The sequence below is a fragment of the Microtus pennsylvanicus genome, chromosome Y (assembly GCF_037038515.1).
Source record: "Microtus pennsylvanicus isolate mMicPen1 chromosome Y, mMicPen1.hap1, whole genome shotgun sequence".
Lineage (NCBI taxonomy): Eukaryota > Metazoa > Chordata > Mammalia > Rodentia > Cricetidae > Microtus > Microtus pennsylvanicus.
Genome location: NC_134602.1, coordinates 32,056,424 through 32,128,512, shown reverse-complemented (window position 1 = coordinate 32,128,512; position 72,089 = coordinate 32,056,424).

Genomic DNA, 72,089 nt, shown 5'->3' with positions numbered 1-72,089 from the left:
GATGGAGATCAAGTCAGGGTCAAAATCAGAAACCTAGATGGAGCTTCCAAGCTCCAGTGGAAGAGCAGATGGATGGAGAAAAAGTGCAAGGATGTCAGGAATATAAGGGCTTGGTCCACACTATGAGACACTGTGCCTGAACTAAGGGGATTTCAACTAATCCAGTGACCTGGGAATGAAAGAACATGAGATCAAACTGGAAGCTCTGAATGTGGCTGACAATTGGGGCAGACGGAGAAGCGAAAGATAATGGCACTTGCAATTGTGTGCATATCATACACTGGCTTTTTGTGGTCATATTTTTTGTGGATGCATACCTTGCTAAATCTGGATGGATGAAGGGTGGGCTTGGACTTCCCACAGCTCAAAGTACCCTGCCCTCTATTTGGACTGGTGTTTGAGTGGAGAGGTTTATTTGCGGAGCAAGAAGAATGTGGGAGGAGGAAGAGAAGTGGAAAGTTTGATAATTATTATTATGAAGTAATGGAAAAATCAATAGAAAATAACCAATGAGGACATTGGAGCTAGGGAAAAAAAAACATTCATGTGAGTTGTTGACTCAGACCAAAAATTATTTTACAGAAAAAACAAACACATAAAGGGGTTGAGTTACTTGGAAAATATGACTCAAGTAATTGGGAAGAAGATTGGGGTTTTTATTTTGGGTCTTCATGGGGCTGTATGAGCAGCATTTTAGGACCTGTATGCGGGATATTTCTGGGGGTTAGTAGGGAAGAAACCTGGCTAGGAGGAGTTTTATGACATAAGTAGAGCCTTGATGATGTCACAAAGCTTTGGTTGGGGATGGCAACTCTGTTCCACATGAAGCACTAGTCTTCTGTGAAGGTGGGCTTACTATCTTCACGGTGGCTGAGGAGGTCAGTTCAGCTCTTGGGCTCCACAACTGTTCAACCAAATTTCCAGAAGTTGGAATCTAAAGAGCCAAGATATTTTCTTTTGGTAAATATGTTTAGGAAGCAACTAGGACCTCTGTAGTCAAAGAAAGGTTTCTTTCAAATCTGCTCTGGGTCCAAAATTTATGTCGTTAACAGCTCCTATATTTGATAGCTGGGAGACGGTTAATGTCGGGTATTCTCCCCACTCTATCTTTGCTAAAAATGTGCAATTCCTCAGTCCACTTAAATGGCAAAGATCCTCTTTGTCCATATGTGTTTTAAAAGATAATTATTTCTAATAGGTGCTGTTGCACAGATTAATGTTTCTTTCTTTTGGCAGTTTGACTCACAGTCCTCACTTCTCTAATGAAGATACAGAATATCTTTATGTAATCAACCTGGATCTGGATCAGGAGACACAATAGAGAGAGCCAGTGGACTGGAGTGCCATGACCTTGGGCAGGTGGTTATAGATCAGCCAACTAACAAGTAGCTTGAGTGGTAAGGAGAGGAGTGGCTGTTCTTTGAATTCTTTGCCATATGTTCAGATATTTCTTTCTCACTTTAGGTATAGTCATAGCTTCCTCTCTCATTGATATAGTAAGTCAGGAAGTAGGTTTCTCAGGAGAGGTCAATCGCATTTTGCAGCAGGAATATGTCTCTGATGCACATATACTGAGCTGTAGACAAGAGTTTGATAATTTTCCTATTAATTTCTTAAGAACATATTCCATTTAGGTATGCAAATCTATTCAGCCCTGCCTTTTTCACCTGCTCCAAAGTTATTCCTAAAAAGAGCCTTGACCTCACATCCTCACCTTCTTATCCTTGCAGGCACTTATGGTGGAGGAAACCACTTTGTGTCTGATTTAAACTGAAGAGTTCTTCCTATGCAGAGATTGGCAGCTATGAAGCCCAAGCACAGAAACAGAGCCAAGAGACATTGGAACAGGAGTGCTGTGGCCTATCTCAGAAAGTCTCCCGCCATGATGAAGATGCCTCTTAGTATGAGTGGCATGCCACATCTCCAGAAGAAGAATGGGCCATCGCTCCAGAAGCAAAAACTTAGTAAGCCTTTTGAGGCCCTGGAGAATATTGTTGCCCGCAGAATTTCTCATGGCTGGAAGGAAGCCAATGAACCAGTCACCCATTGGAAAGCCATCATTCTAGATCAACTGCCAACATATCCCTCTCTCTATTTGTTGAAATATGATGGGATTGATTGTGTCTATGGCTTGGAGCTTCATAGTGATGAAAGGATTTTAAACCTGAAGATCCTGCCAAACAATGTGCCATTTCCTCAGGTGACAGACACTCATCTCTCAAACACCATAGTTGGCAGAGCAGTGAAACATACATTCATGGGCACAAATGGCTCTAAGAATGACTGGAACGGGATGGTCCTAGAAGAGGTGCCAATCATGAAGACCTGGTTTTATATTACCTACAAGAAAGATCCGGTCTTGTACATTTAACACCTCCTGGATGACTACCTGGAAGGCAACCTCCACATCATGCCAGGCTCTAAGGAAGAGTGGAGTGGCGTGGTCACAGATGAGGTGCAGACCATAACGACCTGTTTCTACATTGTCAACGAGAATGATCCGGTCCTGTACCTTTACCACCATCATGATGATTCCATTGAAGGCAACCTCCACATCACGCCTGAATGTCCTCCAGTAGAGGTGACTTTAAAATTAGGCAGGGATTCCTTGGAGGGCAAAAGAGTGCAGTACAACAAAAAAGATGGAACCCAAGAGATAGGTAAAATTATTTGCCAAGTTCCCAACAAACCTTCTGTGTATTTCATCAAGTTTGATAATGACTTCCATATCTATGTCTATGATTTGGTGAAGATCTGTTAAATTGAAATTCTCAAATTTTGAGGGGCAGACTTATTTCTCTCCTTGGGAATGTGTTTTTTCAGAGATACCTCAGGTCTTCTATGAATGCTGGTATCTTTTCCAATGGATTATTCTTTCTCAAAGAATAAAAATTTGTTAACATGTTGTGTTATTTGGTCAATGATGGATTGTGTTTGGTGGATGGGGTATCACAGAAATATATGCCTCCAAAAAAGCAGGATTTATGGTCTTTTCCCCTTGGAGAGTAAAGGACTGGGGATGCGTGGTGTGGTAAAGGACAAGATGGCTGTCAAGGAAGCAGTGGAGAGGGGACAAAAAGTTGTATGATCTCTGGGCGGTATGAAGCTTGAGGGAAAACCATGTCAAATGGAAAGATGTGACCGCTATCAGCGTGAGGTATTGGGACTTAAGAGGATAAAGAGTAGATTAATCAGGAAGGGACACAAATGTATACTCAAAATCAGAGAAAATTAGGTTTCATTTGATGAATGGTTTAATTCGTACTGGCTGTAAGTCAAAGGATGTTTGATCTCCACTAGAGCATGTTGCTTAGTGAAAAGTGTCTCCGCTCAGTTGCTCTTCTCCAGTAAGTTGGACATCAAGCTACCTACTTAGTTTTGCCAGAATTCTGTCTGCCACCTACTTTGTCATGCCTGGATTCGGTATGCCTTGAACTCTCATAGGTCTTATCCATGCCATCCAACCCTTGTCAGTTCATTTAAATAATTGCCCTGCCATATCTGGAAAACAGTGTTCCCTTTCATTGATCATGTTCTGTAGTACTTGGGCTATAAAACTCATGAACACACTCACCCACACACAGGATAAACATGTACATATGATGCCCAGTAGTGTGTGACATGCACTCATATGATGAATGCACCGAACTCCATAATATCAGTAAAGTAGGGAATCCATGATGCTAGGTGGAGTCTGGCAAAGACCCCACACACCCATCAAACCGCCAAACACCAGTATGGTACTGATGTCTGACTCCCATCCTGTAAGGAACCTGCCATCCTGTACCTGGGCTATTTTTGGTTCCTTCATCTTCACAAACTTGGTTAAAATGTTAGAGTTGTCAAACTGGGAGTTAGGGTCCAGCATGTAGATCAGCTGTCCCAGGTCAGGTGATTTGGCTACAATTTGGGTGAGAAATTGTACCAGGGAATTCTGGTACACACTCTCCTCTTCTTCTCCCTGTCCTCATCATCACTTTTGTGGGTGGGCCTGGAGCACAAAGAAGGTAAAATGGAATAAGCCTCCTCCTTAGTGGAAATCCTTGTCAATCCTTAATTTGACCTGACTCTCTGAGGGAATGCAGCACATTTTTTCCTACTAGGTCTCCTCATTCATTGGTTCACTCATTTTTCCAAGGAATGATTGAATTCATCCATTCTTCCTTGTCTCTCTCTCTTCTTTCTTCCCTTCTTCCATTTCCCCCTTGATTGTAGAAATTTGAGCAGCAGGGCTGCATCCCCATGGGGCCGCCTTGTAAGGTTATGCTCCGAAACAACAACACAAAACTATTCATTTCAACACTGCCTGCCCCATTATTTTCAGTCTCTTAACCCATGTCTAATAATGTATCTTGCAGCACGAGGTGCGCTTAGAAGGAAAGATTTAGCATGTCTGACCTGGTGGCTGGCTGTATCGCCATCTGCCTCAGAGTGCAGAGCTACCATTTCTGCCCATGGGAGAGGTGCGTGGCATCTCTAAGCTCAATTCCTATTCCTCCCAGCATTCTCTTATGTTTATTCCACCCACCTATGTTCTAACCTTGCAGGCCAAACAGTTTCTTTATTTAATTAACCAATGACCTATACTCCATCATTACTCCTATTTCTGTTTAAACAAGAACGGAATCTTTAACTTTAACAAAGCAAAATTACATATAACAAAACAGTTATCAAGCAAGAATTACAGTTACAATATTTATATCTATTTTATCTTTTATCATAACAATGGAAAACTATAACTATCTATCTATTCTTCAACTCCATCAGAGACTCCAGAATAATACAGTATTACCTAAGCAAACAAAAAGTAAGCCATTTTCAAACTCTAGAAATGACAGAGACATCTTGCTTCCTGGACAGTCACCCAAAGTTCCTCTGTATCGTTGGTGTTTCCATCCTCAGCCTACAGGCCCATGGTTTCCAGCAGACATTTCCATGAAGCAGGAAATTTCAAAGGCAGTCACTATCTGCTTGTCTGGAAGAATGTTTTGCTGACCCTTTCCTGAATCAGGAACATGAAAAGATCATCTCACCTTTGGGCAAGTTCAGTAGACCTCTCTCTGAGTGTTTTCTGTGTACAGTTTATGCAACAATCCAGGCAAGAGCAGTTTCTTCCCCAAATGGCTATCAAACTCCATAAGGATCCTCTTTGATGTCCATCTTCTTCCTGAAGTAGATATGTGCTGCCAAGAGTAGAGTGTCTCACTGTCATGAAAAACCCTAAGGTACTAAAACATTAAATAGCCTATTTTGTAGTGTATGGAGTTATGAATAATGCCTATCTGACTGAAATATATATATCTATGTAGCTAGAAAATCTAACTAACATGACTACAAACTTGACTATTATTAATGATTATCCATTAATAACCTATATACATTATATTTTTAAATGAACTACACAATCACAATACCTTAATTAAGATCAAAAATGCATATACATATACCAAAATTGACCTAAAATCTCTATCAGTAAAGCAAAATCTATACTAATGCAAATATTCATATCTATATCACATCCCACTTTAAATGTAAAAGAACGTTTATAAGCCATATTTGGGAACGTGGGTGCAGTTTTTTCTCTCCAAAATGCTTCCTGCTGAATGGTGGCATCATTATTGATTTACCTCAGATGGCAGTTGAGCGAAGCAACTTTTTAAAGGTGTTCACAGCAACCTTTAAGTAGGGCGTGGTCCATCCTACCATATTAGGATAGAGGCATCCACAGACTATCACCCTCTGTGAAAACAAAATAGAAACTCCTTTCCAAAGCATCATGTCCTTAGATCCAAATTTCAAAGTCAAGGCATTTTCAAAATATCTATGTTGGATTATTTCAGCAGCTTTTATAAAGAAACATCTTTTAGCAGCTATTGCTACTGCCTCAAAATTCAAATGATTCAAAAAGAGCATAATAGCATACAATATCAAAATTCGCTGTGAATTTTCCATCTTTGTGCGCTTCAATTTAACCTCTATTTTGTTTATTTTTCCTTTTTATTTTTTGCCTTTTGAGACAGGTTCTCTGTATCTTTGACCTGGAATAACTCTGTATACCTGTCTGTCCTTGAAGTCTCAGAGATCTGCCTCTCTCTGCCTTTCAGGCATTGGGATTAAAGGTGTATGCTACTACACATTGAACTCACAAAGATCTGTTTGTCTCTGCCTTCAAGGCACTGGGATTAAAGTTCTGTGCTACCCCATCTTTAAGGTACAGAGGTCAATCTTCCTCTTCCTCCCATGTGTTGGGTTTACAGGTGTGTACTACCACACCAAACAACTCTCTTCCTTTTTTTAACTTTAAGAACTTCAAATTTTAGCCTGCACATATTTTTAACACACTGTAAATCATTTAAAAATTTTCTTTGTTTTTGAATCTCTCTTTACTCTATTTCTCTCTCTGTTTTTCTGACCACATGAGTCTTTCATTTACCAAGCAATCTCAGTAGGACTAAAGCCATGGCTTTGCTGGCCAGATGTAGCCCATTCCTTAGATTTCTGCCATTCCAACCTTGTGACTGAGGTACCGAACAGAGCCGCATTCAGTGCCACAAGTCTACAGTGCTTCAAGGTCCTTGCCATCAAAGAGGCTGCAACAGACAACACTCAAGCCCTCTTTCTGTAGCTGGCCCTCCTTCCTCAAACAGTCAGAGTTTGCCCAGGCAGGATGGCCCAGAAAGCCGGCATTTTAAAACAACACAGTTTGTTTTCCTGCTACTGCTGAAAACATACAAGCATTCAGTTGGCTTTTATCAACACCTAATAACTGTTTTGTGGCAGGACCTCTTAAGGGCTGCAGGGTTTTGCAGCTGAAGCTGAGTCTGCAAGCCTCTTTTAGATGAGAGCCCTTGTTTTCTTCTAGCAAGCAGAGCAGACCGAGAAATCGCTGCTACCAAGAAAACGTGCTTTACTCTTTCCCAAGCATTCTCAGGCTTTCAGTGGTTTCAGTTGTCCACAAGGCTGCAAGCCATTCTGTAGTTATTTGAGCAGCGAGCCTGTTTCCCCGGCACCACGGCTGCATGAAGGTTATGCCTGAAATAAATACACCAAAACTGTATTCTTTTAAACACTGGTGGCGCATTAGATTCAGCATTTTAACCCATTTCTAATAATCAGTGTAGTATAACGAGGTGCACTTACCAGGAAAAATTCAGCATGTCTGTCATGGTGGCTGGCTGCATCGACATCTGCCTCAGAGAGCAGAGCTATGGCATCTGCCGGGGAGAGGGGAGCATGGCTTCTCTGAGCTCACTCCCTCTTCCTCCCGGCATTCTATTTTGTTTACTCCACCTACCTATGTTCTTACCTATCAGCTGAAGCGGATTCTTTCTTTAATTAATCAATAAACTTCTTTTGTCACTTTGTCCTTTCAACAGCTTGCCCATATAAATCTCCCATGTGTCTTCTGTTGTATAATCTTTCATTTGTAAAGAACTTGCACTCTCAGGGGAGGATTTTTCTGACATCTCTGTGGATGGAGATCATATGAGGAAGATCAGATGAGCAACCATGACAACTCTAATGCTGTAGAGTTAGGTGGACCAGAGATTGATGTCTGACATTCCTGTGCTATGCATCAGATGCCCCTGAACTCTGGCCCTGTTGACAGACAGGCAGACATCAAGTTGGTCACACATACTTAACTCATTCGGGTTCACAGATACTGTAAATGGAGTTTTAATTCTTCTCCTAAACTAATAAAAAAAACAAGATTAGGAGAAGAGAAGAGCCTGAAGTAAGGCCTCAAAATGGGTCATTTTGCAAAGGAAAGGTTACCTGCCTCCATGTATGCTCTCTCCCTTTCTTAGTCAAATCCATCCTTCCAGTGTCTAGCTAACAGCTAACCATAGGATTGAACCCAACTACCTTTGTTTTCTGAAATAAGTGCTGTCCCCTTAAGGTCTCATAACAACACAGGAAGGTTTGTTAGACTGTCCCAACAACAATTTAAAGCAATTCTAGGACACCAAAGATGCAGCAAATTTGGTTAATTGGTAATATAGATCGTTCTGATGGGACAAAATAATTTAGAATTAAAAAAAAACAGATTGGTGTACTCACGATGAATTTATGTGATATGGCACACACAGGCTTCTGGTTCTGAATACTTCATGCTCGGTGGGTTTTGGAGATTGTCGTGACCCTGAACCTAGCTGGAGGCTTTGGGGCCTTGAAAGGTCAAGACTTAATATTTCAGGACATCCTTGTACTTGGTTCCCACTGTTTACTGATTTCCTTACAGAGAATGAGCAGCCATCTACTCCTGCTGCCATGCCTTCCCCACATGAACAGAGAGAAGACCCTATACACACAGGTCGCTTGTATCACATGTGAAGGCATAAGTCACAAACAAACTCCCACAGCAGTTTAGAATTGTGATTAATCGAATGATTAGTTCTTGAAAGGGGAAAAACTTAGAGATCACAATCCCTTACAAAAGCCCTCTGCAGGATCAGAAAAGGAGCCTAGTAGCCGGAAGGCAAGCTCAAGCAAGAGATCAAGCTGAAGGTAGAAGTTGCTTTTTAAAAGAGAGAGAGACCACAACTCAATGGGCTTGTATCTCAGTGGCTATTCAGGAAACATCACAGAGAAAGGATCTGCTTCATGCATGAGAGTCACCTATGATTTCGCTTTAAGAAAAAAAACCCATCAAAACTCCCAATAACCGCTCTCTCTTCCTATCCCATCCAGCTTACATCCAGATCCCCCTACCCCCTGTCTCCCTCCATCCCTCCCTTCCCTGGTGGCAGAGAGCCTCCCTGTGCTGCCTGCTTGGGCGCTGGGTCCTAACCCCAAGCGTAGGGTAAAGGGGAGCTCGGGGGCTTCTTTGTCCCCATAGCCCGCCTGCAGCAAGCAGGGTGGGCCCTTTGTCTGCGAGCGAACCAAGCAGCACGGAGTTTCGATCAGGGCACCTAGTGAGACATCATTGTGGTGAGTGAGTGCTGCGGCACCCAGGAACAGCCCGCCTACACTTCCTGATCAACCTACAGGGCTACACTGCCTGGTACCTCCTCTCTCTTCCCATCCCATCCAGCTTACATCCAGATCCCCCTACCCCCTGTCTCCCTCCATCCCTCCCTTCCCTGGTGGCAGAGAGCCTCCCTGCTCTGCCTGCTTGGGCGCTGGGTCCTAACCCCAAGCGTAGGGTAAAGGGGAGCTCGGGGGCTTCTTTGTCCCCATAGTCTGCCTGCAGCAAGCAGGGTGGGCCCTTTGTCTGCGAGCAAACCAAGTAGCACGGAGTTGTGATCAGGGCACCTAGTGAGACATCATTGTGGTGAGTGAGTGCTGCGGCACCCAGGAACAGCCCGCCTACACTTCCTGATCAACCTACAGGGCTACACTGCCTGGTACCTCCTCTCTCTTCCTATCCCATCCAGCTTACATCCAGATCCCCCTACCCCCTGTCTCCCTCCATCCCTCCCTTCCCTGGTGGCAGAGAGCCTCCCTGCTCTGCCTGCTTGGGCGCTGGGTCCTAACCCCAAGCGTAGAGTAAAGTGGAGCTCGGGGGCTTCTTTGTCCCCATAGCCCGCCTGCAGCAAGCAGGGTGGGCCCTTTGTCTGCGAGCGAACCAAGCAGCACGGAGTTTAGATCAGGGCACCTAGTGAGACATCATTGTGGTGAGTGAGTGCTGCGGCACCCAGGAACAGCCTGCCTACACTTCCTGATCAACCTACAGGGCTACACTGCCCGGTACCTCCTCTCTCTTCCTATCCCATCCAGCTTACATCCAGATCCCCCTACCCCCTGTCTCCCTCCATCCCTCCCTTCTTGGGGCAGAGTGCCTCCCTGTTCAGCCTGCCTGGGCGCTGGGACTGAACCCGAAGGTGAGTGCAAAGGGGAAGGTGGTAGCTCCTTTGTCTCCATAACCTGCCTGCAGCAAGCAGGGTGGGCCTTTGTTTGCAAGCTAACCAAGCAGCAAGGAGATCGGAACTGGACTCCAGGAGAAACATCACGGGGGAGTGACATCACTTGGAAGGTACATCAGTTGGCAAGAAGACCTGATCCTGTAAAAGAAGATCCATAGGAGAATATTGGAAGGAAGAGAAGGGGAGACGCCAATGCAAGAATTCACCCAACAATCTGAAAAACAACACGAAACCACCAGAAGCCAGCGACCTCACAACAGGAGGACATGAACACCTTAATCATGAAGAAGGAGAAAAAACTGACTTCATGACAGGGATTGACACCCTTAAACAGCATATAAAAAACGCCCTTATAGAAATGGATGAGAAGTATAACAGAAAGTTCGAGGAATTGAGTAAATCAGTGAATGATACCCTAGGAAAGCAAGGAAAAACAATCAAGCAGATAATGGAAACAGTTCATGATTTGAAAAATGAAATGGAGGCAAAGAAGAAAACACAAACAGAGGGCCGGCTGGACATGGAAAATCTAGGTAAACGAATAGAGACTACAGAAACAAGCATAACCAGCAGAATACAAGAGATAGAAGAAAGAATCTCAGAGTCTGAGGATAACATAGAGAAAATAAACGCACTGATCAAAGAAAACAGCAAGTCCAACAAACTCTCATCACAAAACATTCAGGAAATATGGGACACAATAAAAAGACCAAACCTAAGAATAATTGGAGTAGAAGAAGGAGAAGAAGTGCAGCTCAACGGTCCAGAAAATATACTTAACAAAATTATAGAAGAAAACTTTCCCAACCTGAAGAAGGATGTACCTATGAAGATTCAAGAGGCATACAGAACCCCAAATAGGCTGGATCAAAAAAAAAAAAAAACATCCCCTCGCCATATAATAATCAAAACACAAAATATACAGAATAAAGAAAGAATATTAAGAGCCGCAAAGGAAAAAGGCCAACTTACTTATAAAGGTAAACCTATCAGACTTACACCTGACTTCTCTATGGAAACCATGAAAGCCAGAAGGTCCTGGATAGATGTACTGCAAAAACTAAGAGACCATGGATGCAATCCCAGACTACTATATCCAGCCAAGCTTTCGTTCACCATAAATGGAGAAAACAAAATTTTCCAGGATAAAAACAAATTTAAGCAATACGTAGCCACAAATCCAGCCTTACAGAAAATAATAGAAGGAAAATCACTAACCAAGGAGTCCAACAAAGACCTCAATAACTCAGACATCTAGAGACCCTTCACCAGCGCAACTCAAAGAAGGGAAACACACAAACCCTACTACTTAAAAAGTGACCGGAGTTAACAACCACTGGTCATTAATATCACTTAATGTCAATGGACTCAACTCACCTATAAAAAGGCACAGGCTAAGAGACTGGATACGAAAACAGGATCCAACATTCTGCTGTCTACAAGAAACACACCTCAACCACAAAGACAGGCACCTACTCAGAGTAAAGGGCTGGGAAAAGGCTTATCAAGCAAATGGACCTAAGAAACAAGTAGGTGTGGCCATACTAATTTCTAACAAAGTTGACTTCAAACTTAAATCAATCAAAAGAGATGGAGAGGGACATTTTATACTCATAACAGGAAAAATTCATCAGGAAGAAATCTCAATCCTGAATATCTATGCCCCTAATATAAAAGCACCCATGTATGTAAAAGAAACATTGCTAAAATTCAAGGCAGCCATCAAACCGCACACACTAATAGTAGGAGACTTCAACACTCCTCTTTCACCAATGGACAGGTCAATCAGACAGAAACCTAACAGAGAAATTAGAGAATTAATGGAGGTAATGAAGCAAATGGACTTAACAGACATCTATAGAATATTCCACCCAAATAGGAAAGAATATACCTTTTTCTCTGCAGCTCATGGAACCTTCTCGAAAATTGACCACATACTTGGTAACAAAGCTAACTTACACAGCTACAAAAAAATATTACTAACCACCTGTGTCTTATCAGACCACCATGGATTAAAGTTAGAATTCAACAACAATGCTACCCCCAGAAAGCCTACAAACTCATGGAAACTGAACAGTCAACTACTGAACCATACTTGGATTAAGGAGGAAATAAAGAAAGAAATTAAAGTCTTCCTTGAATTCAATGAAAATAAAGAAACAACATACTCAAACTTATGGGACACTATGAAAGCAGTCCTGAGAGGAAAGTTCATAGCACTAAGTGCCCACTTAAAGAAAACAGAGAAAGCACATATTGAAGACTTAACAGCCCACCTGAAAGCTCTAGAAAAAAAAGAAGCAGACTCACCTAGGAGGAGTAGAAGATTGGAAATAATCAAACTGAGGGCTGAAATCAACAAAATAGAAACACAGAAAACAGTCCAAAGAATCAATGAAACAAAAAGCTGGTTCCTGGAGAAAATCAACAAGATTGATAAACCCCTATCCAAACTAATCAAACGGCAGAGAGAAAATTTGCAAATTAATAAGATCAGAAATGAAAAGGGGGACATAACCACAAACACAGAGGAAATTCAGAGAGTCATTAGATCTTACTACAAAAGCTTGTATGCCACTAAACTGGAAAATGTAAAAGAAATGGACACTTTCTTAGATAAATACGATTTACCAAAATTAAATCAGGACCAGGTGAACAAGCTAAACAGACCAGTCAGTCGCGAAGAACTAGAAGCTGTTATCAAAAACCTCCCTACCAAAAAAAGCCCAGGGCCAGATGGTTTCAATGCGGAATTCTACCAGAACTTCCAAGAAGACCTAATACCTATACTCCTCAATGTATTCCACAATATAGAAACAGAAGGGTCATTACCAAATTCCTTTTATGAAGCTACAGTTACTCTGATACCAAAATCACACAAAGACTCAACCAGGAAAGAGAATTACAGGCCGATCTCACTCATGAATATCGACGCAAAAATCCTCAACAAAATACTGGCAAACCGAATCCAAGGACACATCCGAAAAATTATCCATTATGAACAAGTAGGCTTCATTCCTGAGATGCAGGGCTGGTTCAACATACGAAAATCTATCAATGTAATCCATCATATAAATAAACTGAAAGAAAAAAACCATATGATCATTTCATTAGATGCTGAAAAAGCATTTGACAAAATTCAACATCCATTTATGTTAAAAGTCTTGGAGAGATTAGGGATACAAGGGTCATACCTAAATATAATAAAAGCTATATACAGCAAGCCGACAGCTAACATCAAATTAAATGGAGAGAAACTCAAAGCCATCCCGCTTAACTCAGGAACACGACAAGGCTGCCCACTTTCGCCATACCTCTTCAATATAGTGCTGGAAGTTCTAGCAATAGCAATAAGACAGCATAATGGGATCAAGGGGATTCGAATTGGAAATGAAGAAGTTAAACTTTCGTTATTCGCAGATGATATGATAGTGTACATAAGCGACCCCCAAAATTCCACCAAAGAACTTTTACAGCTGATAAACAGCTTTAGTAATGTGGCAGGATACAAGATCAACTCCAAAAAATCAGTCGCCCTCCTATACTCAAAGGATATGGAAGCAGAGAGGGAAATCAGAGAAGCTTCTCCATTCACGATAGCCACAAACAGCATAAAATATCTTGGGGTAAATCTAACCAAGGAAGTGAAAGATCTATTTGACAAGAACTTTAAGGCATTGCAGAAAGAAATTGAAGAGGATACCAAAAAATGGATGGACATCCCTTGCTCTTGGATTGGGAGGATCAACATAGTAAAAATGGCAATTCTACCAAAGGCAATTTATAGATTCAATGCAATCCCCATCAAGATCCCATCAAAATTCTTTACAGATCTGGAGAGGACAATAATCAACTTTATATGGAAAAACAAAAAACCCAGGATAGCCAAAACAATCCTATACAATAAAGGATCTTCTGGAGGCATTACCATCCCTGACTTCAAACTCTATTACAGAGCTACAGTAATGAAAACAGGGTGGTACTGGCATAAAAACAGAGAAGTCGACCAATGGAATCATATAGAAGACCCGGATTTTACCCCACAAACCTATGAACACCTCATTTTCGATAAAGGAGCAAAAAGTATACAATGGAAGAAAGAAAGCATCTTCAACAAATGGTGCTGGCACAACTGGATGTCAACCTGTAGAAGAATGAAAATAGACCCATATCTATCACCGTGCACAAAACTCAAGTCCAAATGGATTAAAGACCTCATTATCAGCCCGAAAACACTGAACCTGATAGAAGAGAAAGTGGGAAATACCCTACAACAGATGGGCACAGGTGATCGCTTCTTAGGTATAACCCCAGAAGCACAGGCATTAAGGGCAACATTGAATAAATGGGACCTACTAAAACTGAGAAGCTTCTGTAAAGCAAAGGACACTGTCACTAAGACACAAAGGGAACCTACTGACTGGGAGAAGATCTTCACCAACCCCGCAACAGACAAAGGTCTGATCTCCAAAATATATAGAGAACTCAAGAAACTAGACTTTAAAATGCTAATTAACCCAATTAAAAAATGGGGCACTGAACTGAACAGAGAATTCTCAACAGAAGAACTTCAAATGGCCAAAAGATACTTAAGGTCGTGCTCAATTTCCTTAGCAATCAGGGAAATGCAAATCAAAACAACTTTGAGATACCATCTTACACCTGTCAGAATGGCTAAAGTCAAAAACAACAAGGATAGCCTTTGCTGGAGAGGCTGTGGAGGAAGGGGTACCCTCATCCATTGCTGGTGGGAATGCAATCTTGTGCAACCACTGTGGAAGTCAGTGTTTCGGTTTCTCAGGAAATTCGGGATCAACCTACCCCTGGACCCAGCAATACCACTCTTGGGAATTTACCCAAGAGATGCTCTATCACATGTCAAAAGCATTTGTTCAACTATGTTCATAGCAGTATTATTTGTAATAGCCAGAACCTGGAAACAACCTAGATGCCCTTCAATGGAAGAATGGATGAAGAAAGTATGGAATATATACACACTAGAGTACTACGCTGCGGTAAAAAACAATGACTTCTCGAATTTTGCATGCAAATGGATGGAAATAGAAAACACTATCCTGAGTGAGGTATCCCAGGCCCAAAAAGACGAACATGGGATGTACTCACTCATAATTGGTTTCTAGCCATAAATAGGGTTCACGGAGTCTACAATAGGCGAATCTAAAGAAGCTAAGTAAGAAGGTGAACCCAAGGAAAAACATATAGTTATCCTCTTGGATAAGGGAAGTAGACAAAATTGCCGGGGGGGAAAAGTGGGATCTTGGGGGTGGGGTGGGATGGGGGTTAGGGGAGATGGGGAGAGAAAAGGTAGAAGGGAAGGAGGGTGGACTTGGGGAAACAGGAGGATCGGGATAAAGGAAGGTTGGATAGGGGAGCACGGAACCACAATTCTTAGTTAAGGGACCCACTTTAGGGTGGGCAGGAGACTTGACCTTAGAGGGGCTCCCAGGTGCCCAAGCTGAAGTCCCCAGTTAGTTCCCTGGGCAGCTGAGGATAGGGAACCTGAAATGACCCTACCCTAGAGCAATACTGACGAATATATTGCATATCATCCTAGAACTTGCATCTGGCGATGGATGGAGATAGAGACAGAGACCCACACTGGAGCACTGGACTGAGCTCCCAAGGTCCCAATGAGGAGCAGAAGGAGTGAGAACATGAGCAAAGATGTCGGGACCACGAGGAGTGCACCCACCCACTGAGACAGTGGAGATGATCTACTGGGAGCTCACCAAGGCCAGCTGGACTGTTACCAGAAAAAGCATGGGATAAAACTGGACTCTCAGAACATGGCGAACAATGAGGGCTGAAGAGACGCCAAGGACAATGGCACGCGGTTTTGATCCTACGCAATGTGCTGGCTTGGTGGGAGCCTAGCCAGTCTGGATGTTCACCTTCCTAGATATGGATGGAGCGGGGAGGACCTAGGACATACCACAGGGCAGGGAACGCTGACAGCTCTTTGGACTGGAAAGGGAGGGGGAGAGGAGTGGGGGGAAGGGGAGAGGGGTGGGAGGAGGGGCAGAAGAGTGGGAGGAGGGGGAGAAGAGTGGGAGGAGGGGGAGGGAAATGGGCGGCTGGTGGGAGGAGGTGGAAATTTGTTTTTTTTTTCTTTTCTTTATCCTCCTTTTATCAATAAAAAAATTTAAAAAAAAAAAAAGCAGCCACTTCCCTCTTCTCTTTCTCTTCACTTCCTGCTCCGCCGGCGACTAGACTCCTTTCCTGGTTGCATAGAGGGCTGTTGCCTGGGACAGTGATCTGTAAGTTTTTTCCCCTTCAAATAAATACCACCCTATTAATCGTAAAAAAAAAAAAAAAAAAAAAACTCCCAATAACCTCATCAGCATTCAACAACATGTCTATGATTTCTTTGCCTTGCCTTTGATTGTGCAGTAAATGATGCTGATAGTTAATCTGTGCAATTAATGCAAATTTCCTTGTAACTGACTAGACAGAATTGACAGGTTATCTTAAACACAGCAGGGAGTCACTCTACGATGGAACTGGGTCATCATCACCTGTTTGACAGTGACATAATTAAGATCTTTCCTTTGTCTATAAATCTCATTATGTTCAACATGATATGTTGTCATACAGATTTCTTAGGGTTTTTTCCCACTGGTGGTTTCCTTGGTATGCTTACATAATTTTTGCCAGATCCAATCAGTTTTGCCATGCACTCTCAGCTCCACGTCATTGTGTTCCCCTTAGGTTCCAGTCCAGGCATTTTAGACCTCTTGTAACTGTTGTAAGAGTATCTCATGTTCCACCTAAATGATTTAGGGTTTTATTTAGGCTGGGACTTATCTTCCATCACTGAGTTCATTGACTTTCCTTGGGCGTAATTCCTGGGACACTGAGCCTAACTCCTGGGGGATTCCTCCAGTTATTTCTCCTTGCTGAGACAGTTTACACTCTCACTATTACTGTGAGAGTGTTTCTGTAGCAAATATTCTTCTCAAGATGAGAAGAAACTTCAATATTACAATCCATTTTTTATTGTGATTTAAATACACACACAAACACACACAAGTTAATGCACATACACTGATGATATCTCAATTTATGGGGCCATTCTGGGAATGTCAAGATCAATATCTCTCGAGTGGTTCTCAGAAGGCCATAGGGTGACCCTCTCTAGGTACTTAAGCAGGGAGGAGAAATTGAACGTACTGTGACATGTCCCTAGGAACTATGTGTGCCTTGTCCCATAGTCAGACTGATGATTGACTATCTTGAAAACCACCATGGAACTTTTGTTTGGCAAATGATGGAGATCAAGTCAGGGTCAAAATCAGAAAACTAGATGGAGCTTCCAAGCTCCAGTGGAAGAGCAGATGGATGGAGAAAAAGAGCAAGGATGTCAGGAATATAAGGGCTTGGTCCACACTATGAGACACTGTGCCTGAACTAAGGGGATTTCAACTAATCCAGTGACTGGGAATGAAAGAACATGGGATCAAACTGGAAGCTCTGAATGTGGCTGACTATTGGGGCAGCCGGAGAAGCCAAAGATAATGACACTTGCAATTGTCTGCATATAATATACTGGCTTTTTGTGATCATATTTTTTGTGGATGCATACCTTGCTAAATCTGGATGGATGAAGGGTGGGCTTGGACTTCCCACAGCTCAAAGTACCCTGCCCTCTATTTGGACTGGTGTTTGAGTGGAGAGGTTTATTTGCGGAGCAAGAAGAATGTGGGAGGAGGAAGAGAAGTGGAAAGTTTGATAATTATTATTATGAAGTAATGGAAAAATCAATAGAAAATAACCAATGAGCACATTGGAGCTAGGAAAAAAAAACATTCATGGAAGATGTTGATTCGGACCAAAAATTATTTTACAGAAAAAATAAAAACACATAAAGGGGTTGAGTTACTTGGAAAATATGACTCAAGTAATTGGAAAGAAGATGGGTGTTTTTATTTTGGGTCTTCATGGGGCTGTATGAGCAGCATTTTAGGACCTGAATGCTGGATATTTCTGGGGGTTAGTAGGGAAGAAACCTGGCTAGGAGGAGTTTTATGACATAAGTAGAGCGTTGATGATGTCACAAAGCTTTGGTTGGGGGTGGCAACTCTGTTCCACATGAAGCACTAGTCTTCTGTTAAGGTGGGCTTACTATCTTCACGGTGGCTGAGGAGGTCAGTTCAGCTCTTGGGCTCCACAACTGTGCAACCGAATTTCCAGAAGTTGGAATCTAGAGAGCCAAGATATTTTCTTTTGGTAAATATGTTTAGGAAGCAACTAGGACCTCTGTAGTCAAAGAAAGGTTTCTTTCAAATCTGCTCTGGGTCCAAAATTTATGTCGTTAACAGCTCCTATATTTGAGAGCTGGGGGACGGTTAATGTCAGGTATTCTCCCCACTCTATCTTTGCTAAAAATGTGCAATTCCTCAGTCCACTTAAATGGCAAAGATCCTCTTTGTCCATATGTGTTTTAAAAGATAATTATTTCTAATAGGTGCTGTTGCACAGATTAATGTTTCTTTCTTTTGGCAGTTTGACTCACAGTCCTCACTTCTCTAATGAAGATACAGAATATCTTTATGTAATCAACCTGGATCTGGATCAGGAGACACAATAGAGAGAGCCAGTGGACTGGAATGCCATGACCTTGGGCAGGTGGTTATAAATCAGCCAACTAACCAGTAGCTTGAGTGGTAAGGAGAGGAGTGGCTGTTCTTTGAATTCTTTGCCATCTGTTCAGATATTTCTTTCTCATTTTAGGTATAGGCATAGCATCCTCTCTCATTGATATAGTAAGTCAGGAAGTAGGTTTCTCATTAGAGGTCAATTGCATTTTGCAGCAGGAATATGTCTCTGATACACATATACTGAGCTGTAGACAAGAGTTTGATACTTTTCCTATTAATTTCTTAAGAACATATTACATTTAGGTATCCAAATCTATTCAGCCCTGCCTTTTTCACCTGCTCCAAAGTTATTCCTAAAAAGAGCCTTGACCTCACATCCTCACCTTCTTATCCTTGCAGGCACTTATGGTGGAGGAAACCACTTTGTGTCTGATTTAAACTGAAGAGTTCTTCCTATGCAGAGATTGGCAGCTATGAAGCCCAAGCACAGAAACAGAGCCAAGAGACAGTGGAACAGGAGTGCTGTGGCCTATCTCAGAAAGTCTCCCGCCATGATGAAGATGCCTCTTAGTATGAGTTGCATGCCACATCTCCAGAAGAAGAATGGGCCATTGCTCCTGAAGCAAAAACTTAGTAAGCCTTTTGAGGCCCTGGAGAATATTGTTGGCCGCAGAATTTCTCATGGCTGGAAGGAAGCCAATGAACCAGTCACCCATTGGAAAGCCATCATTCTAGATCAACTGCCAACATATCCCTCTCTCTATTTGTTGAAATATGATGGGATTGATTGTGTCTATGGCTTGGAGCTTCATAGTGATGAAAGGATTTTAAACCTGAAGATCCTGCCTTATAATGTGCCATTTCCTCAGGTGACAGACACTCATCTCTCAAACACCTTAGTTGGCAGAGCAGTGAAACATAAATTCATGGGCACAAATGGCTCTAAGAATGACTGGAACGGGATGGTCCTAGAAGAGGTGCCAATCATGAAGACCTGGTTTTATATTACCTACAAGAAAGATCCGGTCTTGTACATTTACCACCTCCTGGATGACTACCTGCAAGGCAACCTCCACATCATGCCAGGCTCTAAGGAAGAGTGGAGTGGCGTGGTCCCAGATGAGGTGCAGACCATAACGACCTGTTTCTACATTGTCAACGTGAATGATCCGATCCTGTACCTTTACCACCATCATGATGATTCCATTGAAGGCAACCTCCACATCACGCCTGAATGTCCTCCAGTAGAGGTGACTTTGGAATTAGGCAGGGATTCCTTGGAGGGCAAAAGAGTGCAGTACAACAAAAAAGATGGAACCCAAGAGATAGGTAAAATTATTTGCCAAGTTCGCAACAAACCTTCTGTGTATTTCATCAAGTTTGATAATGACTTCCATATCTATGTCTATGATTTGGTGAAGATCTGTTAAAGTGAAATTCTCAAATTTTGAGGGGCAGACTTAATTCTCTCTTTGGGAATGTGTTTTTTCAGAGATACCTCAGGTCTTCTATGAATCCTGGTATCTTTTCCAATGGATTATTCTTTCTCAAAGAATAATAATTTGCTAACATGTTGTGTTATTTGGTCAATGATGGATTGTGTTTGGTGGATGGGGCATCACAGAAATACATGCCTCAAAACAAAGCAGGATTTATGGTCTTTTCCCCTTGGAGAGTTAAGGACTGGGGATGCGTGGTGTGGTAAAGGACAAGATGGCTGTCAAGGAAGCAGTGGAGAGGGGACAAAAAGTTGTATGATCTCGGGGCGGTATGAAGCTTGAGGGAAAACCATGTCAAATGGAAAGATGTGACCGCTATCAGCGTGAGGTATTGGGACTTAAGAGGATAAAGAGTAGATTAATCAGGAAGGGACACAAATGTATACTCAAAATCAGAGAAAATTAGGTTTCATTTGATGAATGGTTTAATTCGTACTGGCTGTAAGTCAAAGGATGTTTGATCTCCACTAGAGCATGTTGCTTAGTGAAAAGTGTCTCCGCTCAGTTGCTCTTCTCCAGTAAGTTGGACATCAAGCTACCTACTTAGTTTTGCCAGAATTCTGTCTGCCACCTACTTTGTCATGCCTGGATTCGGTATGCCTTGAACTCTCATAGGTCTTATCCATGCCATCCAACCCTTGTCAGTTCATTTAAATAATTGCCCTGCCATATCTGGAAAACAGTGTTCCCTTTCATTGATCATGTTCTGAGGTACTTGGGCTATAAAACTCATGAACACACTCACCCACACACAGGATAAACATGTACATATGATGCCCACTAGTGTGTGACATGCACACATATGATGAATGCACCGAACTCCATAATATCAGTAAAGTAGGGAATCCATGATGCTAGGTGGAGTCTGGCAAAGACCCCACACACCCATCAAACCGCCAAATACCAGTATGGTACTGATGTCTGACTCCCATCCTGTAAGGAGCCTGCCATCCTGTAACTGGGCTATTTTTGGTTCCTTCATCTTCACAAACTTGGTTAAAATGTTAGAGTTGTCAAACTGGGAGTTAGGGTCCAGCATGTAGATCAGCTGTCCCAGGTCAGGTGATTTGGCTACAATTTGGGTGAGAAATTGTACCAGGGAATTCTGGTACACCCTCTCCTCTTCTTCCCCCTGTCCTCATCATCACTCTTGAGGGTGGGCCTGGAGCACAAAGAAGGTAAAATGGAATAAGCCTCCTCTTTAGTGGAAAACCTTGTCAATCCTTAATTTGACCTGACTCTCTGAGGGAATGCAGCACATTTTTTCCTACTAGGTCTCCTCATTCATTGGTTCACTCATTTTTCCAAGGAATGATTGAATTCATCCATTCTTCCTTGTCTCTGTCTCTTCTTTCTTCCTTTCTTCCATTTCCCCCTTGATTGTAGAAATTTGAGCAGCAGGGCTGCATCCCCATGGGTCCGCCTTGTAAGGATATGCTCCGAAATAACAACACAAAACTATTCATTTAAACACTGCCTGCCCCATTATTTTCAGCCTCTTAACCCATGTCTAATAATGTATGTTGCAGCACGAGGTGCGCTTAGAAGGAAAGATTTAGCATGTCTGACCTGGTGGCTGGCTGTATCGCCATCTGCCTCAGAGTGCAGAGCTACCATTTCTGCCCATGGCAGAGGTGCATGGCATCTCTAAGCTCAATTCCTATTCCTCCCAGCATTCTCTTATGTTTATTCCACCCACCTATGTTCTAACCTTTCAGGCCAAACAGTTTCTTTATTTAATTAAGCAATGACCTATACTCCATCATTACTCCTTTTTCTGTTTAAACAAGAACGGAATCTTTAACTTTAACATAGCAAAATTACATATAACTAAACAGTTATCAAGCAAGAATTACAGTTACAATATTTATATCTATTTTATCTTTTATACAATGGAAAACTATAACTATCTATCTATTCTTCAACTCCATCAGAGACTCCAGAATAATACAGTATTACCTAAGCAAACAAAAAGTAAGCCATTTTCAAACTCTAGAAATGACAGAGACATCTTGCTTCCTGGACAGTCACCCAAAGTTCCTCTGTATCGTTGGTGTTTCCATCCTCAGCCTACAGGCCCATGGTTTCCAGCAGACATTTCCATGAAGCAGGAAATTTCAAAGGCAGTCACTATCTGCTTGTCTGGAAGAATGTTTTGCTGACCCTTTCCTGAATCAGGAACATGAAAAGATCATCTCACCTTTGGGCAAGTTCAGTAGACCTCTCTCTGAGTGTTTTCTGTGTACAGTTTATGCAACAATCCAGGCAAGAGCAGTTTCTTCCCCAAATGGCTATCAAACTCCATAAGGATCCTCTTTGATGTCCATCTTCTTCCTGAAGTAGATATGTGCTGCCAAGAGTAGAGTGTCTCACTGTCATGAAAAACCCTAAGGTACTAAAACATTAAATAGCCTATTTTGTAGTGTATGGAGTTATGAATAATGCCTATCTAACTGAAATATATATATCTATGTAGCTAGAAAATCTAACTAACATGACTACAAACTTGACTATTATTAATGATTATCCATTAATAACCTATATACATTATATTTTTAAATGAACTACACAATCACAATACCTTAATTAAGATCAAAAATGCATATACATATACCAAAATTGACCTAAAATCTCTATCAGTAAAGCAAAATCTATACTAATGCAAATATTCATATCTATATCACATCCCACTTTAAATGTAAAAGAACGTTTATAAGCCATATTTGGGAACGTGGGTGCAGTTTTTTCTCTCCAAAATGCTTCCTGCTGAATGGTGGCATCATTATTGATTTATCTCAGTTGGCAGTTGAGCGAAGCAATTTTTTAAAGGTGTTCACAGCAACCTTTAAGTAGGGCGTGGTCCATCCTACCATATTAGGATAGAGGCATCCACAGACTATCACCCTCTGTGAAAATAAAATAGAAACTCCTTTCCAAAGCATCATGTCCTTAGATCCAAATTTCAAAGTCAAGGCATTTTCAAAATATCTATGTTGGATTATTTCAGCAGCTTTTATAAAGAAACATCTTTTAGCAGCTATTGCTACTGCCTCAAAATTCAAATGATTCAAAAAGAGCATAATAGCATACAATATCAAAATTCGCTGTGAATTTTCCATCTTTGTGCGCTTCAATTTAACCTCTATTTTGTTTACTTTTCCTTTTTATTTTTTGCCTTTTGAGACAGGTTCTCTGTATCTTTGACCTGGAATAACTCTGTATACCTGTCTGTCCTTGAAGTCTCAGAGATCTGCCTCTCTCTGCCTTTCAGGCATTGGGATTAAAGGTGTATGCTACTACACATTGAACTCACAAAGATCTGTTTGTCTCTGCCTTCAAGGCACTGGGATTAAAGGCGTGTGCTACCTCACCTTGAAGGTACAGAGGTCAATCTCCCTCTGCCTCCCATGTGTTGGGTTTACAGGTGTGTACTACCACACCCAACAACTCTCTTCCTTTTTTTAACTTTAAGAACTTCAAATTTTAGCCTGCACATATTTTTAACACACTGTAAATCATTTAAAAGTTTTCTTTGTTTTTGAATCTCTCTTTACTCTATTTCTCTCTCTGTTTTTCTGACCACATGAGTCTTTCATTTACCAAGCAATCTCAGTAGGACTAAAGCCATGGCTTTGCTGGCCAGATGTAGCCCATTCCTTAGATTTCTGCCATTCCAACCTTGTGGCTGAGGTACCGAACAGAGCCGCATTCAGTGCCATAAGTCTACAGTGCTTCAAGGTCCTTGCCATCAAAGAGGCTGCAACAGACAACACTCAAGCCCTCTTTCTGTAGCTGGCCCTCCTTCCTCAAACAGTCAGAGTTTGCCCAGGCAGGATGGCCCAGAAAACCGGCATTTTAAAACAACACATTTTTTTTTCCTGCTACTGCTGAAAACATACAAGCATTCAGTTGGCTTTTATCAACAACATTTAACTGTTTTGTGGCAGGACCTCTTAAGGGCTGCAGGGTTTTGCAGCTGAAGCTGAGTCAGCAAGCCTCTTTTAGATGAGAGCCCTTGCTTTCTTCTAGCAAGCAGAGCAGACAGAGAAATCGCTGCTACCAAGAACACATGCTTTACTCTTTCCCAAGCTTTCTCAGGATTTCATTGGATTCAGTTGTCCACAAGGCTGCAAGCCATTCTGTAGTTATTTGAGCTGCGAGGCTGTGTCCCCGGCACCACGGCCGCATGAAGGTTATGCCTGAAATAAATACACCAAAACTTTATTCTTTTAAACACTGCTGGCACATTAGATTCAGCAATTTAACCCATTTCTAATAATCAGTGTGGTATAACGAGGTGCACTTACCAGGAAAAATTCAGCATGTCTGACATGGTGGCTGGCTGCATCGACATCTGCCTCAGAGAGCAGAGCTATGGCATCTGCCGGGGAGAGGGGAGCATGGCTTCTCTGAGCTCACTACCTCTTCCTCCCGGCATTCTATTTTGTTTACTCCACCTACCTATGTTCTAACCTATCAGCTGAAGCGGATTCTTTCTTTAATTAATCAATAAACTTCTTCTGTCACTTTATCCTTTCAACAGCTTGCCCATATAAATCTCCCATGTGTCTTCTGTTGTATAATCTTTCATTTGTAAAGAACTTGCTCTCTCAGGGGAGGATTTTTCTGACATCTCTGTGGATGGAGATCATATGAGGAAGATCAGATGAGCAACCATGACAACTCTAATGCTGTAGAGTTAGGTGGACCAGAGATTGATGGCTGACATCCCTGTACTATGCATCAGATGCCCCTGAACTCTGGCCCTGTTGACAGACGGGCAGACATCAAGTTGGTCACAGATACTTAACTCATTCGGGTTCGCAGATACTGTAAATGGAGTTTTAATTCTTCTCCTAAACTAATATAAAAACCAAGATTAGGAGAAGAGAAGAACCTGAAGTAAGGCCTCAAAATGGGTCATTTTGCAAAGGAAAGGTTACCTGCCTCCATGTATGCTGTCTCCCTTTCTTAGTCAAATCCATCCTTCCAGTGTCTAGCTAACAGCTAACCATAGAATTGAACCCAACTGCCTTTGATTTCTGAAATATGTGCTGTCCCCTTAATGTCTCATAACAGCACAGGAAGGTTTGTAAGACTGTCCCAGCAACAATTTAAAGCAATTCTAGGACACCAAAAATGGAGCAAATTTGGTTAATTGGTAATATAGATCGTTCTGATGGGACAAAATAATTTAGAATTGAAAAAAAACAGATTGGTGTACTCACGATGAATTTACGTGATATGGCACACACAGGCTTCTGGTTCTGAATACTTCATGCTCGGTGGGTTTTGGAGATTGTCGTGACCCTGAACCTAGCTGGAGGCTTTGGGGCCTTGAAAGGACAAGACTTAATATTTCAGGACATCCTTAACTTGGTGCCCACTGTTTACTGATTTTCTTACAGAGAATGAGCAGCCATCTACTCCTGCTGCCATGCCTTCCCCACATGAACAGAGAGAAGACCCTATACACACAGGTCGCTTGTATCACATGTGAAGGCATAAGTCACAAACAAACTCCCACAGCAGTTTAGAATTGTGATTAATAGAATGATTAGTTCTTGAAAGGGGAAAAACTTAGAGATCACAATCCCTGACAAAAGCCCTCTGCAGGATCAGAAAAGGAGCCTAGTAGCCGGAAGGGAAGCTCAAGCAAGAGATCAAGCTGAAGGTAGAAGTTGTTTTTAAAAGAGAGAGAGACCACAACTCAATGGGCTGGTATCTCAGTGGCTATTCAGGAAACATCACAGAGAAAGGATCTGCTTCATGCATGAGAGTCACCGATGATTTCCCTTTAAGAAAAAAACCCATCAAAACTCCCAATAACATCATCAGCATTCAACAACATGTCTATGATTTCTTTGCCTTGCCTTTGATTGTGCACTAAATGATGCTGATAGTTAATCTGTGCAATTAATGCAAATTTCCTTGTAACCGACTAGACAGAATTGACAGGTTATCTTAAACACAGCAGGGAGTCACTCTACGATGGAACTGGTTCATCATCACCTGTGTGACAGTGACATAATTGAGATCATTCCTTTGTCTATAAATCTCATTATGTTCAACATGATATGTTGTCATACAGATTTCTTAGGGTTTTGTCCCACTGGTGGTTTCCTTGGTATGCTTACATAATTTTTGCAAGATACAATCAGTTTTGCCATGCACTCTCAGCTCCACGTCATTGTGTTCCCCTTATGTTCCAGTCCAGGCATTTTAGACCTCTTGTAACTGTTGTAAGAGTATCTCATGTTCCACCTAAATGATTTAGGATTTTATTTAGGCTGGGTTTTATCTTCCATCACTGAGTTCATTGACTTTCCTTGGGCGTAATTCCTGGGACACTGAGCCTAACTCCTCTGGGATTCCTCCAGTTATTTCTCCTTTCTTAGATAGATTACACTCTCACTATTACTGTGAGAGTGTTTCTGTAGCAAATATTCTTCTCAAGATGAGAAGAAACTTCAATATTACAATCCATTTGTTATTGTGATTTAAATACACACACAAACACACACAAGTTAATGCACATGCACTGCTGATATCTCAATTTATGGGGCCATTCTGAGGATGTCAAGATCGATATCTCTCGAGTGGTTCTCAGAAGGCCATAGGGTGACACTCTCTAGGTACTTAAGCAGGGAGGAGAAGTTGACTGCAATGTGACATGTCCCTAGGAACTATGTGTGCCTTGTCCCATAGTCAGACTGATGACTGACTATCTAGAAAACCACCATGGAACTTTTGTTTGGCAAATGATGGAGATCAAGTCAGGGTCAAAATCAGAAACCTAGATGGAGCTTCCAAGCTCCAGTGGAAGAGCAGATGGATGGAGAAAAAGAGCAAGGATGTCAGGAATATAAGGGCTTGGTCCACACTATGAGACACTGTGCCTGAACTAAGGGGATTTCAACTAATCCAGGGACCTGGGATTGAAAGAACATGGGATCAAACTGGAAGCTCTGAATGTGGCAGACATTTGGGGCAGACGGAGAAGCCAAAGATAATGGCACTTGCAATTGTCTGCATATCATACACTGGCTTTTTGTGATCATATTTTTTGTGGATGCATACCTTGCTAAATCTGGATGGATGAAGGGTGGGCTTGGACTTCCCACAGCTCAAAGTACCCTGCCCTCTATTTGGACTGGTGTTTGAGTGGAGAGGTTTATTTGAGGAGCAAGAAGAATGTGGGAGGAGGAAGAGAAGTGGAAAGTTTGATAATTATTATTATGAAGTAATGGAAAAATCAATAGAAAATAACCAATGAGGACATTGGAGCTAGGAAAAAAAAACATTCATGTGAGTTGTTGACTCAGACCAAAAATTATTTTACAGAAAAAAAAAAACACATAAAGGGGTTGAGTTACTTGGAAAATATGACTCAAGTAATTGGGTAGAAGAATGGGGTTTTTATTTTGGGTCTTCATGGGTCTGTATGAGCAGCATTTTAGGACCTGTATGCTGGATATTTCTTGGGGTTAGTAGGGAAGAAACCTGGCTAGGAGGAGTTTTATGACATAAGTAGAGCCTTGATGATGTCACAAAGCTTTGGTTGGGGGTGGCAACTCTGTTCGACATGAAGCACTAGTCTTCTGTGAAGGTGGGCTTATTATCTTCAAGGTGGCTTAGGAGGTCAGTTCAGCTCTTGGGCTCCGCAACTGTTCAACCGAATTTACAGAAGTAGGAATCTAAAGAGCCAAGATATTTTCTTTTGGTAAATATGTTTAGGAAGCAACTAGGACCTCTGTAGTCAAAGAAAGGTTTCTTTCAAATCTGCTCTGGGTCCAAAATTTATGTCGTTAACAGCTCCTATATTTGATAGCTGGGGGACGGTAATGTCGGGTATTCTCCTCACTCTATCTTTGCTAAAAATGTGCAATTCCTCAGTCCACTTAAATGGCAAAGATCCTCTTTGTCCATATGTGTTTTAAAAGATAATTATTTCTAATAGGTGCTGTTGCACAGATTAATGTTTCTTTCTTTTGGCAGTTTGACTCACAGTACTCACTTCTCTAATGAAGATACAGAATATCTTTATGTAATCAACCTGGATCTGGATCAGGAGACACAATAGAGAGAGCCAGTGGACTGGAGTGCCATGACCTTGTGCAGGTGGTTATAGATCAGCCAACTAACCAGTAGCTTGAGTGGTAAGGAGAGGAGTGGCTGTTCTTTGAATTCTTTGCCATCTGTTCAGATATTTCTTTCTCACTTTAGGTATAGGCATAGCTTCCTCTCTCATTGATATAGTAAGTCAGGAAGTAGGTTTCTCAGTAGAGGTCAATTGCATTTTGCAGCAGGAATATATCTCTGATACACATATACTGAGCTGTAGACAAGAGTTTGATAATTTTCCTATTAATTTCTTAAGAACATATTACATTATGGTATCCAAATCTACTCAGCCCTGCCTTTTTCACCTGCTCCAAAGTTATTCCTAAAAAGAGCCTTGACCTCACATCCTCACCTTCTTATCCTTGCAGGCACTTATGATGGAGGAAACCACTTTGTGTCTGATTTAAACTGAAGAGTTCTTCCTATGCAGAGATTGGCAGCTATGAAGCCCAAGCACAGAAACAGAGCCAAGAGACAGTGGAACAGGAGTGCAGTGGCCTATCTCAGAAAGTCTCCCGCCATGACGAAGATGCCTCTTAGTATGAGTTGCATGCCACATCTCCAGAAGAAGAATGGGCCATCGCTCCAGAAGCAAAAACTTAGTAAGCCTTTTGAGGCCCTGGAGAATATTGTTGGCCGCAGAATTTCTCATGGCTGGAAGGAAGCCAATGAACCAGTCACCCATTGGAAAGCCATCATTCTAGATCAACTGCCAACATATCCCTCTCTCTATTTGTTGAAATATGATGGGATTGATTGTGTCTATGGCTTGGAGCTTCATAGTGATGAAAGGATTTTAAACCTGAAGATCCTGCCTAATAATGTGCCATTTCCTCAGGTGACAGACACTCATCACTCAAACACCATAGTTGGCAGAGCAGTGAAACATACATTCATGGGCACAAATGGCTCTAAGAATGACTGGAACGGGATGGTCCTAGAAGAGGTGCCAATCATGAAGACCTGGTTTTATATTACCTACAAGAAAGATCCGGTCTTGTACATTTAACACCTCCTGGATGACTACCTGGAAGGCAACCTCCACATCATGCCAGGCTCTAAGGAAGAGTGGAGTGGCGTTGTCCCAGATGAGGTGCAGACCATAACGACCTGTTTCTACATTGTCAACGTGAATGATCCGGTCCTGTACCTTTAACACCATCATGATGATTCCATTGAAGGCAACCTCCACATCACGCCTGAATGTCCTCCAGTAGAGGTGACTTTGGAATTAGGCAGGGATTCCTTGCAGGGCAAAAGAGTGCAGTAAAACAAAAAAGATGGAACCCAAGAGATGGGTAAAATTATTTGCCAAGTTCCCAACAAACCTTCTGTGTATTTCATCAAGTTTGATAATGACTTCCATATCTATGTCTATGATTTGGTGAAGATCTGTTAAAGTGAAATTCTCAAATTTGAGGGGCAGACTTAATTCTCTCTTTGGGAATGTGTTTTCAGAGATACCTCAGGTCTTCTATGAATCCTGGTATCTTTTCCAATGGATTATTCTTTCTCAAAGAATAAAAATTTGAAAACATGTTGTGTTATTTGGTCAATGATGGATTGTGTTTGGTGGATGGGGCATCACAGAAATACATGCCTCAAAACAAAGCAGGATTTATGGTCTTTTCCCCTTGGAGAGTTAAGGACTGGGGATGCGTGGTGTGGTAAAGGACAAGATGGCTGTCAAGGAAGCAGTGGAGAGGGGACAAAAAGTTGTATGATCTCGGGGCGGTATGAAGCTTGAGGGAAAACCATGTCAAATGGAAAGATGTGACCGATATCAGTGTGAGGTATTGGGACTTAAGAGGATAAAGAGTAGATTAATCAGGAAGGGACACAAATGTATACTCAAAATCAGAGAAAATTAGGTTTCATTTGATGAATGGTTTAATTCGTACTGGCTGTAAGTCAAAGGATGTTTGATCTCCACTAGAGCATGTTGCTTAGTGAAAAGTGTCTCCGCTCAGTTGCTCTTCTCCAGTAAGTTGGACATCAAGCTACCTACTTAGTTTTGCCAGAATTCTGTCTGCCACCTACTTTGTCATGCCTGGATTCGGTATGCCTTGAACTCTCATAGGTCTTATCCATGACATCCAACCCTTGTCAGTTCATTTAAATAATTGCCCTGCCATATCTGGAAAACAGTGTTCCCTTTCATTGATCATGTTCTGTAGTACTTGGGCTATAAAACTCATGAACACACTCACCCACACACAGGATAAGCATGTACATATGATGCCCACTAGTGTGTGACATGCACACATATGATGAATGCACCGAACTCCATAATATCAGTAAAGTAGGGAATCCATGATGCTAGGTGGAGTCTGGCAAAGACCCCACACACCCATCAAACCGCCAAATACCAGTATGGTACTGATGTCTGACTCCCATCCTGTAAGGAACCTGCCATTCTGTAACTGGGCTATTTTTGGTTCCTTCATCTTCACAAACTTGGTTAAAATGTGAGAGTTGTCAAACTGGGAGTTAGGGTCCAGCATGTAGATCAGCTGTCCCAGGTCAGGTGATTTGGCTACAATTTGGGTGAGAAATTGTACCAGGGAATTCTGGTACACCCTCTCCTCTTCTTCTCCCTGGCCTCATCATCACTCTTGTGGGTGGGCCTGGAGCACAAAGAAGGTAAAATGGAATAAGCCTCCTCCTTAGTGGAAAACCTTGTCAATCCTTAATTTGACCTGACTCTCTGAGGGAATGCAGCACATTTTTTCCTACTAGGTCTCCTCATTCATTGGTTCACTCATTTTTCCAATGAATGATTGAATTCATCCATTCTTCCTTGTCTCTGTCTCTTCTTTCTTCCCTTCTTCCATTTCCCCCTTGATTGTAGAAATTTGAGCAGCAGGGCTGCATCCCCATGGGGCCGCCTTCTAAGGTTATGCTCCGAAATAACAACACAAAACTATTCATTTCAACACTGCCTGCCCCATTATTTTCAGCCTCTTAACCCATGTCTAATAATGTATGTTGCAGCAGGAGGTGCGCTTAGAAGGAAAGATTTAGCATGTCTGACCTGGTGGCTGGCTGTATCGCCATCTGCCTCAGAGTGCAGAGCTACCATTTCTGCCCATAGCAGAGGTGCATGGCATCTCTAAGCTCAATTCCTATTCCTCCCAGCATTCTCTTATGTTTATTCCACCCACCTATGTTCTAACCTTTCAGGCCAAACAGTTTCTTTATTTAATTAATCAATGACATATACTCCATCATTACTCCTATTTCTGTTTAAACAAGAACGGAATCTTTAACTTTAACATAGCAAAATTACATATAACAAAACAGTTATCAAGCAAGAATTACAGTTACAATATTTATATCTATTTTATCTTTTATCATAACAATGGAAAACTATAACTATCTCTCTATTCTTCAACTCCATCAGAAACTCCAGGCTAATACAGTATTACCTAATCAAACAAAAAGTAAGCCATTTTCAAACTCTAGAAATGACAGAGACATCTCGCTGCCTGGACAGTCACCCAAAGTTCCTCTGTACCGGTGGTGTTTCCATCCTCAGCCTACTGGCCCATAGTTTCCAGCAGACATTTCCATGAAGCAGGAAATTTCAAAGGCAGTCACTATCTGCTTGTCTTGAAGAATGTTTTGCTGACCCTTTCCTGAATCAGGAACACGAAAAGATCATCTCACCTTTAGGCAAGTTCAGTAGTCCTCTCTCTGAGTGTTTTCTGTGTACAGTTTATGCAACAATCCAGGCAAGAGCAGTTTCTTCCCCAAATGGCTATCAAACTCCATAAGGATCCTCTTTGATGCCCATCTTCTTCCTGAAGTAGATATGTGCTGCCAAGAGTAGAGTGTCTCACTGTCATGAAAAACCCTAAGGTACTAAAACATTAAATATCCTATTTTGTAGTCTAGAGAGATATGAATAATGCCTATCTAACTGAAATATATATATCTATGTAGCTAGAAAATCTAACTAACATGACTACAAACTTGACTATTATTAATGATTATCCATTAATAACCTATATACATTATATTTTTAAATTAACTACACAATCACAATACCTTAATTAAGATCAAAAATGCATATACATATAACAAATTGACCTAAAATCTCTATCAGTAAAGCAATATACTAATGCAAATATTCATATCTATATCACATCCCACTTTAAATGTAAAAGAACGTTTATAAGCCATATTTGGGAACGTGGGTGCAGGTTTTTTCTCCAAAATGCTTCCTGCTGAATGGTGGCATCATTATTGATTTATCTCAGTTGGCAGTTGTGCGAAGCAAATTTTTAAAGGTGTTCACAGCAACCTTTAGGTAGGGCGTGGTCCATCCTACCATATTAGGATAGAGGCATCCACAGACTATCACCCTCTGTGAAAACAAAATAGAAACTCCTTTCCAAAGCATCATGTCCTTAGATCCAAATTTCAAAGTCAAGGCATTTTCAAAATATCTATGTTGGATTATTTCAGCAGCTTTTATAAAGAAACATCTTTGAGCAGCTATTGCTACTGCCTCAAAATTCAAATGATTCAAAAAGAGCATAATAGCATACAATATCAAAATTCGCTGTGAATTTTCCATCTTTGTGCGCTTCAATTTAACCTCTATTTTGTTTACTTTTCCTTTTTATTTTTTGCCTTTTGAGACAGGTTCTCTGTATCTTTGACCTGGAATAACTCTGTATACCTGTCTGTCCTTGAAGTCTCAGAGATCTGCCTCTCTCTGCCTTTCAGGCTTTGGGATTAAAGGTGTATGCTACTACACATTGAACTCACAAAGATCTGTTTGTCTCTGCCTTCAAGGCACTGGGATTAAAGGCGTGTGCTACCTCACCTTGAAGGTACAGAGGTCAATCTCCTCTGCCTCCCATGTGTTGGGTTTACAGGTGTGTACTACCACACCCAACAACTCTCTTCCTTTTTTTAACTTTAAGAACTTCAAATTTTAGCCTGCACATATTTTTAACACACTGTAAATCATTTAAAAATTTTCTTTGTCTTTGAATCTCTCTTTACTCTATTTCTCCCTCTGATTTTTCTGACCACATGAGTCTTTCATTTACCAAGCAATCTCAGTAGGACTAAAGCCGTGGCTTTGCTGGCCAGATGTAGCCCATTCCTTAGCTTTCTGCCATTCCAACCTTGTGGCTGAGGTACCGAACAGAGCCGCATTCAGTGCCACAAGTCTACAGTGTTTCAAGGTCCTTGCCATCAAAGAGGCTGCAACAGACAACACTCAAGCCCTCTTTCTGTAGCTGGCCCTCCTTCCTCAAACAGTCAGAGTTTGCCCAGGCAGGATGGCCCAGAGAGCCGGCATTTTAAAACAACACAGTTCTTTTTCCTGCTACTGCTGAAAACATACAAGCATTCAGTTGGCTTTTATCAACAACATTTAACTGTTTTGTGGCAGGACCTCTTAAGGGCTGCAGGGTATTGCAGCTGAAGCTGAGTCAGCAAGCCTCTTTTAGATGAGAGCCCTTGCTTTCTTCTAGCAAGCAGAGCAGACCGAGAAATCACTGCTACCAAGAAAACATGCTTTACACTTTCCTAAGCTTTCTCAGGCTTTCAATGGATTCAGTTGTCCACAAGGCTGCAAGCCATTCTGTAGTTATTTGAGCAGCGAGGCTGTGTCCCCAGCACCATGGCCGCATGAAGGTTATGCCTGAAATAAATACACAAAATCTGTATTCTTTTAAACACTGCTGGCCCATTAGATTCAGCTTTTTAACCCATTTCTAATAATCAGTGTAGTATAACGAGGTGCACTTACCAGGAAATATTCAGCATGTCTGACATGGTGGCTGGCTGCATCGACATCTGCCTCAGAGAGCAGAGCTATGGCATCTGCCGGGGAGAGGGGAGCATGGCTTCTCTGAGCTCACTACCTCTTCCTCCCGGCATTCTATTTTGTTTACTCCACCTACCTATGTTCTAACCTATCAGCTGAAGCGGATTCTTTCTTTAATTAATCAATAAACTTCTTCTGTCACTTTATCCTTTCAACAGCTTGCCCATATAAATCTCCTATGTGTCTTCTGTTGTATAATCTTTCATTTGTAAAGAACTTGCACTCTCAGGGGAGGATTTTTCTGACATCTCTGTGGATGGAGATCATATGAGGAAGATCAGATGAGCAACCATGACAACTCTAATGCTGTAGAGTTAGGTGGACCAGAGATTGATGGCTGACATCCCTGTACTATGCATCAGATGCCCCTGAACTCTGACCCTGTTGAAAGACAGGCAGACATCAAGTTGGTCACACATACTTAACTCATTCGGGTTCACAGATACTGTAAATGGAGTTTTAATTCTTCTCCTAAACTAATAAAAAAACCAAGATTAGGAGAAGAGGAAGGCCTGAAGTAAGGCCTCAAAATGGTTCATTTTGCAAAGGAAAGGTTACCTGCCTCCATGTATGCTCTCTCCCTTTCTTAGTCAAATCCATCCTTCCAGTGTCTAGCTAACAGCTAACCATAGGATTGAACCCAACTGCCTTTGATTTCTGAAATAAGTGCTGTCCCCTTAAGGTCTCATAACAGCACAGGAAGGTTTGTAAGACTGTCCCAGCAACAATTTAAAGCAATTCTAGGACACCAAAGATGCAGCAAATTTGGTTAATTGGTAATATAGATCGTTCTGATGGGACAAAATAATTTAGAATTGAAAAAAAACAGATTGGTGTACTCACGATGAATTTACGTGATATGGCACACACAGGCTTCTGGTTCTGAATACTTCATGCTCGGTGGGTTTTGGAGATTGTCATGACCCTGAAACTAGCTGGAGGCTTTGGGGCCTTGAAAGGACAAGACTTAATATTTCAGGACATCCTTGTACTTTGTCCCCACTGTTTACTGATTTACTTACAGAGAATGAGCAGCCATCTACTCCTGCTGCCATGCCTTCCCCACATGAACAGAGAGAAGACCCTATACACACAGGTCGCTTGTATCACATGTGAAGGCATAAGTCACAAACAAACTCCCACAGCAGTTTAGAATTGTGATTAATAGAATGATTAGTTCTTAAAAGGGGAAAAACTTAGAGATCACAATCCCTGACAAAAGCCCTCTGCAGGATCAGAAAAGGAGCCTAGTAGCCGGAAGGGAAGCTCAAGCAAGAGATCAAGCTGAAGGTAGAAGTAGCTTTTTAAAAGAGAGAGAGACCACAACTCAATGGACTGGTTTATCAGTGGCTATTCAGGAAACATCACAGAGAAAGGATTTGCTTCATGCATGAGAGTCACCGATGATTTCCCATTAAGAAAAAATCCCATCAAAACTCCCAATAACATCATCAGCATTCAACAACATGTCTATGATTTCTTTGCCTTGCCTTTGATTGTGCAGTAAATGATGCTGATAGTTAATCTGTGCAATTAATGCAAATTTCCTTGTAACTGACTAGATAGAATTGAAAGGTTATCTTAAACACAGCAGGGAGTCACTCTACGATGGAACTGTTCATCATCACCTGTGTGACAGTGACATAATTAAGATCTTTCCTTTGTCTATAAATCTCATTATGTTCAACATGATATGTTGTCATACAGATTTCTTAGGGTTTTGTCCCACTGGTGGTTTCCTTGGTATGCTTACGTAATTTTTGCCAGATCCAATCAGTTTTGCCATGCACTCTCAGCTCCACGTCATTGTGTTCCCCTTATGTTCCAGTCCAGGCGTTTTAGACCTCTTGTAACTGTTGTAAGTGTATCTCATGTTCCACCTAAATGATTTAGGGTTTTATTTAGGCTGGGTTTTATCTTCCATCACTGAGTTCATTGACTTTCCTTGGGCGTAATTCCTGGGACACTGAGCCTAACTCCTGGGGGATTTCTCCAGTTATTTCTCCTTGCTGAGAGAGTTTACACTCTCACTATTACTGTGAGAGTGTTTCTGTAGCAAATATTCTTCTCAAGATTAGAAGAAACTTCAATATTACAATCCATTTGTTATTGTGATTTAAATACACACACACAAACACACACAAGTTAATGCATATACACTGATGATATCTCAATTTATGGGGCCATTCTGGGGATGTCAAGATCGATATCTCTCGATTGGTTCTCAGAAGGCCATAGGGTGACACTCTCTAGGTACTTAAGCAGGGAGGAGAAGTTGAACGCACTGTGACATGTCCCTAGGAACTATGTGTGCCTTGTCCCATAGTCAGACTGATGACTGACTTTCTTGAAAACCATCATGGAACTTTTGTTTGGCAAATGATGGAGATCAAGTCAGGGTCAAAATCAGAAACCTAGATGGAGCTTCCAAGCTCCAGTGGAAGAGCAGATGGATGGAGAAAAAGAGCAAGGATGTCAGGAATATAAGGGCTTGGTCCACACTATGAGACTCTGTGCCTGAACTAAGGGGATTTCAACTAATCCAGTGACCTGGGAATGAAAGAACATGGGATCAAACTGGAAACTCTGAATGTGGCTGACAATTGGGGCAGACGGAGAAGCCAAAGATAATGGCACTTGCAATTATCTGCATATCATACACTGGCTTTTTGTGATCATATTTTTTGTGGATGCATACCTTGCTAAATCTGGATGGATGAAGGGTGGGCTTGGACTTCCCACAGCTCAAAGAACCCTGCCCTCTATTTGGACTGGTGTTTGAGTGGAGAGGTTTATTTGCGGAGCAAGAAGAATGTGGGAGGAGGAAGAGAAGTGGAAAGTTTGATAATTATTATTATGAAGTAATGGAAAAATCAATAGAAAATAACCAATGAGGACATTGGAGCTAGGAAAAAAAAAACATTCATGTGAGTTGTTGACTCAGACCAAAAATTATTTTACAGAAAAAACAAACACATAAAGGGGTTGAGTTACTTGGAAAATATGACTCAAGTAATTGGGAAGAAGATTGGGGTTTTTATTTTGGGTCTTCATGGGGCTGTATGAGCAGCATTTTAGGACCTGTATGCTGGATATTTCTGGGGGTTAGTAGGGAAGAAACCTGGCTAGGAGGAGTTTTATGACATAAGTAGAGCCTTGATGATGTCACAAAGCTTTGGTTGGGGGTGGAAACTCTGTTCCACATGAAGCACTGGTCTTCTGTGAAGGTGGGCTTACTATGTTCACGGTGGCTGAGGAGGTCAGTTCAGCTCTTGGGCTCCACAACTGTTCAACCGAATTTCCAGAAGTTGGAATCTAGAGAGCCAAGATATTTTCTTTTGGTAAATATGTTTAGGAAGCAACTAGGACCTCTGTAGTCAAAGAAAGGTTTCTTTCAAATCTGCTCTGGGTCCAAAATTTATGTCGTTAACAGCTCCTATATTTGATAGCTGGGGACGGTTAATGTCAGGTATTCTCCCCACTCTATCTTTGCTAAAAATGTCCAATTCCTCAGTCCACTTAAATGGCAAAGATCCTCTTTGTCCATATGTGTTTTAAAAGATAATTATTTCTAATAGGTGCTGTTGCACAAATTAATGTTTCTTTCTTTTGGCAGTTTGACTCACAGTACTCACTTCTCTAATGAAGATACAGAATATCTTTATGTAATCAACCTGGATCTGGATCAGGAGACATAATAGAGAGAGCCAGTGGACTGGAGTGTCATGACCTTGGGCAGGTGGTTATAGATCAGCCAACTAACCAGTAGCTTGAGTGATAAGGAGAGGAGTGGCTGTTCTTTGAATTCTTTGCCATCTGTTCAGATATTTCTTTCTCACTTTAGGTATAGGCATAGCTTCCTCTCTCATTGATATAGTAACTCAGGAAGTAGGTTTCTCAGTAGAGGTCAATTGCATTTTGCAGCAGGATTATGTTTCAGATACACAAATACTGAGCTGTAGACAAGAGTTTGATATTTTTCCTATTAATTTCTTAAGAACATATTCCATTTAGGTATCCAAATCTATTCAGCCCTGCCTTTTTCACCTGCTCCAAAGTTATTCCTAAAAAGAGCCTTGACCTCACATCCTCACCTTCTTATCCTTGCAGGCACTTATGATGGAGGAAACCACTTGGTGTCTGATTTAAACTGAAGAGTTCTTCCTATGCAGAGATTGACAGCTATGAAGCCCAAGCACAGAAACAGAGCCTAGAGACAGTGGAACAGGAGTGCTGTGGCCTATCTCAGAAAGTCTCCCGCCATGATGAAGATGCCTCTTAATATGAGTTGTATGCCACATCTCCAGAAGAAGAATGGGCCATCGCTCCAGAAGCAAAAACTTAGTAAGCCTTTTGAGGCCCTGGAGAATATTGTTGGCCGCAGAATTTCTCATGGCTGGAAGGAAGCCAATGAACCAGTCACCCATTGGAAAGCCATCATTCTAGATCAACTGCCAACATATCCCTCTCTCTATTTGTTGAAATATGATGGGATTGATTGTGTCTATGGCTTGGAGCTTCATAGTGATGAAAGGATTTTAAACCTGAAGATCCTGCCTAATAATGTGCCATTTCCTCAGGTGACAGACACCCATCTCTCAAACACCATAGTTGGCAGAGCAGTGAAACATACATTCATGGGCACAAATGGCTCTAAGAATGACTGGAACGGGATGGTCCTAGAAGAGGTGCCAATCATGAAGACCTGGTTTTATATTACCTACAAGAAAGATCCGGTCTTGTCCATTTACCACCTCCTGGATGACTACCTGCAAGGCAACCTCCACATCATGCCAGGCTCTAAGGAAGAGTGGAGTGGCGTGGTCCCAGATGAGGTGCAGACCATAACGACCTGTTTCTACATTGTCAACGAGAATGATCCGATCCTGTACCTTTACCACCATCATGATGATTCCATTGAAGGCAACCTCCACATCACGCCTGAATGTCCTCCAGTAGAGGTGACTTTGGAATTAGGCAGGGATTCCTTGGAGGGCAAAAGAGTGCAGTACAACAAAAAAGATGGAACCCAAGAGATACGTAAAATTATCTGCCAAGTTCCCAACAAACCTTCTGTGTATTTCATCAAGTTTGATAATGACTTCCATATCTATGTCTATGATTTGGTGAAGATCTGTTAAAGTGAAATTCTCAAATTTTGAGGGGCAGACTTAATTCTCTCTTTGGGAATGTGTTTTTTCAGAGATACCTCAGGTCTTCTATGAATCCTGGTATCTTTTCCAATGGATTATTCTTTCTCAAAGAATAAAAATTTGCTAACATGTTGTGTTATTTGGTCAATGATGGATTGTGTTTGGTGGATGGGGCATCACAGAAATACATGCCTCAAAACAAAGCAGGTTTTTGGTCTTTTCCATTTGGACAGTAAAGGACTGGGGATGCGTGGTGTGGTAAAGGACAAGATGGCTGTCAAGGAAGCAGTGGAGAGGGGACAAAAAGTTGTATGATCTCGGGGCGGTATGAAGCTTGAGGGAAAACCATGTCAAATGGAAAGATGTGACCGATATCAGCATGAGGTATTGGGACTTAAGAGGATAAAGAGTAGATTAATCAGGAAGGGACACAAATGTATACTCAAAATCAGAGAAAATTAGGTTTCATTTGATGAATGGTTTAATTCATACTGGCTGTAAGTCAAAGGATGTTTGATCTCCACTAGAGCATGTTGCTTAGTGAAAAGTGTCTCCGCTCAGTTGCTCTTCTCCAGTAAGGTGGACTTCAAGCTACCTACTTAGTTTTGCCAGAATTCTGTCTGCCACCTATTTTGTCATGCCTGGATTCGGTATGCCTTGAACTCTCATAGGTCTTATCCATGCCATCCAACCCTTGTCAGTTCATTTAAATAATTGCCCTGCCATATCTGGAAAACAGTGTTCCCTTTCATTGATCATGTTCTGAGGTACTTGGGCTATAAAACTCATGAGCACACTCACCCACACACAGGATAAACATGTACATATGATGCCCACTAGTGTGTGACATGCACACATATGATGAATGCACCGAACTCCATAATATCAGTAAAGTAGGGAATCCATGATGCTAGGTGGAGTCTGGCAAAGACCCCACACACCCATCAAACCGCCAAATACCAGTATGGTACTGATGTCTGACTCCCATCCTGTAAGGAACCTGCCATCCTGTAACTGGGCTATTTTTGGTTCCTTCATCTTCACAAACTTGGTTAAAATGTTAGAGTTGTCAAACTGGGAGTTAGGGTCCAGCATGTAGATCAGCTGTCCCAGGTCAGGTGATTTGGCTACAATTTGGGTGAGAAATTGTACCAGGGAATTCTGGTACACACTCTCCTCTTCTTCTCCCTGTCCTCATCATCACTCTTGTGGGTGGGCCTGGAGCACAAAGAAGGTAAAATGGAATAAGCCTCCTCCTTAGTGGAAAACCTTGTCAATCCTTAATTTGACCTGACTCTCTGAGGGAATGCAGCACATTTTTTCCTACTAGGTCTCCTCATTCATTTGTTCACTCATTTTTCCAATGAATGATTGAATTCATCCATTCTTCCTTGTCTCTCTCTCTTCTTTCTTCCCTTCTTCCATTTCCCCCTTGATTGTAGAAATTTGAGCAGCAGGGCTGCATCCCCATGGTTCGCCTTGTAAGGTTATGCTCCGAAATAACAACACAAAACTATTCATTTAAACACTGCCTGCCCCATTATTTTCAGTCTCTTAACCCATGTCTAATAATGTATGTTGCAGCACGAGGTGCGCTTAGAAGGAAAGATTTAGCATGTCTGACCTGGTGGCTGGCTGTATCGCCATCTGCCTCAGAGTGCAGAGCTACCATTTCTGCCCATGGCAGAGGTTCATGGCATCTCTAAGCTCAATTCCTATTCCTCCCAGCATTCTCTTATGTTTATTCCACCCTCCTATGTTCTAACCTTTCAGGCCAAACAGTTTCTTTATTTAATTAATCAATGACATATACTCCATCATGACTCCTATTTCTGTTTAAACAACTACGGAATCTTAAACTTTAACAGCAAAATTACATATAACAAAATAGTTATCAAGCAAGAATTACAGTTACAATATTTATATCTATTTTATCTTTTATCATAAGAATGGAAAACTATAACTATCTATCTATTCCTCAACTCCATCAGAGACTCCAGAATAATACAGTATTACCTAAGCAAACAAAAAGTAAGCCATTTTCAAACTTTAGAAATGACAGAGACATCTCGCTGCCTGGACAGTCAACCAAAGTTCCTCTGTAGCGTTGGTGTTTCCATCCTCAGCCTACAGGCCCATAGTTTCCAGCAGACATTTCCATGAAGCAGGAAATTTCAAAGGCAGTCACTATCTTCTTGTCTTGAGGAATGTTTTGCTGACCCTTTCCTGAATCAGGAACACGAAAAGATCATCTCACCTTTAGGCAAGTTCAGTAGTCCTCTCTCTGAGTGTTTTCTGTGTACAGTTTATACAACAATCCAGGCAAGAGCAGTTTCTTCCCCAAATGGCTATCAAACTCCATAAGGATCCTCTTTGATGCCCATATTCTTCCTGAAGAAGATATGTGCTGCCAAGAGTAGAGTGTCTCACTGTCATGAAGAACCCTAAGGTACTAAAACATTAAATAGCCTATTTTGTAGTCTAGAGAGATATGAATAATGCCTATCTAACTGAAATATATATATATATATATATATCTATGTAGCCAGAAAATCTAACTAACATGACTACAAACTTGACTATTATTAATGATTATCCATTAATAACCTATATACATTATAATTTTAAATGAACTACACAATCACAATACCTTAATGAAGATCAAAAATGCATATACATATAACAAAATTGACCTAAAATCTCTATCAGTAAAGCAAAATCTATACTAATGCAAATATTCATATCTATAGCACATCCCACTTTAAATGTAAAAGAACGTTTATAAGCCATATTTGGGAACGTGGGTGCAGTTTCTTCTCTCCAATATGCTTCCTGCTGAATGGTGGCATCATTATTGATTTATCTCAGTTGGCAGTTGAGCGAAGCAATTTTTTAAAGGTGTTCACAGCAACCTTTAAGTAGGGCGTGGTCCATCCTACCATATTAGGATAGAGGCATCCACAGACTATCACCCTCTGTGAAAACAAAATAGAATCTCCTTTCCAAAGCATCATGTCCTTAGATCCAAATTTCAAAGTCAAGGCATTTTCAAAATATCTATCTTGGATTATTTCAGCAGCTTTAATAAAGAATCATCTTTAGCAGCTATTGCTACTGCCTCAAAATTCAAATGATTCAAAAAGAGCATAATAGCATACAATATCAATATTCGCTGTGAATTTTCCAGTTTTGTGCGCTTCAATTTAACCTCAATTTTGTTTATTTTCCTTTTTATTTTTTGCCTTTTGAGACAGGTTCTCTGTATCTTTGACCTGGAATAACTCTGTATACCTGTCTGTCCTTGAAGTCTCAGAGATCTGCCTCTCTCTGCCTTTCAGGCATTGGGATTAAAGGTGTATGCTACTACACATTGAACTCACAAAGATCTGTTTGTCTCTGCCTTCAAGGCACTGGGATTAAAGGCGTGTGCTACCTCACCCTGAAGGTACAGAGGTCAATCTCCCTCTGCCTCCCATGTGTTGGGTTTACAGGTGTGTACTACCACACCCAACAACTCTCTTCCTTTTTTTAACTTTAAGAACTTCAAATTTTAACCTGCACATATTTTTAACACACTGTAAATCATTTAAAAATTTTCTTTGTCTTGAATCTCTCTTTACTCTATTTCTCTCTCTGTTTTTCTGACCACATGAATCTTTCATTTACAAAGCAATCTCAGTAGGACTAAAGCCGTGGCTTTGCTGGCCAGATGTAGCCCATTCCTTAGCTTTCTGCCATTCCAACCTTGTGGCTGAGGTACCGAACAGAGCCGCATTCAGTGCCACAAGTCTACAGTGTTTCAAGGTCCTTGCCATCAAAGAGGCTGCAACAGACAACACTCAAGCCCTCTTTCTGTAGCTGGCCCTCCTTCCTCAAACAGTCAGAGTTTGCCCAGGCAGGATGGCCCAGAAAGCCGGCATTTTAAAACAACACAGTTTTTTTCCTGCTACTGCTGAAAACATACAAGCATTCAGTTGGCTTTTATCAACACCATTTCAATGTTTTGTGGCAGGACCTCTTAAGGGCTGCAGGGTTTTGCAGCTGAAGCTGAGTCAGCAAGCCTCTTTTAGATGAGAGCCCTTGCTTTCTTCTAGCAAGCAGAGCAGACCGAGAAATCGCTGCTGCCAAGAAAACATGCTTTACTCTTTCCCAAGCTTTCTCAGGCTTTCAGTGGATTCAGTTGTCCACAAGGCTGCAAGCCATTCTGTAGTTATTTGAGCAGCGTGGCTGTGTCCCCAGCACCACGGCCACATGAAGGTTATGCCTGAAATAAATACACAAAAACTTTATTCTTTTAAACACTGCTGGCACATTAGATTCAGCATTTTAACCCATTTCTAATAATCAGTGTAGTATAACGAGGTGCACTTACCAGGAAAAATTCAGCATGTCTGACATGGTGGCTGGCTGCATTGACATGTGCCTCAGAGAGCAGAGCTATGGCATCTGCCGGGGAGAGGGGAGCATGGCTTCTCTGAGCTCACTACCTCTTCCTCCCGGCATTCTATTTTGTTTACTCCACCTACCTATGTTCTAACCTATCAGCTGAAGCGGATTCTTTCTTTAATTAATCAATAAACTTCTTCTGTCACTTTATCCTTTCAACAGCTTGCCCATATAAATCTCCTATGTGTCTTCTGTTGTATAATCTTTCATTTGTAAAGAACTTGCACTCTCAGGGGAGGATTTTTCTGACATCTCTGTGGATGGAGATCATATGAGGAAGATCAGATGAGCAACCATGACAACTCTAATGCTGTAGAGTTAGGTGGACCAGAGATTGATGGCTGACATTCCTGTGCTATGCATCAGATGCCCCTGAACTCTGGCCCTGTTGACAGACAGGCAGACATCAAGTTGGTCACACATACTTAACTCATTCAGGTTCACAGATACTGTAAATGGAGTTTTAATTCTTCTCCTAAACTAATAAAAAAACCAAGATTAGGAGAAGAGAAGAGCCTGAAATAAAGCCTCAAAATGGGTCATTTTGCAAAGGAAAGGTTACCTGCCTCCATGTATGCTGTCCCCATTCTCAGTCAAATCCATCCTTCCAGTGTCTAGCTAACAGCTAACCATAGGATTGAACCCAACTGCCTTTGATTTCTGAAATAAGTGCTGTCCCCTTAAGGTCTCATAACAGCACAGGAAGGTTTGTAAGACTGTCCCAGCAACAATTTAAAGCAATTCTAGGACACCAAATATGCAGCAAATTTGGTTAATTGGTAATATAGATCGTTCTGATGGGACAAAATAATTTAGAATTAAAAAAAAACAGATTGGTGTACTCACGATGAATTTATGTGATATGGCACACACAGGTTTCTGGTTCTGAATACTTCATGCTCGTTGGGTTTTGGAGATTGTCGTGACCCTGAACCTAGCTGGAGGCTTTGGGGCCTTGAAAGGACAAGACTTAATATTTCAAGACATCCTTGTACTTGGTGCCCACTGTTTACTGATTTCCTTACAGAGAATGAGCAACCATCTACTCCTGGTGTCATGCCTTCCCCACATGAACAGAGAGAAGACCCTATACACACAGGTCGCTTGTATCACATGTGAAGGCATAAGTCACAAACAAACTCCCACAGCAGTTTAGAATTGTGATTAATAGAATGATTAGTTCTTGAAAGGGGAAAAACTTAGAGATCACAATCCCTTACAAAAGCCCTCTGCAGGATCAGAAAAGGAGCCTAGTAGCCGGAAGGCAAGCTCAAGCAAGAGATCAAGCTGAAGGTAGAAGTTGCTTTGTAAAAGAGAGAGAGACCACAACTCCATGGGCTGGTATCTCATTGGCTATTCAGGAAACATCACAGAGAAAGGATCTGCTTCATGCATGAGAGTCACCGATGATTTCCCTTGAAGAAAAAAACCCATCAAAACTCCCAATAACATCATCAGCATTCAACAACATGTCTATGATTTCTTTGCCTTGCCTTTGATTGTGCAGTAAATGATGCTGATAGTTAACCTGTGCAATTAATGCAAATTTCCTTGTAACTGACTAGACAGAATTGACAGGTTATCTTAAACACAGCAGGGAGTTAATCTACGATGGAACTGGTTCATCATCACCTGTGTGACAGTGACATAATTAAGATCTTTCCTTTGTCTATAAATCTCATTATGTTCAACATGATATGTTGTCATACAGATTTCTTAGGGTTTTGTCCCACTGGTGGTTTCCTTGGTATGCTTACATAATTTTTTCCAGATCCAATCAGTTTTGCCATGCACTCTCAGCTCCACGTCATTGTGTTCCTCTTATGTTCCAGTCCAGGCATTTTAGACCTCTTGTAACTGTTGTAAGAGTATCTCATGTTCCACCTAAATGATTTAGGGTTTTATTTAGGCTGGGTTTTATCTTCCATCACTGAGTTCATTGACTTTCCTTGGGCGTAATTCCTGGGACACTGAGCCTAACTCCTGAAGGATTCCTCCAGTTATTTCTCCTTTCTTAGATAGTTTACACTCTCACTATTACTGTGAGAGTGTTTCTGTAGCAAATATTCTTCTCAAGATGAGAAGAAACTTCAATATTACAATCCATTTGTTATTGTGCTTTAAATACACACACACAAACACACACACAAGTTAATGCACATACACTGATGATATCTCAATTTATGGGGCCATTCTGGGGATGTCAAGACCGATATCTCTCGAGTGGTTCTCAGAAGGCCATAGGGTGACCCTCTCTAGGTACTTAAGCAGGGAGGAGAAGTTGACCGCACTGTGACATGTCCCTAGGAACTATGTGTGCCTTGTCCCATAGTCAGACTCATTACTGACTATCTTGAAAACCATCATGGAACTTTTGTTTGGCAAATGATGGAGATCAAGTCAGGGTCAAAATCAGAAAACTAGATGGAGCTTCCAAGCTCCAGTGGAAGAGCAGATGGATGGAGAAAAAGAGCAAGGATGTCAGGAATATAACGGCTTGGTCCACACTATGAGACACTGTGCCTGAACTAAGGGGATGTCAACTAATCCAGGGAGCTGGGAATGAAAGAACATGGGATCAAACTGGAAGCTCTGAATGTGGTGACAATTGGGGCAGACGGAGAAGCCAAAGATAATGGCACTTGCAATTGCCTGCATATCATACACTGGCTTTTTGTGATCATATTTTTTGTGGATGCATACCTTGCTAAATCTGGATGGATGAAGGGTGGGCTTGGACTTCCCACAGCTCAAAGTACCCTGCCCTCTATTTGGACTGGTGTTTGAGTGGAGAGGTTTATTTGCGGAGCAAGAAGAATGTGGGAGGAGGAAGAGAAGTGGAAAGTTTGATAATTATTATTATGAAGTAATGGAAAAATCAATAGAAAATAACCAATGAGGACATTGGAGCTAGGAAAAAAAAACATTCATGTGAGTTGTTGATTCAGACCAAAAATTATTTTACAGAAAAAAAAAACACATAAAGGGGTTGAGTTACTTGGAAAATATGACTCAAGTAATTGGGAAGAAGATTGGGGTTTTTATTTTGGGTCTTCATGGGGCTGTATGAGCAGCATTTTAGGACCTGTATGTTGGATATTTCTGGGGGTTAGTAGGGAAGAAACCTGGCTAGGAGGAGTTTTATGACATAAGTAGAGCCTTGATGATGTCACAAAGCTTTGGTTGGGGGTGGCAACTCTGTTCCACATGAAGCACTGGTCTTATGTGAAGGTGGGCTTACTATCTTCACGGTGGCTGAGGAGGCCAGTTCAGCTCTTCAACTGTTCAACCGAATTTCCAGAATTTGGAATCTAGAGAGCCAAGATATTTTCTTTTGGTAAATATGTTTAGGAAGCAACTAGGACCTCTGTAGTCAAAGAAAGGTTTCTTTCAAATCTGCTCTGGGTCCAAAATTTATGTCGTTAACAGCTCCTATATTTGATAGCTGGGGGACGGTTAATGTCAGGTATTCTCCCCACTCTATCTTTGCTAAAAATGTCCAATTCCTCAGTCCACTTAAATGGCAAAGATCCTCTTTGTCCATATGTGTTTTTAAAGATATTTATTTCTAATAGGTGCTGTTGCACAGATTAATGTTTCTTTCTTTTGGCAGTTTGACTCACAGTACTCACTTCTCTAATGAAGATACAGAATATCTTTATGTAATCAACCTGGATCTGGATCAGGAGACACAACAGAGAGAGCCAGTGGACTGGAGTGCCATGACCTTGGGCAGGTGGTTATAAATTAGCCAGATAACCAGTAGCTTGAGTGGTAAGGAGAGGAGTGGCTGTTCTTTGAATTCTTTGCCATCTGTTCAGATATTTCTTTCTCACTTTAGGTATAGGCATAGCTTCCTCTCTCATTGATATAGTAAGTCAGGAAGTAGGTTTCTCAGTAGAGGTCAATTGCATTTTGCAGCAGGAATATGTCTCTGATACACATATACTGAGCTGTAGACAAGATTTTGATAATTTTCCTATTAATTTCTTAAGAACATATTATATTTAGGTATCCAAATCTATTCAGCCCTGCCTTTTTCACCTGCTCCAAAGTTATTCCTAAAAAGAGCCTTGACCTCACATCCTCACCTTCTTATCCTTGCAGGCACTTATGGTGGAGGAAACCACTTTGTGTCTGATTTAACCTGAAGAGTTCTTCCTATGCAGAGATTGGCAGCTATGAAGCCCAAACACAGAAACAGAGCCAAGAGACAGTGGAACAGGAGTGCTGTGGCCTCTCTCAGAAAGTCTCCCACCATGATGAAGATGCCTCTTAGTATGAGTTGCATGCCACATCTCCAGAAGAAGAATGGGCCATCGCTCCAGAAGCAAAAACTTAGTAAGCCTTTTGAGGCCCTGGAGAATATTGTTGGCCGCAGAATTTCTCATGGCTGGAAGTTAGCCAATGAACCAGTCACCCATTGGAAAGCCATCATTCTAGATCAACTGCCAACATATCCCTCTCTCTATTTGTTGAAATATGATGGGATTGATTGTGTCTATGGCTTGGAGCTTCATAGTGATGAAAGGATTTTAAACCTGAAGATCCTGCCTAATAATGTGCCATTTCCTCAGGTGACAGACACTCATCTCTCAAACACCATAGTTGGCAGAGCAGTGAAACATACATTCATGGGCACAAATGGCTCTAAGAATGACTGGAACGGGATGGTCCTAGAAGAGGTGCCAATCATGAAGACCTGGTTTTATATTACCTACAAGAAAGATCCGGTCTTGTACATTTACCACCTCCTGGATGACTACCTGGAAGGCAACCTCCACATCATGCCAGGCTCTTAGGAAGAGTGGAGTGGCGTGGTCCCAGATGAGGTGCAGACCATAACGACCTGTTTCTACATTGTCAATGAGAATGATCCGGTCCTGTACCTTTACCACCATCATGATGATTCCATTGAAGGCAACCTCCACATCACGCCTGGATGTCCTCCAGTAGAGGTGACTTTGGAATTAGGCAGGGATTCCTTGGAGGGCAAAAGAGTGCAGTACAACAAAAAAGATGGAACCCAAGAGATAGGTAAAATTATTTGCCAAGTTCCCAACAAACCTTCTGTGTATTTCATCAAGTTTGATAATGACTTCCATATCTATGTCTATGATTTGGTGAAGATCTGTTAAAGTGAAATTCTCAAATTTTGAGGGGCAGACTTAATTCTCTCTTTGGGAATGTGTTTTTTCAGAGATACCTCAGGTCTTCTATGAATCCTGGTATCTTTTCCAATGGATTATTCTTTCTCAAAGAATAAAAATTTGCTAACATGTTGTGTTATTTGGTCAATGTTGGATTGTGTTTTGTGGATGGGGCATCACAGAAATACATGCCTCAAAACAAAGCAGGATTTATGGTCTTTTCCTTTTGGACAGTAAAGGACTGGGGATGCGTGTTGTGGTAAAGGACAAGATGGCTGTCAAGGAAGCAGTGGAGAAGGGACAAAAAGTTGTATGATCTCGGGGCGGTACAAAGCTTGAGGGAAAACCATGTCAAATGGAAAGATGTGACCGATATCAGCGTGAGGTATTGGGACTTAAAAGGATAAAGAGTAGATTAATCAGGAAGGGACACAAATGTATACTCAAAATCAGAGAAAATTAGGTTTCATTTGATGAATGGTTTAATTCGTACTGGCTGTAAGTCAAAGGATGTTTGATCTCCACTAGAGCATGTTGCTTAGTGAAAAGTGTCTCCGCTCAGTTGCTCTTCTCCAGTAAGGTGGACATCAAGCTACCTACTTAGTTTTGCCAGAATTCTGTATGCCACCTATTTTGTCATGCCTGGATTCGGTATGCCTTGAACTCTCATAGGTCTTATCCATGCCATCCAACCCTTGTCAGTTCATTTAAATATTTGCCCTGCCATATCTGGAAAACAGTGTTCCCTTTCATTGATCATGTTCTGTAGTACTTGGGCTATAAAACTCATGAACACACTCACCCACACACAGGATAAACATGTACATATGATGCCCACTACTGTGTGACATGCACACATATGATGAATGCACCGAACTCCATAATATCAGTAAAGTAGGGAATCCATGATGCTAGGTGGAGTCTGGCAAAGACCCCACACACCCATCAAACCGCCAAATACCAGTATGGTACTGATGTCTGACTCCCATCCTGTAAGGAACCTGCCATCCTGTAACTGGGCTATTTTTGGTTCCTTCATCTTCACAAACTTGGTTAAAATGTTAGAGTTGTCAAACTGGGAGTTAGGGTCCAGCATGTAGATCAGCTGTCCCAGGTCAGGTGATTTGGCTACAATTTGGGTGAGAAATTGTACCAGGGAATTCTGGTACACACTCTCCTCTTCTTCTCCCTGTCCTCATCATCACTCTTGTGGGTGGGCCTGGAGCACAAAGAAGGTAAAATGGAATAAGCCTCCTCCTTAGTGGAAAACCTTGTCAATCCTTAATATGACCTGACTCTCTGAGGGAATGCAGCACATTTTTTCCTACTAGGTCTCCTCATTCATTTGTTCACTCATTTTTCCAATGAATGATTGAATTCATCCATTCTTCCTTGTCTCTCTCTCTTCTTTCTTCCCTTCTTCCATTTCCCCCTTGATTGTAGAAATTTGAGCAGCAGGGCTGCATCCCCATGGGGCCGCCTTGTAAGGTTATGCTCCTAAATAACAACACAAAACTATTCATTTAAACACTGCCTGCCCCATTATTTTCAGTCTCTTAACCCATGTCTAATAATGTATGTTGCAGCACGAGGTGCGCTAAGAAGGAAAGATTTAGCATGTCTGACCTGGTGGCTGGCTGTATCGCCATCTGCCTCAGAGTGCAGAGCTACCATTTCTGCCCATGGGAGTGGTGCATGGCATCTCTAAGCTCAATTCCTATTCCTCCCAGCATTCTCTTATGTTTATTCCACCCACCTATGTTCTAAACTTTCAGGCCAAACAGTTTCTTTATTTAATTAATCAATGACATATACTCCATCATTACTCCTATTTCTGTTTAAACAACTACGGAATCTTTAACTTTAACAGCAAAATTACATATAACAAAACAGTTATCAAGCAAGAATTACAGTTACAATATTTATATCTATTTTATCTTTTATCAAAAGAATGGAAAACTATAACTATCTATCTATTCCTCAACTCCATCAGAGACTCCAGAATAATACAGTATTACCTAAGCAAACAAAAAGTAAGCCATTTTCAAACTTTAGAAATGACAGAGACATCTCGCTGCCTGGACAGTCAACCAAAGTTCCTCTGTAGCGTTGGTGTTTCCATCCTCAGCCTACAGGCCCATAGTTTCCAGCAGACATTTCCATGAAGCAGGAAATTTCAAAGGCAGTCACTATCTTCTTGTCTTGAAGAATGTTTTGCTGACCCTTTCCTGAATCAGGAACACGAAAAGATCATCTCACCTTTAGGCAAGTTCAGTAGTCCTCTCTCTGAGTGTTTTCTGTGTACAGTTTATGCAACAATCCAGGCAAGAGCAGTTTCTTCCCCAAATGGCTATCAAACTCCATAAGGATCCTCTTTGATGCCCATATTTTTCCTGAAGAAGATATGTGCTGCCAAGAGTAGAGTGTCTCACTGTCATGAAAAACCCTAAGGTACTAAAACATTAAATAGCCTATTTTGTAGTCTAGAGAGATATGAATAATGCCTATCTAACTGAAATATATATATATATATATATATATATATATATATATATATCAATGTAGCTAGAAAATCTAACTAACATGACTACAAACTTGACTATTATTAATGATTATCCATTAATAACCTATATACATTATATTTTTAAATGAACTACACAATCACAATACCTTAATTAAGATCAAAAATGCATATACATATAACAAAATTGACCTAAAATATCTATCAGTAAAGCAAAATCTATACTAATGCAAATATTCATATCTATATCACATCCCACTTTAAATGTAAAAGAACGTTTATAAGCCATATTTGGGAATGTGGGTGCAGTTTTTTCTCTCCAATATGCTTCCTGCTGAATGGTGATATCATTATTGATTGATCTCAGTTGGCAGTTGAGCGAAGCAATTTTTTAAAGGTGTTCACAGCAACCTTTAAGTAGGGCGTGGTCCATCCTACCATATTAGGATAGAGGCATCCACAGACTATCACCCTCTGTGAAAACAAAATAGAAATTCCTTTCCAAAGCATCATGTCCTTAGATCCAAATTTCAAAGTCAAGGCATTTTCAAAATATCTATGTTGGATTATTTCAGCAGCTTTTATAAAGAAACATCTTTTAGCAGCTATTGCTACTGCCTCAAAATTCAAATGATTCAAAAAGAGCATAATAGCATACAATATCAAAATTCGCTGTGAATTTTCCATTTTGTGCGCTTCAATTTAACCTCTATTTTGTTTATTTTTCCTTTTTATTTTTTGCCTTTTGAGACAGGTTCTCTGTATCTTTGACCTGGAATAACTCTGTATACCTGTCTGTCCTTGAAGTCTCAGAGATCTGCCTCTCTCTGCCTTTCAGGCATTGGGATTAAAGGTGTATGCTACTACACATTGAACTCACAAAGATCTGTTTGTCTCTGCCTTCAAGGCACTGGGATTAAAGGCGTGTGCTACCTCACCTTGAAGGTACAGAGGTCAATCTCCCTCTGCCTCCCATGTGTTGGGTTTACAGGTGTGTACTACCACACCAAACAACTCTCTTCCTTTTTTTAACTTTAAGAACTTCAAATTTTAGCCTGCACATATTTTTAACACACTGTACATAATTTAAAAATTTTCTTTGTCTTTGAATCTCTCTTTACTCTATTTCTCTCTCTGTTTTTCTGACCACATGAGTCTTTCATTTACCAAGCAATCTCAGTAGGACTAAAGCCGTGGCTTTGCTGGCCAGATGTAGCCCATTCCTTAGCTTTCTGCCATTCCAACCTTGTGGCTGAGGTACCGAACAGAGCCGCATTCAGTGCCACAAGTCTACAGTGTTTCAAGGTCCTTGCCATCAAAGAGGCTGCAACAGACAACACTCAAGCCCTCTTTCTGTAGCTGGCCCTCCTTCCTCAAACAGTCAGAGTTTGCCCAGGCAGGATGGCCCAGAAAGCCGGCATTTTAAAACAACACAGTTTTTTTTCCTGCTACTGCTGAAAACATACAAGCATTCAGTTGGCTTTTATCAACACCATTTAAATGTTTTGTGGCAGGACCTCTTAAGGGCTGCAGGGTTTTGCAGCTGAAGCTGAGTCAGCAAGCCTCTTTTAGATGAGAGCCCTTGCTTTCTTCTAGCAAGCAGAGCAGACCGAGAAATCACTGCTACCAAGAACACATGCTTTACTCTTTCCCAAGCTTTCTCAGGCTTTCAGTGGATTCAGTTGTCCACAAGGCTGCAAGCCATTCTGTAGTTATTTGAGCTGCGAGGCTGTGTCCCCGGCACCACGGCCGCATGAAGGTTATGCCTGAAATAAATACACCAAAACTTTATTCTTTTAAACACTGCTGGCACATTAGATTCAGCATTTTAACCCATTTCTAATAATCAGTGTGGTATAACGAGGTGCACTTACCAGGAAAAATTCAGCATGTCTGACATGGTGGCTGGCTGCATCGACATCTGCCTCAGAGAGCAGAGCTATGGCATCTGCCGGGGAGAGGGGAGCATGGCTTCTCTGAGCTCACTACCTCTTCCTCCCGGCATTCTATTTTGTTTACTCCACCTACCTATGTTCTAACCTATCAGCTGAAGCGGATTCTTTCTTTAATTAATCAATAAACTTCTTCTGTCACTTCATCCTTTCAACAGCTTTCCCATATAAATCTACCATGTGTCTTCTGTTGTATAATCTTTCATTTGTAAAGAACTTGCACTCTCAGGGGAGGATTTTTCTGACATCTCTGTGGATGGAGATCATATGAGGAAGATCAGATGAGCAACCATGACAACTCTAATGCTGTAGAGTTAGGTGGACTAGAGATTGATGGCTGACATTCCTGTGCTATGCATCAGATGCTCCTGAACTCTGGCCCTGTTGACAGACAGGCAGACATCAAGTTGGTCACTCATACTTAACTCATTCAGGTTCACAGATACTGTAAATGGAGTTTTAATTCTTCTCCTAAACTAATAAAAAAACCAAGATTAGGAGAAGAGAAAGGCCTGAAGTAAGGCCTCAAAATGGGTCATTTTGCAAAGGAAAGGTTACCTGCCTCCATGTATGCTGTCTCCCTTTCTTAGTCAAATCCATCCTTCCAGTGTCTAGCTAACAGCTAACCATAGGATTGAACCCAACTGCCTTTGATTTCTGAAATAAGTGCTGTCCCCTTAAGGTCTCATAACAGCATAGGAAGGTTTGTAAGACTGTCCCAGCAACAATTTAAAGCAATTCTAGGACACCAAAGAAGCAGCAAATTTGGTTAATTGGTAATATAGATCATTCTAATGGGACAAAATAATTTAGAATTAAAAAAAAAACAGATTGGTGTACTCACGATGAATTTATGTGATATGGCACACACAGGCTTCTGATTCTGAATACTTCATGCTCGTTGGGTTTTGAAGATTGTCGTGACCCTGAACCTAGCTGAAGGCTTTGGGGCCTTGAAAGGACAAGACTTAATATTTCAGGACATCCTTGTACTTGGTCCCCACTGTTTACTGATTTCCTTACAGAGAATGAGCAACTCCTGATGCCATGCCTTCCCCACATGAACAAAGAGAAGACCCTATACACACAGGTCGCATGTATCACATGTGAAGGCATAAGTCACAAACAAACTCCCACAGCAGTTTAGAATTGTGATTAATAGAATGATTAGTTCTTGAAAGGGGAAAAACTTAGAGATCACAATCCCTTACAAAAGCCCTCTGCAGGATCAGAAAAGGAGCCTAGTAGCCGGAAGGGAAGCTCAAGCAAGAGATCAAGCTGAAGGTAGAAGTTGCTTTGTAAAAGAGAGAGAGACCACAACCTCCATGGGCTGGTATCTCATTGGCTATTCAGGAAACATCACAGAGAAAGGATCTGCTTCATGCATGAGAGTCACCGATGATTTCCCTTTAAGAAAAAAACCCATCAAAACTCCCAATAACATCATCAGCATTCAACAACATGTCTATGATTTCTTTGCCTTGCCTTTGATTGTGCACTAAATGATGCTGACAGTTAACCTGTGCAATTAATGCAAATTTCCTTGTAACCGACTAGACAGAATTGACAGGTTATCTTAAACACAGCAGGGAGTCAATCTACGATGGAACTGGTTAATCATCACCTGTGTGACAGTGACATAATTAAGATCTTTCCTTTGTCTATAAATCTCATTATGTTCAACATGATATGTTGTCATACAGATTTCTTAGGGTTTTGTCCCACTGGTGGTTTCCTTGGTATGCTTACATAATTTTTGCCAGATCCAATCAGTTTTGCCATGCACTCTCAGGTCCACGTCATTGTGTTCCTCTTATGTTCCAGTCCAGGCATTTTAGACCTCTTGTAACTGTTGTAAGAGTATCTCATGATCCACCTAAATGATTTAGGGTTTTATTTAGGCTGGGTTTTATCTTCCATCACTGAGTTCATTGACTTTCCTTGGGCGTAATTCCTGGGACACTGAGCCTAACTCCTGAAGGATTCCTCCAGTTATTTCTCCTTTCTTAGATAGTTTACACTCTCACTATTACTGTGAGAGTGTTTCTGTAGCAAATATTCTTCTCAAGATGAGAAGAAACTTCAATATTACAATCCATTTGTTATTGTGCTTTAAATACACACACACAAACACACACACAAGTTAATGCACATACACTGATGATATCTCAATTTATGGGGCCATTCTGGGGATGTCAAGATCGATATCTCTCGAGTGGTTCTCAGAAGGCCATAGGGTGACCCTCTCTAGGTACTTAAGCAGGGAGGAGAAGTTGACCGCACTGTGACATGTCCCTAGGAACTATGTGTGCCTTGTCCCATAGTCAGACTCATTACTGACTATCTTGAAAACCATCATGGAACTTTTGTTTGGCAAATGATGGAGATCAAGTCAGGGTCAAAATCAGAAAACTAGATGGAGCTTCCAAGCTCCAGTGGAAGAGCAGATGGATGGAGAAAAAGAGCAAGGATGTCAGGAATATAACGGCTTGGTCCACACTATGAGACACTGTGCCTGAACTAAGGGGATGTCAACTAATCCAGGGAGCTGGGAATGAAAGAACATGGGATCAAACTGGAAGCTCTGAATGTGGTGACAATTGGGGCAGACGGAGAAGCCAAAGATAATGGCACTTGCAATTGCCTGCATATCATACACTGGCTTTTTGTGATCATATTTTTTGTGGATGCATACCTTGCTAAATCTGGATGGATGAAGGGTGGGCTTGGACTTCCCACAGCTCAAAGTACCCTGCCCTCTATTTGGACTGGTGTTTGAGTGGAGAGGTTTATTTGCGGAGCAAGAAGAATGTGGGAGGAGGAAGAGAAGTGGAAAGTTTGATAATTATTATTATGAAGTAATGGAAAAATCAATAGAAAATAACCAATGAGGACATTGGAGCTAGGAAAAAAAAACATTCATGTGAGTTGTTGATTCAGACCAAAAATTATTTTACAGAAAAAAAAACACATAAAGGGGTTGAGTTACTTGGAAAATATGACTCAAGTAATTGGGAAGAAGATTGGGGTTTTTATTTTGGGTCTTCATGGGGCTGTATGAGCAGCATTTTAGGACCTGTATGCTGGATATTTCTAAGGGTTAGTAGGGAAGAAACCTGGCTAGGAGGAGTTTTATGACATAAGTAGAGCCTTGATGATGTCACAAAGCTTTGGTTGGGGGTGGCAACTCTGTTCCCCATGAAGCACTGGTCTTTTGTGAAGGTGGGCTTACTATCTTCATGGTGGCTGAGGAGGCCAGTTCAGCTCTTGGGCTCCACAACTGTTCAACCGAATTTCCAGAAGTTGGAATCTAGAGAGCCAAGATATTTTCTTTTGGTAAATATGTTTAGGAAGCAACTAGGACCTCTGTAGTCAAAGAAAGGTTTCTTTCAAATCTGCTCTGGGTCCAAAATTTATGTCGTTAACAGCTCCTATATTTGATAGCTGGGGGACGGTTAATGTCAGGTATTCTCCCCACTCTATCTTTGCTAAAAATGTCCAATTCCTCAGTCCACTTAAATGGCAAAGATCCTCTTTGTCCATATGTGTTTTTAAAGATATTTATTTTTAATAGGTGCTGTTGCACTGATTAATGTTTCTTTCTTTTGGCAGTTTGACTCACAGTACTCACTTCTCTAATGAAGATACAGAATATCTTCATGTAATCAACCTGGATCTGGATCAGGAGACACAACAGAGAGAGCCAGTGGATTGGAGTGCCATGACCTTGGGCAGGTGGTTATAAATTAGCCAGATAACCAGTAGCTTGAGTGGTAAGGAGAGGAGTGGCTGTTCTTTGAATTCTTTGCCATCTGTTCAGATATTTCTTTCTCACTTTAGGTATAGGCATAGCTTCCTCTCTCATTGATATAGTAAGTCAGGAAGTAGGTTTCTCAGTAGAGGTCAATTGAATTTTGCAGCAGGAATATGTCTCTGATACACATATACTGAGCTGTAGACAAGAGTTTGATAATTTTCCTATTAATTTCTTAAGAACATATTATATTTAGGTATCCAAATCTATTCAGCCCTGCCTTTTTCACCTGCTCCAAAGTTATTCCTAAAAAGAGCCTTGACCTCACATCCTCACCTTCTTATCCTTGCAGGCACTTATGGTGGAGGAAACCACTTTGTGTCTGATTTAACCTGAAGAGTTCTTCCTATGCAGAGATTGGCAGCTATGAAGCCCAAGCACAGAAACAGAGCCAAGAGACAGTGGAACAGGAGTGCTGTGGCCTATCTCAGAAAGTCTCCCGCCATGATGAAGATGCCTCTTAGTATGAGTTGCATGCCACATCTCCAGAAGAAGAATGGGCCATCGCTCCAGAAGCAAAAACTTAGTAAGCCTTTTGAGGCCCTGGAGAATATTGTTGGCCGCAGAATTTCTCATGGCCGGAAGGAAGCCAATGAACCAGTCACCCATTGGAAAGCCATCATTCTAGATCAACTGCCAACATATCCCTCTCTCTATTTGTTGAAATATGATGGGATTGATTGTGTCTATGGCTTGGAGCTTCATAGTGATGAAAGGATTTTAAACCTGAAGATCCTGCCTAATAATGTGCCATTTCCTCAGGTGACAGACACTCATCTCTCAAACACCATAGTTGGCAGAGCAGTGAAACATACATTCATGGGCACAAATGGCTCTAAGAATGACTGGAACGGGATGGTCCTAGAAGAGGTGCCAATCATGAAGACCTGGATTTATATTACCTACAAGAAAGATCCGGTCTTGTACATTTACCACCTCCTGGATGACTACCTGGAAGGCAACCTCCACATCATGCCAGGCTCTTAGGAAGAGTGGAGTGGCATGGTCCCAGATGAGGTGCAGACCATAACGACCTGTTTCTACATTGTCAACGAGAATGATCCGGTCCTGTACCTTTACCACCATCATGATGATTCCATTGAAGGCAACCTCCACATCACGCCTGAATGTCCTCCAGTAGAGGTGACTTTGGAATTAGGCAGGGATTCCTTGGAGGGCAAAAGAGTGCAGTACAACAAAAAAGATGGAACCCAAGAGATAGGTAAAATTATTTGCCAAGTTCCCAACAAACCTTCTGTGTATTTCATCAAGTTTGATAATGACTTCCATATCTATGTCTATGATTTGGTGAAGATCTGTTAAAGTGAAATTCTCAAATTTTGAGGGGCAGACTTAATTCTCTCTTTGGGAATGTGTTTTTTCAGAGATACCTCAGGTCTTCTATGAATCCTGGTATCTTTTCCAATGGATTATCCTTTCTCAAAGAATAAAAATTTGTTAACATGTTGTGTTATTTGGTCAGAGATTGATTGTGTTTGGTGGATGGGGCATCACAGAAATACATGCCTCAAAACAAAGCAGGATTTATGGTCTTTTCCTTTTGGACAGTAAAGGACTGGGTTGCGTGTTGTGGTAAAGGACAAGATGGCTGTCATGGAAGCAGTGGATGGGGACAAAATTTTGTGTGATCTCGGGGCGGTATGAAGCTTGAAGGAAAACCATGTCAAATGGAAAGATGTGACCGATATCAGCGTGAGGTATTGGGACTTAAGAGGATAAAGAGTAGATTAATCAGGAAGGGACACAAATGTATACTCAAAATCAGAGAAAATTAGGTTTCATTTGATGAATGGTTTAATTCGTACTGGCTGTAAGTCAAAGGATGTTTGATCTCCACTAGAGCATGTTGCTTAGTGAAAAGTGTCTCCGCTCAGTTGCTCTTCTCCAGTAAGTTGGACATCAAGCTACCTACTTAGTTTTGCCAGAATTCTGTCTGCCACCTATTTTGTCATGCCTGGATTCGGTATGCCTTGAACTCACATAGGTCTTATCCATGCCCTCCAATCCTTGTCAGTTCATTTAAATATTTGCCCTGCCATATCTGGAAAACAGTGTTCCCTTTCATTGATCATGTTCTGTAGTACTTGGGCTATAAAACTCATGAACACACACACCCACACACAGGATAAGCATGTACATATGATGCCCACTAGTGTGTGACATGCACACATATGATGAATGCACCAAACTCCATAATATCAGTAAAGTAGGGAATCCATGATGCTAGGTGGAGTCTGGCAAAGACCCCACACACACATCAAACCGCCAAATACCAGTATGGTACTGATGTCTGACTCCCATCCTGTAAGAAACCTGCCATCCTGTAACTGGGCTATTTTTGGTTCCTTCATCTTCACAAACTTGGTTAAAATGTTATAGTTGTCAAACTGGGAGTTAGGGTCCAGCATGTAGATCAGCTGTCCCAGGTCAGGTGATTTGGCTACAATTTGGGTGAGAAATTGTACCAGGGAATTCTGGTACACCCTCTCCTCTTCTTCTCCCTGTCCTCATCATCACTCTTGTGGCTGGGCCTGGAGCACAAAGAAGGTAAAATGGAATAAGCCTCCTCCTTAGTGGAAAACCTTGTCAATCCTTAATTTGACCTGACTCTCTGAGGGAATGCAGCACATTTTTTCCTACTAGGTCTCCTCATTCATTTGTTCACTCATTTTTCCAATGAATGATTGAATTCATCCATTCTTCCTTGTCTCTCTCTCTTCTTTCTTCCCTTCTTCCATTTCCCCCTTGATTGTAGAAATTTGAGCAGCAGGGCTGCATCCCCATGGGGCCGCCTTGTAAGGTTATGCTCCTAAATAACAACACAAAACTATTCATTTCAACACTGCCTGCCCCATTATTTTCAGCCTCTAAACCCATGTCTAATAATGTATGTTGCAGCACGAGGTGCGCTTAGAAGGAAAGATTTAGCATGTCTGACCTGGTGGCTGGCTGTATCGCCATCTGCCTCAGAGTGTAGAGCTACCATTTCTGCCCATGGGAGAGGTGCATGGCATCTCTAAGCTCAATTCCTATTCCTCCCAGCATTCACTTATGTTTATTCCACCCACCTATGTTCTAACATTTCAGGCCAAACAGTTTCTTTATTAAATTAATCAATGACATATACTCCATCATTACTCCTATTTCTGTTTAAACAACTACGGAATCTTTAACTTTAACAGCAAAATTACATATAACAAAACAGTTATCAAGCAAGAATTACAGTTACAATATTTATATCTATTTTATCTTTTATCATAAGAATGGAAAACTATAACTATCTATCTATTCCTCAACTCCATCAGAGACTCCAGAATAATACAGTATTACCTAAGCAAACAAAAAGTAAGCCATTTTCAAACTCTAGAAATGACAGAGACATCTCGCTGCCTGGACAGTCACCCAAAGTTCCTCTGTACCGTTGGTGTTTCCATCCTCAGCCTACAGGCCCATAGTTTCCAGCAGACATTTCCATGAAGCAGGAAATTTCAAAGGCAGTCACTATCTGCTTGTCTTGAAGAATGTTTTGCTGACCCTTTCCTGAATCAGGAACACGAAAAGATCATCTCACCTTTAGGCAAGTTCAGTAGTCCTCTCTCTGAGTGTTTTCTGTGTACAGTTTATGCAACAATCCAGGCAAGAGCAGTTTCTTCCCCAAATGGCTATCAAACTCCATAAGGATCCTCTTTGATGCCCATATTTTTCTTGAAGTAGATATGTGCTGCCAAGAGTAGAGTGTCTCACTGTCATGAAAAACCCTAAGGTACTAAAACATTAAATAGCCTATTTTGTAGTCTAGAGATATATGAATAATGCCTATCTAACTGAAATATATATATCTATGTAGCTAGAAAATCTAACTAACATGACTACAAACTTGACTATTATTAATGATTATCCATTAATAACCTATATACATTATATTTTTAAATGAACTACACAATCACAATACCTTAATTAAGATCAAAAATGCATATACATATAACAAAATTGACCTAAAATCTCTATCAGTAAAGCAACATCTATACTAATGCAAATATTCATATCTATATCACATCCCACTTAAATGTAAAAGAACGTTTATAAGCCATATTTGGGAACGTGGGTGCAGGTTTTTTCTCCAAAATGCTTCCTGCTGAATGGTGGCATCATTATTGATTTATCTCAGTTGGCAGTTGAGCGAAGCAATTTTTTAAAGGTGTTCACAGCAACCTTTAAGTAGGGCGTGGTCCATCCTAACATATTAGGATAGAGGCATCCACAGACTATCACCCTCTGTGAAAAGAAAATAGAAACTCCTTTCCAAAGCATCATGTCCTTAGATCCAAATTTCAAAGTCAAGGCATTTTCAAAATATCTATGTTGGATTATTTCAGCAGCTTTTATAAAGAAACATCTTTAGCAGCTATTGCTACTGCCTCAAAATTCAAATGATTCAAAAAGAGCATAATAGCATACAAAATCAAAATTCGCTGTGAATTTTCCATTATTGTGCGCTTCAATTTAACCTCTATTTTGTTTATTTTTCCTTTTTATTTTTTGCCTTTTGAGACAGGTTCTCTGTATCTTTGACCTGGAATAACTCTGTATACCTGTCTGTCCTTGAAGTCTCAGAGATCTGCCTCTCTCTGCCTTTCAGGCATTGGGATTAAAGGTGTATGCTACTACACATTGAACTCACAAAGATCTGTTTGTCTCTGCCTTCAAGGCACTGGGATTAAAGGCGTGTGCTACCTCACCTTGAAGGTACAGAGGTCAATCTCCCTCTGCCTCCCATGTGTTGGGTTTACAGGTGTGTACTACCACACCCACCAACTCTCTTCCTTTTTTTAACTTTAAGAACTTCAAATTTTAGCCTGCACATATTTTTAACACACTGTAAATCATTTAAAAATTTTCTTTGTCTTTGAATCTCTCTTTACTCTATTTCTCTCTCTGTTTTTCTGACCACATGAGTCTTTCATTTACCAAGCAATCTCAGTAGGACTAAAGCCGTGGCTTTGCTGGCCAGATGTAGCCCATTTCTTAGCTTTCTGCCATTCCAAACTTGTGGCTGAGGTACCGAACAGAGCCGCATTCAGTGCCACAAGTCTACAGTGTTTCAAGGTCCTTGCCATCAAAGAGGCTGCAACAGACAACACTCAAGCCCTCTTTCTGTAGCTGGCCCTCCTTCCTCAAACAGTCAGAGTTTGCCCAGGCAGGATGGCTCAGAAACCCGGCATTTTAAAACAACACAGTTTTTTTTCCTGCTACTGCTGAAAACATACAAGCATTCAGTTGGTTTTTATCAACACCATTTAAATGTTTTGTGGCAGGACCTCTTAAGGGCTGCAGGGTTTTGCAGCTGAAGCTGAGTCAGCAAGCCTCTTTTAGATGAGAGCCCTTGCTTTCTTCTAGCAAGCAGAGCAGACCGAGAAATCGCTGCTACCAAGAAAACATGCTTTACTCTTTCCCAAGCTTTCTCAGGCTTTCAGTGGATTCAGTTGTCCACAAGGCTGCAAGCCATTCTGTAGTTATTTGAGCAGCGAGGCTGTGTCCCCAGCACCACGGCCGCATGAAGGTTATGCCTGAAATAAATACACCAAAACTTTATTCTTTTAAACACTACTGGCCCATTAGATTCAGCATTTTAACCCATTTCTAATAATCAGTGTAGTATAACGAGGTGCACTTACCAGGAAAAATTCAGCATGTCTGACATGGTGGCTGGCTGCATCGACATCTGCCTCAGAGAGCAGAGCTATGGCATCTGCCGGGGAGAGGGGAGCATGGCTTCTCTGAGCTCACTACCTCTTCCTCCCGGCATTCTATTTTGTTTACTCCACCTACCTATGTTCTAACCTATCAGCTGAAGCGGATTCTTTCTTTAATTAATCAATAAACTTCTTCTGTCACTTTATCCTTTCAACAGCTTGCCCATATAAATCTCCCATGTGTCTTCTGTTGTATAATCTTTCATTTGTAAAGAACTTGCACTCTCAGGGGAGGATTTTTCTGACATCTCTGTGGATGGAGATCATATGAGGAAGATCAGATGAGCAACCATGACAACTCTAATGCTGTAGAGTTAGGTGGACCAGAGATTGATGGCTGACATTCTTGTGCTATGCATGAGATGGCCCTGAACTCTGGCCCTGTTGACAGACAGGCCGACATCAAGATGGTCACTCATACTTAACTCATTCAGGTTCACAGATACTGTAAATGGAGTTTTAATTCTTCTCCTAAACTAATAAAAAAACCAAGATTAGGAGAAGAGCCTGAAGTAAGGCCTCAAAATGGGTCATTTTGCAAAGGAAAGGTTACCTGCCTCCATGTATGCTGTCTCCCTTTCTTAGTCAAATCCATCCTTCCAGTGTCTAGCTGACAGCTAACCATAGGATTGAACCCAACTGCCTTTGATTTCTGAAATAAGTGCTGTCCCCTTAAAGTCACATCACAGCACAGGAAGTTTTGTAAGACTGTCCCAGCAACAATTTAAAGCAATTCTAGGACACCAAAGATGCAGCAAATTTGGTGTATTGGTAATATAGGTCGTTCAGATGGGAAAAAATAATGTAGCATTAAAAAAAACAGATTGGTGTACTCACGATGAATATGTGATATGGCACACACAGGCTTCTGGTTCTGAATTCTTCATGCTCGGTGGGTTTTGGAGATTGTTGTGACCCTGAACCTAGCTGAAGGCTTTGGGGCCTTGAAAGGACAAGACTTAATATTTCAGGACATCCTTGTACTTGGTGCCCACTGTTTACTGATTTCCTCACAGAGAATGAGCAGCCATCTACTCCTGCTGCCATGCCTTCCCCACATGAACAGAGAGAAGACCCTATACACACAGGTCGCTTGTATCACATGTGAAGGCATAAGTCACAAACAAACTCCCACAGCAGTTTAGAATTGTGATTAATAGAATGATTAGTTCATGAAAGGGGAAAAACTTAGAGATCACAATCCCTTACAAAAGCCCTCTGCAGGATCAGAAAAGGAGCCTAGTAGCCGGAAGGGAAGCTCAAGCAAGAGATCAAGCTGAAGGTAGAAGTTGCTTTTCAAAAGAGAGAGAGACCACAACTCAATGGGCTGGTATCTCAGTGACTATTCAGGAAACATCACAGAGAAAGGATCTGCTTCATGCATGAGAGTCACCGATGATTTCCCTTTAAGAAAAAAACCCATCAAAACTCCCAATAACATCATCAGCATTCAACAACATGTCTATGATTTCTTTGCCTTGCCTTTGATTGTGCAGTAAATGATGCTGATAGTTAATCTGTGCAATTAATGCAAATTTCCTTGTAACTGACTAGACAGAATTGACAGGTTATCTTATAAACAGCAGGGAGTCAATCTACGATGGAACTGGTTCATCATCACCTGTGTGACAGTGACATAATTGAGATCTTTCCTTTGTCTATAAATCTCATTATGTTCAACATGATATGTTGTCATACAGATTTCTTAGGGTTTTGTCCCACTGGTGGTTTCCTTGGTATGCTTACATATTTTTTGCCAGATCCAATCAGTTTTGCCATGCACTCTCAGCTCCACGTCATTGTGTTCCCCTTATGTTCCAGTCCAGGCATTTTAGACCTCTTGTAACTGTTGTAAGAGTATCTCATGTTCCACCTAAATGATTTAGGGTTTTATTTAGGCTGTGTTTTATCTTCCATCACTGAGTTCATTGACTTTCCTTGGGCGTAATTCCTGGGACACTGAGCCTAACTCCTGGGGGATTCCTCCAGTTATTTCTCCTTTCTTAGATAGTTTACACTCTCACTATTACTGTGAGAGTGTTTCTGTAGCAAATATTCTTCTCAAGATGAGAAGAAACTTCAATATTACAATCCATTTGTTATTGTGATTTAAATACACACAAACAAACACACACAAGTTAATGCACATACACTGATGATATCTCAATTTATGGGGCCATTCTGGGGATGTCAAGATCGATATCTCTCGATTGGTTCTCAGAAGGCCATAGGGTGACCCTCTCTAGGTACTTAAGCAGGGAGGAGAATTTGACCGCACTGTGACATGTCCCTAGGAACTATGTGTGCCTTGTCCCATAGTCAGACTGATGACTGACTATCTTGAAAACCACCATGGAACTTTTGTTTGGCAAATGATGGAGATCAAGTCAGGGTCAAAATCAGAAAACTAGATGGAGCTTCCAAGCTCCAGTGGAAGAGCAGATGGATGGAGAAAAAGAGCAAGGATGTCAGGAATATAAGGGCTTGGTCCACACTATGAGACACTGTGCCTGAACTAAGGGGATTTCAACTAATCCAGTGACCTGGGAATGAAAGAACATGGGATCAAACTGGAAGCTCTGAATGTGGCTGACAATTGTGGCAGACGGAGAAGCCAAAGATAATGGCACTTGCAATTGTCTGCATATCATACACTGGCTTTTTGTGATCATATTTTTTGTGGATGCATACCTTGCTAAATCTGGATGGATGAAGGGTGGGCTTGGACTTCCCACAGCTCAAAGTACCCTGCCCTCTATTTGGACTGGTGTTTGAGTGGAGAGGTTTATTTGCAGAGCAAGAAGAATGTGGGAGGAGGAAGAGAAGTGGAAAGTTTGATAATTATTATTATGAAGTAATGGAAAAATCAATAGAAAATAACCAATGAGGACATTAGAGCTAGGAAAAAAAAACATTCATGTGAGTTGTTGACTCAGACCAAAAATTATTTTACAGAAAAAAAAAATAACACATAAAGGGGTTGAGTTACTTGGAAAATATGACTCATGTAATTGGGAAGAAGATTGGGGTTTTTATTTTGGGTCTTCATGGGGCTGTATGAGCAGCATTTTAGGACCTGAATGCTGGATATTTCTGGGGGTTAGTAGGGAAGAAACCTGGCTAGGAGGAGTTTTATGACATAAGTAGAGCCTTGATGATGTCACAAAGCTTTGGTTGGGGGTGGCAACTCTGTTCCCCATGAAGCACTAGTCTTCTGTGAAGGTGGGCTTACTATCTTCACGGTGGCTGAGGAGGTCAGTTCAGCTCTTGAGCTCCACAACTGTTCAACCGAATTTCCAGAAGTTGGAATCTAGAGAGCCAAGATATTTTCTTTTGGTAAATATGTTTAGGAAGCAACTAGGACCTCTGTAGGCAAAGAAAGGTTTCTTTCAAATCTGCTCTGGGTCCAAAATTTATGTCGTTAACAGCTCCTATATTTGATAGCTGGGGGACGGTTAATGTCAGGTATTCTCCCCACTCTATCTTTGCTAAAAATGTCCAATTCCTCAGTCCACTTAAATGGCAAAGATCCTCTTTGTCCATATGTGTTTTAAAAGATAATTATTTCTAATAGATACTGTTGCACAGATTAATGTTTCTTTCTTTTCTTTTTTTTTTTTTTGATTTCCATTATTTATTATTTTTTCAGTGTTACAAGAACAATAGGGGAAGAATTATAGTGGTATATTATTTAGTTTTTTTATTTAATTTATTTATTTATTAAGGATTTCTGCCTCCTCCCCGCAACCGCCTCTCATTTCCCTCCCCCTCCCCCGATCAAGTCACCCTCCCTCATCTTCTCGAAGAGCAATCAGAGTTCCCTGACCTGTGGGAAGCCTAAGGACCGCCCACCTCTATCCAGGTCTCCTAAGGTGAACATCCATACTGCCTAGGCTCCCCCAAAGCCAGTACGTGCAGTAGGATCAAAAACCCTCTGCGATTGTTCTTGAGTTCTCAGTATTCCTCATTGTCCTCTATGTTCAGCCAGTCCGGATTTATCCCCTGCTTTTTCAGACCCAGGCCAGCTGGCCTTGGTGAGTTCCCGATATAACATCCCCATTGTCTCAGTGTGTGGGTGCACCGCTCGTGTCCTGAGTTCCTTGCTTGTGCTCCGTCTCCTTCTGCTCCTGTTTTGGACCTTGAGATTTTTGTCCCGTGCTCCTCTGTCTCTGTCTCCTTTCATCGCCTGATGAAGGTTAATATTCATGAGGATGCCTATGTGTTTGTCTTTGGGTTCACCTTCTTACTTAGCTTCTCTAGGAACATGCATTATAAGCCCAATGTCCTTTATTTATGGCTAGAAACCAAATATGAGTGAGTACATCCCATGTTTCTCTTTTTGGGTCTGGCTTACCTCACTCAGGATAGTGTTTTCTATTTCCATCCATTTGTATGCAAAATTCAAGAAGTCCTTGTTTTTTACTGCTGAGTAATACTTTAATATGTATATATTCCATACTTTCTTCATCCATTCTTCCGTTGAAGGGCATCTAGGTTGTTTCCAGGTTCTGGCTATTACAAACAATGCTGCCATGAACATAGTTGAGCATATACTTTTGTCTCCTTCTATGAAGCTACAGTTACTTTGATACCAAAACCACACAAAGACTCAACCAGGAAGGAGAATTACAGGCCAATCTCACTCATGAACATCGACGCAAAAATCCTCAACAAAATACTGGCAAACCGAATCCAAGAACACATTAGAAAAATTATCCATTATGATCAAGTAGGCTTCATCCCAGAGATGCAGGGCTGGTTCAACATATGAAAATCTATCAATGTAATCCACCATATAAAAAAACTGAAAGAAAAAAATCATATGATCATTTCATTAGATGCTGAAAAAGCATTCGACAAAGTTCAACACCCCTTCATGATAAAGGTCTTGGGGAGAATAGGGATGCAAGAATCCTACCTAAATATAATAAAAGCTATTTACAGCAAGCCAACAGCTAACATTAAATTGAACGGAGAAAAACTCAAAGCCATCCCACTAAAATCAGGAACACGACAAGGATGTCCACTCTCTCCATACCTCTTCAATATAGTGCTTGAAGTTCTAGCAATAGCAATAAGACAACATAAGGAGATCAAGGGGATTTGTATTGGAAAGGAAGAAGTTAAGCTTTCGTTATTTGCAGATAATGTTTCTTTCTTTTGGCAGTTTGACTCACAGTACTCACTTCTCTAATGAAGATACAGACTATCTTTATGTAATCAACCTCGATCTGGATCAGGAGACACAATAGAGAGAGCCAGTGGACTGGAGTGCCATGACCTTGGGCAGGTGGTTATAGATCAGCCAACTAACCAGTAGCTTGAGTGGTAAGGAGAGGAGTGGCTATTCTTTGAATTCTTTGCCATCTGTTCAGATATTTCTTTCTCACTTTAGGTATAGGCATAGCTTCGTCTCTCATTGATATAGTAAGTCAGGAAGTAGGTTTCTCAGTAGACGTCAATTGCATTTTGCAGCAGGAATATGTCTCTGATACACATATACTGAGCTGTAGACAAGAGTTTGATAATTTTCCTATTAATTTCTTAAGAACATATTCCATTTAGGTATGCAAATCTATTCAGCCCTGCCTTTTTCACCTGCTCCAAAGTTATTCCTAAAAAGAGCCTTGACCTCACATCCTCACCTTCTTATCCTTGCAGGCACTTATGGTGGAGGAAACCACTTTGTGTCTGATTTAAACTGAAGAGTTCTTCCTATGCAGAGATTGGCAGCTATGAAGCCCAAGCACAGAAACAGAGCCAAGAGACAGTGGAACAGGAGTGCTGTGGCCTATCTCAGAATGTCTCCCGCCATGATGAAGATGCCTCTTAGTATGAGTTGCATGCCACATCTCCAGAAAAAGAATGGGCCATCGCTCCAGAAGCAAAAACTTAGTAAGCCTTTTGAGGACCAGGAGAATATTGTTGGCCGCAGAATTTCTCATGGCTGGAAGGAAGCCAATGAACCAGTCACCCATTGGAAAGCCATCATTCTAGATCAACTGCCAACATATCCCTCTCTCTATTTGTTGAAATATGATGGGATTGATTGTGTCTATGGCTTGGAGCTTCATAGTGATGAAAGGATTTTAAACCTGAAGATCCTGCCTAATAATGTGCCATTTCCTCAGGTGACAGACACTCATCTCTCAAACACCATAGTTGGCAGAGCAGTGAAACATACATTCATGGGCACAAATGGCTCTAAGAATGACTGGAACGGGATGGTCCTAGAAGAGGTGCCAATCATGAAGACCTGGTTTTATATTACCTACAAGAAAGATCCGGTCTTGTACATTTACCACCTCCTGGATGTCTACCTGGAAGACAACCTCCACATCATGCCAGGCTCTAAGGAAGAGTGGAGTGGCGTGGTCCCAGATGAGGTGCAGACCATAACGACCTGTTTCTACTTAGTCAACGAGAATGATCCGGTCCTGTACCTTTACCATCATCATGATGATTCCATTGAAGGCAACCTCCACATCACGCCTGAATGTCCTCCAGTAGAGGTGACTTTGGAATTAGGCAGGGATTCCTTGGAGGGCAAAAGAGTGCAGTACAACAAAAAAGATGGAACCCAAGAGATAGGTAAAATTATTTGCCAAGTTCCCAACAAACCTTCTGTGTATTTCATCAAGTTTGATAATGACTTCCATATCTATGTCTATGATTTGGTGAAGATCTGTTAAAGTGAAATTCTCAAATTTTGAGGGGCAGACTTAATGCTCTCTTTGGGAATGTGTTTTTTTCAGAGATACCTCAGGTCTTCTATGAATCCTGGTATCTTTTCCAATGGATTATTCTTTCTCAACGAATAAAAATTTGTTAACATGTTGTGTTATTTGGTCAACGATGGATTGTGTTTGGTGGATGGGGCATCACAGAAATACATGCCTCAAAACAAAGCAGGATTTCTGGTCTTTTCCCCTTGGGGAGTAAAGGACTGGGGATGCGTGGTGTGGTAAAGGACAAGATGGCTGTCAAAGAAGCAGTGGGGAGGGGACAAAAAGTTGTATGATCTCGGGGCGGTATGAAGCTTGAGGAAAAACCATGTCAAATTGAAAGATGTGACCGATATCAGCGTGAGGTATATGGACGTAAGAGGATAAAGAGTAGATTAATCAGGAAGGGACACAAATGTATACTCAAAATCAGAGAAAATTAGGTTTCATTTGATGAATGGTTTAATTCATACTGGCTGTAAGTCAAAGGATGTTTGATCTCCACTAGAGCATGTTGCTTAGTGAAAAGTGTCTCTGCTCAGTTGCTCTTCTCCAGTAAGTTGGACATCAAGCTACCTACTTAGTTTTGCCAGAATTCTGTCTGCCACCTACTTTGTCATGCCTGGATTCGGTATGCCTTGAACTCTCATAGGTCTTATCCATGCCATCCAACCTTTATCAGTTCATTTAAATAATTGCCTTGCCATATCTGGAAACAGTGTTCCCTTTCATTGATCCTGTTCTGTAGTACTTGTGCTATAAAACTCATGAACACACTCACCCACACACAGGATAAACATGTACATATGATGCCCACTAGTGTGTGACATGCACACATATGATGAATGCACCGAACTCCATAATATCAGTAAAGTAGGGAATCCATGATGCTAGGTGGAGTCTGGCAAAGACCCCACACACCCATCAAACCGCCAAATACCAGTATGGTACTGATGTCTGACTCCCATCCTGGAAGGAACCTGCCATCCTGTAACTGGGCTACTTTTGGTTCCTTCATCTTCACAAACTTGGTTAAAATGTTAGAGTTGTCAAACTGGGAGTTAGGGTCCAGCATGTAGATCAGCTGTCCCAGGTCAGGTGATTTGGCTACAATTTGGGTGAGAAATTGTACCAGGGAATTCTGGTACACCCTCTCCTCTTCTTCTCCCTGTCCTCATCATCACTCTTGTGGGTGGGCCTGGAGCACAAAGAAGGTAAAATGGAATAAGCCTCCTCCTTAGTGAAAACCTTGTCAATTCTTAATTTGACCTGACTCTCTGAGGGAATGCAGCACATTTTTTCCTACTAGGTCTCCTCATTCATTGGTTCACTCATTTTTCCAATGAATGATTGAATTCATCCATTCTTCCTTGTCTCTCTCTCTTCTTTCTTCCCTTCTTCCATTTCCCCCTTGATTGTAGAAATTTGAGCAGCAGGGCTGCATCCCCATGCGGCCGCCTTGTAAGGTTATGTTCCGAAATAACAACACAAAATTATTCATTTCAACACTGCCTGCCCCATTATTTTCAGCCTCTTAACCCATGTCTAATAATGTATGTTGCAGCACGAGGTGCGCTTAGAAGGAAAGATTTAGCATGTCTGACCTGGTGGCTGGCTGTATCGCCATCTGCCTCAGAGTGCAGAGCTACCATTTCTGCCCATGGGAGAGGTGCATGGCATCTCTAAGCTCAATTCCTATTCCTCCCAGCATTCTCTTATGTTTATTCCACCCACCTATGTTCTAACCTTTCAGGCCAAACAGTTTCTTTGTTTAATTAACCAATGACCTATACTCCATCATTACTCCTATTTCTGTTTAAACAAGAACGGTATCTTTAACTTTAACATAGCAAAATTACATATAACAAAACAGTTATCTAGCAAGAATTACAGTTACAATATTTATATCTATTTTATCTTTTATCATAACAATGGAAAACTATAACTATCTCTCTATACTTCAACTCCATCAGAGACTCCAGAATAATACAGTATTACCTAAGCAAACACAAAGTAAGCCATTTTCAAACTCTAGAAATGACAGAGACATCTCGCTGCCTGGACAGTCACCCAAAGTTCCTCTGTACCGTTGGTGTTTCCATCCTCAGCCTACAGGCCCATAGTTTCCAGCAGACATTTCCATGAAGCAGGAAATTTCAAAGGCAGTCACTATCTGCTTGTCTTGAAGGATGTTTTGCTGACCCTTTCCTGAATCAGGAACACGAAAAGATCATCTCACTTTTAGGCAAGTTCAGTAGTCCTCTCTCTGAGTGTTTTCTGTCTACAGTTTATGAAACAATCCAGGCAAGAGCAGTTTCTTCCCCAAATGGATATCAAACTCCATAAGGATCCTCTTTGATGCCCATCTTCTTCCTGAAGTAGATATGTGCTGCCAAGAGTAGAGTGTCTCACTGTCATGAAAAACCCTAAGGTACTAAAACATTAAATACCCTATTTTGTAGTCTAGAGAGATATGAATAATGCCTATCTAACTGAAATATATATATATATATCTATGTAGCTAGAAAATCTAACTAACATGACTACAAACTTGACTATTATTAAAGATTATCCATTAATAACCTATATACATTATATT